The sequence below is a fragment of the Enhydra lutris genome, unplaced genomic scaffold (assembly GCF_002288905.1).
Source record: "Enhydra lutris kenyoni isolate GAN:26980312 unplaced genomic scaffold, ASM228890v2 scaffoldscaffold1, whole genome shotgun sequence".
In the NCBI taxonomy this organism is placed as follows: domain Eukaryota; kingdom Metazoa; phylum Chordata; class Mammalia; order Carnivora; family Mustelidae; genus Enhydra; species Enhydra lutris.
In genome coordinates, this window is record NW_019154085.1 from 7,176,001 (window position 1) to 7,248,089 (window position 72,089).

Below are 72,089 nucleotides of genomic sequence, written 5' to 3' on the forward strand. Positions count from 1 at the left end.
TTTTATTAGAATTTTCTAAGAACTAACTTATGAATTTATTAATCTGTTTACTTTATTATATAGGTTTTCTGTAATATACTTCTTAGTATTTGCTTAAATTTATTTGTTTTTATAAAATTTAAGATACTTATTTAATATTTTAATATTTATCAAATTGAGTTTTGAGAAGCATAATTATTTCACATTTAAAAATTTAAAAATACATTGTTTAGGCAAACATATCAGCAAATTACAAATACTGTTTTTAAAATTTAAGTAAAGAACTATGAAAATTCAAGATTGCATTCATTTTACTTGTTAGATATTTTTATGTTTTATTTTAGTCAAATATATAATCAGTTTTGTATATAAATTGCACATGTTATAAAAATTAAGTATATGAAGTTAATTATATCTATTCACACTTTACAATTCCACTACCAAGCATTATATATTTATTCTCAATTTAACATATAAAAAAATTGTGTTGGAATAGTCTGTGAACATTATTTTTGTATTTATTCCTATGTATCAGTCTTTACCTTATATACTGTTTTAAAGATTTTATTTATTTATTTATTTATTTATTTGAGAGAGAGAGCGAGCAGGGGGAAGGGCAGAGGGAGAGGGAGAAGAGAATCCCAAGTGCACTCCGTGCTGTGTGTGTACCCAATGTGGGGCTACATTCCATGCCCCTGGGATTGTGACCTGAGTTGAAACCAAGAGTCAGATGCTCAAGAGACTGAGCCCCCCAGGCAACCCTACTTTACATATGTAATAGTACAAAAATTTGTATATTCTTTACGTCTTTGTGTTTTGAGTGCTTATCAACACATAATAGTATAAAATGACATGACTTCTTGTAATAATTAACCATTCAACATAATGCAGTATGTTCAATTCTAGGAATATAGGACAATACTAGATACATACATTTGATAGAAACATTTAAACAGACTGTGGCAATTATGGACAATTATCTTTCATTATCAATTCTGATGAACTTCATATTATAACTGGCTCATAATGCATACATAAAAATCACATAAAAACTGTATTTCTTGCAGAGAATCTGAATTAAATATGACCCTAGTGAAGTGCTTAAAGGAGTTACAGTAGCAGCTGGTTATAGTTTCTCATTTATTAGTCAAAAATCTTAAGGCACTGTAGATATTTTATAAAATGTAATAATTGCTTCCCCATCTGCAAAATAGTGTTTGTACCAGAATAATACCTACGATCCCTTATAACTCTAATTATAGCTATCTATTGGCAGTTAAAATTTAAAATATGTCTCTATTTTTTCCCTTTTTTATATTTAACTAGCTAACATGGCCATCATTAGTTTCAGAGGTAGAGTTCAGCAATTCATCAGTTGCATACAATACCCAGTGTTCCTCATATCACATGTCCTCCTTAAAGCCCATCACCCAGTTGCCCCATTCCCCCAACCCTCTCCCCTCCACAACCCTCAGTTTGGTTTCTGTAGTTAAGGGTCTCTCGTGGTTTGTCTCCCTCTCTGATTTCTCACGCTTCTGCTTTCCCTCCCTCCTGCTATGGTCTTCTGCACTGTTACTCCTATTCCACATGTGAGTGAAACCATAGGATAATTGTTTGTATCTGATTGGCTCATTTTGCTCAGCTTAATGCCCTCCAGTTCCATATGTTTCTGAAGAAATTTGAAAGAATTTGGTTGATTTCAAGTGAATTTTCTTGGAGTGTGCTTTTCAGTCACAGGAAGGACATGGCAGGGTAAGAGGAAGCGGCCTGAAGAATAAATGTATGAGTCATTAGAGAGACCTCAGCAGCTCACACCAGCTTATTGTAGAGTATCAGAAGCGAGACTCCATCTTCTGTCTTTAACAAAATGAAATGATTTCATTAAGAGGGCTAATATAAGCAACAGATGACACAGGCTGCAAGGTTTTTGGTTGTTTACTTAGCTGTGAGGATGCAGAAAGAATTCAGAAATACTGTTCATGTCTGTTCCCATTATGCACCCACCTATTAATTTACAGATAGGAGAGGAAGCCTGCAGAGAGTTCACGTTCAAGGTTGATCTCTTCAAAGGTTCTAATACATGGACAAGAGGATGCAGTGCTGATTTCAAGTGATAACAGACTGAGGAGATATGACTGAAACAAATGGTCTCTCTAAAGAAGTTTTCCAAATAAAATCTATCAAGTAAGATTGAACGCTTTCAGAATACAGTGCCTTTTGGGGTACTATCATTTTCAAACAGGGATAAAAATAAATTACATCATTTTTTCAATCCCTTACTACCTGTTCTGTACAAGCAGAAAGGTTTTCCAGTCTCTGAATGTGACAAGTCACCCACTGAAGCCAATTTCATTGGTTGCTGATTCTGGATTCTTCTGTTTTCAAAGCTAATTTTTCTCTGAAAATTAGAGTTGGAAGCCAAGGCAAAGGGGGCAGAAGATAATGTGAAACTGGGGCTTGTAGACGTCAGGATTCTCAGGGGATGTGGCCAACTTAATGCATCTAGGTAAAGTTCCGCCTGTTCTAAAAATCTTTCAACAAAACTGGCAGCATATAGAGATACACATGATTTAATAACTCTTTGATGCTGAGTCTATCATAAGAAATAAAATGGAAATCTTCCACTGTGATATTTTATGCTTTCAGTGACCTAACTTTATGACAAAATTAAAGTCATAAAAAATATATAAAGTTAAATATAATTGGAACACCTGGGTGGAAAAATGTTTATAAATGGCATTACTGCCTTAACTCTAACAACATGAGCAGAACTACTATAATCATGTTCAGTGGTAATATGGAACCATATGTGGTGAAATAAAATACAGGACAAATATACAAATACATCTGCTGCTCCAGATTTTCAGCCTTTTAACACTCAGAGATGTCTGTTTGGGGTCTGACTCTGACTATATCCTACTGTTTTATGTATTTTTCTGTAATTTTGTGAGATTAACAGGGCCAGCTTACAGATCTCTGCTAAATGTTAATTCTTTCCTCAACTTTTAGAGTATTGGGGCTGTAGCACTCTTTTTCTGAATGAGCAACCCTCAAAAGCAAACTGGTTTGGCACCATCTTAGGCACTTAGTTAATTGTTTTAAAGTCCTTTACTTCTCAGCCTACTGTCTAAGCTTCTGTATGGAAAATTCCATGTTTCTTTAAAATGTCTTAAAATTTTTGTTGTTGAATTCAGGTACTCTAATTAATTAACTAATTAATTAATGTAATTTTAGTTGATATATTGTAGCAACTCTGGAGAGAGACTCCTCCACCATAGAGCTTATCATTATTTAGTGACTTCACAGGACTAGTTCAGGGAACTCTATTTCCCCTGCAGCCTCTAATGTTGTTCCTCAAACAGCACCACCTTGGGTGTGCAAACAGACTTATTGACCAAGAGGGATGGCTACCATTTTGCCAGGCTCTTTCTGACTGTAGCTTTCTTTGATTTTCCCACTAAGCTTCTGGCTCGTCTTCTATTTTATAGAACCTATACGATAACCTCTATTAACTGGCATATTATTCTCTATTGCACTTGACAATGCTCTGGTGTATCAATTGTTTCATAGTTGATTCAATTAGAGTTGAACCCTTTTTGCAAATGCAGAGTGTTGCCAATCTCCAAACATTCCTCTGACTAGAGGGGCCGTCCTCTTACTTGTCTCTTTCCCTGATTCTCTCTCTTAAACTTCTTGGTGATCTATCATTATTTCTATTTCTATTAATATGGAGCTACCAATCTCTCTTCATTACTCAACAAGAGATATTTCTTGTTTTCAACATGACATTTAAGAATAAACTTCCCTATGTTCTGCCCCAAATAAGGTCAGCCCCCATTTTGGGCAAGCTATGGACTTATCTGTTTTTACAGTTTACTTTTTTCTCTAGTCCAAGACTCTAAGCAATTGCACCAAAGCTGAGGGCAGGGATAGTAGCCACTTCTCCCTGTGTAACACCATTTCTCTATAAATAGTTTGAGGGGTAGCAATGGTAGCACTGTTCTCAGTTTGGCCCTCCTAGTATAAAATTTGTGACCCATGAACAACATGGGATGGGTGCAGTTGTGGTCAAATATTCTCAGTAAGCTGCACCTGGTTAGAGGTAGACATTCTGTGAATGGGGCTAGATATTCTGGTCCTCTCCCTCTCATCCATGCCTCTTTCAAATAAAGTCACTACAATATAGAACTGAGTGGTGTGAGAGATGTCAGGCACCTGCCTCTCTTGGGGTAAAACCATAGCAATAGCCTGAAAGCTGGGAGGAGAGGGAATCCTGTTTTCTTGACCACATGCACCCAGAGTAGAGATGCCATCACACTTAGCTGGAGTAGAGAGGGGAGGAATGGAAGAATTATTGTTCAAATGCCACAGATGCTGACTATTCTTAATGAAAGTTAGTAGATTTTCTTAAATAAATGTTTATTCATTTACTTTGTGCCCTTAAGACAGTTTTTAATATTTCAAAATTTACATTTAAATAATTTAAGTTTTAATTTTTAAATTATACTTTAAATTTTTCAAAAATAATTTTTACTGTTTAAATAATTTGTTTCACTAGGGAGAGGATTCATTGAACATCTCACACCATCATTCCGGATATGCCCAACTTTTTTGGTGACTTTCTCTTTTCCATTTTGTGGTCATGTTTCTATTTTTATTTAAGACACAGGACCAGTAGAGCAAACCTAAGGGTGATAATGTGATGAGAAGCACAGTGATAGCAATCTCAAACCAGCTAAAACCTGTATTCTCAGACTCCATGAATTTCTTCAGTCAAGCTTTCTGAAGAATCCAATACTTACAGCCTTGACCCAAGCCCCCCTACTTTGGTCCCTACACTGGAACTCTTCCGACCAAAGAGGGAAGTATTACAGGCCAGCACCCTCTATCCAGAACTCTCCAGACCATGAACTAAATCAAACTCTCCAGGTCTCACTGATCTGCCAGATACAGGAAGATTCTATCCCAGAAAGGTGTGTGGTAGCTGGATGGGAATTGGGAAATAAGAGGGATTATGGACACATTCAAGCTGCCATCACTCAGAATTTCTTTGAAGAACCTGTTCCTTGTGGGTAAATGATTACCGTAATTTATATAATTACAAATAAAATTAATATACAGATAAAAATTCAAAGTGAGGATAAAGGAGAGGAAATGTTCAGAAAATACCTGGATCTAGATTTGTTAAGTGAATTCAGGATGAGAGTTTTTAACAGTAACTTTCCTATTTGCTTAACAGCAATTTACGATCTCTTGTAGGTGATGAATTTCATACTCATTCACCCGGTGGACCTTCATTTTGAAACACAATTAGAGAAATGTGGATATAATTTAATTCCATGCTTAAAATAAGCCACATATGCAATAATGTACCAACCAAAGTTTATGAGCAAGATCCATCAATTTGCTAGACAATATGAAATCATTATATTAATATAATATTCATTTTCTAAAGTTGAAACTATTCACATATTTTACTTCTTGTGACCAGTAATATTATCATATTTCTCAATCTATAAGCACATCAATTTTAGTTATTCAAATAATTCTACTACCACATGCTCTCAGAATGATTTGTTATCTAAACAATAGAATTCATTTTGAAAAAATACATATAGCTAAACTTTTTCCACTTGTTATCAATATGTAAAATAAGATGTTTTTGCTTTTTATTTCATTCAAATTCCCTGATCAAATCATCTTTTTGCATAATGCATTTCTTTTCTATTGCCAGTTTAACATCAATTTTAATGCCTAATAACAAAACAAATAATTCTCTCTAGCTCTACTAGAAACTTCATGGTATTTTGTGATAATTTCTGTGCTGCTGCAGAAACAAAGAAAATATTCAGCAAAAATTGAAGTTTAAGCAATAAACTATATGAAAAATAATGGAAAAACAAAGTAATTTTGGAACAAAACTAAGTTATTTCAGTGTATTAATTTAAACAATTTATTTAAAAATTTGAAAACTAGCAAGAGCAAACTCCATCAAATAAGAGACTCTGGGATTCAGAATTATATTGCTATTACAAATACATAGGAAACATCAAAGTAAATCAATTATTCAAACTTACTTTTTTTCTTTTTTAGATTTTATTTATTTATTTGACAGAGAGAGGGGACACAGCCAGAGAGGGAACACAAGCAGGAAGAGTGGGAGAGGTAGAAGCAGACTCTGCACTGAGCAGGGACCCCAGCAAGGGACTCGATCCCAGGACCCTGGGATCATGACCCGAGCCGAAGGCAGATGCCTAACAACTGAGCCACCCGGGCTCACTTGTCCCCAAACTTACTTAATTTCAATAAAAACAAAAACTACAAACGTTTCTAGCTTTGTTACCTGTGTTTATGTTCTAACTTTGATTAAGGTTGCTAAGTATTTGAAATAATCACTAAAATCTTAAGACTCATAAAAATATTTTTAAAGAAAACTGTTAGGTTGGTAGAAAAAAACTGCTTGAAATATTTTAGTCATATATGGGAGTGTTCTTTAATATTTACATATGAATATAATACAAAACCTAAAAATGGGTTGAGTAGTTAAAGCTCCAAGTTTTAATCACATGATCTTAGACACTAAACAAATTCAATTAAGCTGCTGAATGTTTCCGATTTGCTTCATGGCAATGATAATTATTCAATCTCCTTATTCCATCTTGGATGGTATGTGCTATTTGAGAGATCATTCCTACATAAACCCACAGCTTCCTAAGTACCTGTCCTTCTCTGGCCCTAGAAGCTAGTTCAGGTGGGGCTTAGAGCAGGCCAGAATAGTTGGTGAACTCATATCCTCAGGAATAACTCTCAAATAATGAAAACATACCAGCTTCCTTGCTCCTTGGTGGGACACGTTTGAAGTGTGTTTCACAAATAAATGTTTAGAGTTTTCCTATAAAGATTAAACTCAATTGCACATCCTGATCATGAACCCCAACTTCTCTGATTTGCCCTCCCTTCCTTGACCCACTTCCATACTTTCTCACCACACTACACTCTGTATCTCTTATCCTAACTCTCATCAGGGTGCTTTGTCATGAGGTACAAAGGAAAAGAGAAGCACTGTCATACACAGGGTCTAACACTTGAAAGACAGTAGGGCCAATAAAGTTAAAATAATTGGAGATTCAGTTCTCTGCTTTTATTATTATTATTATTATTATTATCATTATTATTATTATGTTCAGTTAGCCAACATATACTATATCATTAGTTTTTGATGTAGTTTTAAATGATCCATTAGTTGTGTATAACGTCCAGTTCTCATCACAACACATACTGTCCTTAATACCCATCACCCAGTTACTCCATCCCCCCCAACCCCTCCCTTCTGTAACCCTCAGTTTGGTTCCCAGAGTCCAGAGTCTCACATGATTTGTCTTCCTCTCTGATTTCTTCCCCTTCAGTTTTCCCTCCCTTCCCCTATGGTCCTCCATGTTATCCCTTATGTTCCACATATAAGTGAAACCATATGATAATTTTCTTTCTCTGTTTTGCCTATTTCATTCAGCATAATCCCCTCCAGTTCCATCCATATCGATGCAAATGGTAGGTACTCACCCTTTCTGATGGCTGAGTAATATCCTATTGTATATATGAACCACATCTTCTTTATCCATTCGCCTGTTGAAGGACATCTCAGCTCCTTCCACAGTTTGACTATCGTGGCATTGTTGCTATGAACACTAGGGTGCATGTGCCCCTTCTTTTCACTACATCTGTATCTTTGGGGTAAATGTGTAGTAGTGCGATTTCTGGGTTGTAGGGTAGCTTTGTTTTTAATATCTAGATGAACCTCCATACTGTTTTCCAGAATGGCTGTACCAGCTTGTATTCCCACCAACAGTGTAAGAGGGTTCCCCTTTTATCCTCGCCAACATTTGTTGCTTCCTGTTTTGTTAATTTTTGTTATTCTAACTGGTGTAAGTTGGTATGTCACTGTGGTTTTGAATTTTTAACTACTTTTTTTTTTTTTAAAGGCGTATTCAATGGTCAGCTTCAGACAGTAATTAACTCAAGACACACTATGAAAGCCAGAAGACCTCCATGGCAATGTTTAAGGATACCTTATTTCCCTCAGCTGGAGTACAGATTGTACTGGAAATAAAAATGAAAATTTAATTGTAAAACTGGTAAAAATTACGTAGAAAACACTCATCACCTAACAATCACTTATGCTAGAAGCAAGGCCTTAATAGTGAAGTAATGAAGGATTGATATCCTGAGGACTAGGATGGGGACATTTGAATGGATTCACTGGAATAGCTTAAAAACCCCTAAATTCCCTTCATATCTCCAGTCTGGTAGTAGCAGCCCCTTCCCTTGCCGATGAAGACTACTGCCAGCTACTACCATCGCCACCAGCAGTGACCGAATATGAAGGAGAGGCAACACTTGAGATGAATGCCTCAGAGGATAATGCTCCTCTGCATCAAGTGTGCCTTTTCTTTCTCGTATTTTTTCCCCCAAATCAACAGCTATGGCCAGTATTCAGCATGGCCTAAATGAAGATCCCATTACAAAGAGAAATCGATTTTTAACTCAAAAGAGCTGGTGAGCCTGACAAATATCTACCAGCAGAAACCAAGAACATATATAGGCATGGATATTGAGGGTGCTGGACTAAGGAAGGCAAGATATAACATGAACATCTTGGCAGGATAATTGAAGCTGATCCCAGTAAGACGTGGCAATGGCTCTTTTAAGTTTAGAGAAGATGATATACTGTATAGCAAATAAGGTGGAGTTGGAACTGCTTTGGCAGAGTGTTAAGAACAAGGCCAGAGAGCTCAAGAAGTGGGTATACTAGAGTGGGTTAACTGTGTAAGACCAGGGAATCAGCTGGGTCATTGTGTTCCCAGGTAACCCCAAAAACATTCTTTTCACTGAAGTGGTATCATATGCTCTAGGTAAGTAAAATGGCAGCATTCCTAAAGCTCAATAGGGCCATCTCCCATAGTCCAGGTAGAACATGCTTCTGTGGAACCAGCCCCTTTCTTTCCATGCAAATTCTGGCATAGCAGAGGCCAAATAGTGATACTTAGCTATCAGAAGCAAGACAACAACACCCGAAATGGCAAAGAGTTTCAAGACCTGTAGGCCAATTTTGCAATGCCTAATGTATGGTTGTTTCCCAGGGGCCAAATATATGGGCAGCCAATGAAGATATTTTCTGACTTATAAAACTTATAAAACCAGAATGTTCAAGAGTGGGTGAGTTGAACAATGATGTCACCTCTTATAATGGAAAACCATTATTACTGTCCTTAGTTTCATATCTAAACCTATCAACTGAAGTGGAAACAAGATGTCCTTGAACAGGAATCCAATAATGCCAAGGTTAGGCTTAGCAAGAGAAACTCCAACAAGAAAATCTTGGCAATTTTTTAAATTGAACAAATTTTAGATATATTAGCAATTAAGATATAATAAAAAATATTCTGGATCACTTTCTACCAATTAAAAAAAAGGGAAGAAAATAATTAAGAATGTTAAAAGAACAAAAGAAAGTCGGTGTATGATTGTGGAAGGCCTGGAATAAGATGAATAAAGTAGGGATGAAATCATGCAGACTTCTCTACGGCATGACAAAGAGGTCTGTTGATATTTTAAACATGATCACAAGGTCATCAGCAAAGAAACAAATGACCTGAATTTATATCAAAATATTACCGAGGCTGCTGGGAATGATTTATGCTTTTGTAATAACATCTCTTGTAGAAGTTGAATTAAGATATCTGGTGGTAACTGGTTGGTCTAGGCTCTTTCCAAAATACATTAGGTAAGCTAGCAGATCAGCAAAAACATAAGCAAGCTGCTAGGCATCTGAAACATGGCTACTTGTTTCATTTTTAGCTTCCAAGTCTTGCACAAGGAAAGGGGTTCTGCAAACACAGTTCCAGATTAGCTAAGTAGACTCAGGACAAAGCTATTATAATGATCCTTTCCCTTTTTTGGGGGGTGGGGGGGGTAGAAAAGAAGGAAATGGCTGACCATTTTCCAATTTCCCTGACTACACTGTGATACTTTCCACTTGAAATAGAATCTCTATCTAAGCTAAGCCAATCAGATATTCCCTATAGGAAATGAATCTTTAGCATGAGTAAAGAAATGGGGGATGTCTGAGGTTTATTGGTTTTGCCAAAGTTTTCTTTCCAATATACCAATATATTCTTGTTCTAGTTCTGCTCTGGAGCTGAATTAATTGCTGCTTTTCCCCCAAGCAGCTGATTGACTTCATGAGTCTTTAGGATACTTCTAATAAATTCCCTTCTACTTATGGGAGCCACAGAAGGTTCTACAAAGTGAAAATAAAAATCCTTAATATATTCAATCCCATGTGTGCACAACTATGTATGTATTAATTACGGTTTGATTTATAATTAATAGTAGACAACATACATGCCTAACAATAGATGATAAAATAAATATACTATCATAAATTAAGGAATATGTACTACCTGTTTGTTATTACATTAGAGCAAACACAAAGTCTATGTAAAACACAAAAACAAACATTTATTTCTCCTTAACATGTCTGAGTTTGTTTGTATGAGGAAATCTCTGTTTCAGTCTGAGGATCTGGGGGTTAAGGGTATTCACTTCAACTGTGGGTCTATTTCACATGTGTTACACTGGGAGCAAGCAGAAGAGCCAGTGGCTCCCCGAGGCTTGCTCTTGACATCACAGTGGCAATAACATATTGGAGTGAGCCCTGCCCTACCACAAAAACGCTTTGCAAGTCCGCTCTTACCTATGCACTACCATCCCATCAGCCAAAGCAAGTCAGGTGCTCAAGTTCACAGTCAAGAGACTGGAGAGCACATTACAATCCATGAGGCCAAGGCAAGGATGTGGACCTAAAATACTATTAGAGGAGAGTTAAAAATTGAGATCAATAATAATACAGATGACAATAAAGTTTTTAAAATTATGAAGTATATCTACATATGATATTGCAGAAAGATCTCAAAGTAATGTAAAGTTAAAAACACAAGGTTCAGAAATTCATGAATACTATTTTTATGGAGAATATGGGACATATTTCCTTTCAGATCCAAATACAAATAAAAATGTGTATCAGAAATGTACATGGGTATATAAGGATGCCCACTGACTATGTTTATCTGTTACCTCTGCCAAGCACACCGTTGCTTTGGGTGGGGGTTTCATTACATACTTTGGTATTGATTTGTATTATTTTATAAGTACTCTAAAAAATTTACAATAAGCATAGAGTCTCAAACTTTATCCTTCAAATAGACTCTGTCTACTATATTCTTATTAAGGTCACAGTGGCAATCAAGTAAGAATTGAGAGAAAATTATTACTCTGAAATCCTTAAGTTATATGTATCCATAATCACATTTATTACTTTATGGTTCCCATATCCTTCCGAGGCTCAAGGATAAACAAGTTCAGTCATCTTACTCACTGAGCCCTTTCATATATGATTTTTTTTTTCTTCTTCTTTAATATTTCTCATTTTACTCTTCTTACTCTTAATCCAGCTTCTAATTGTCATTCATCTGGATTTAAAAGAAAAGAAGTCTTTAACCGGAAAGTTCATCTGTCTCTGCTCAGGCATCTGCCTTAAGATCAGTCAATTAATCAGTCACAGATGAATGGAAGAAACACAGAATACTACAAACTTCATTGCTTCTACGTTATGCCTTTTTAAGACCAACTCTAATGGTTTGATACTCAAGTTTATTTAAAATTTGGCAACTCCATCTCTTTTCTACAAATGTGAGAATTACATCTCTTTTTGTGGAAATCGTTATGTATAAATATGTATCTCCCTCTGCTCTCCTGCTTCTTAGTACACCCTTCTTTTTAGCCAGGTATTTTGTTTTTGTTTTTCCTTATTGATGCATAAATATATCATGTATCTTCTTTTAGGTTAGGGTCCTTTCTACAAATTCCCTCTTTTTCCCTTTCATTTGAGCTAAACAATCTTTTATTTTTTAATTTTTTTAAAGATTTTATTTATTTGACAGAGAGAGAGATCACAAGTAGGCAGAGAGAGAGAAGGGAGGAAGCAGGCTCCCCGCGGAGCAGAGAGCCCGACACGGGGCTCGATCCCAGCACCCTGGGATCACGACCTGAGCAGAAGGCAGAGGCTTTAACCCACTGAACCACCCAGGGGCCCCTGATCTAAACAATCTTTTAAAGCCCAAATAAAGTTTTATTTTTTCTAAGAGACTGTCTTGAACTCCAATCGCATAGTGCTCAATGGAGTGCAATATGAAATCTGCCTGCGGTAACATACTAGTCTTCTCTTTTTAAATCCATATAAGCTCACTGTAAGAACCATGACTAAATGTCATCTGTATTCCTCATGACTGAACAATGCTAAGTACTTAGTATATGCTTGATAAAATGTTATGGATCATCATGGTCATGGTAATCGTCTACTCTCTATCAAACAAGAGTTCAGGCTGTGAACTGTGGCTTTGGTGTCTTCTTGGGAAACACTGCCGTATTCATACGAATGCAGTGGAATGGACGTCTGTGAGTCACTTTCTTATCGCAGATCAACATCGTTGTCATTCATACAATACCTACAATATATGTTAAGCTGAACAGAATTCCCAATAGAAAAAAAGGGAAAAAAGTTGTTTTATATTCCTAACAAAAGAACAATTACCTAGATTTCTAATAGCACAATAATAACTAATACAGAAAGAAAATTATTAGTGTGAAGTAATCTAAACACTTTGTAAAACTCATGTTCTAATCAGATGACTCCTCCTTGAGAACTCTTCAGTGAAGGAAATAAACTCAGAAATATCCCCAGATTTATTTTATTTGTGTGAGCTATATGTCAACATATTTGGTTGTATTCTTAATTGGCAGAATTCATTACTGTTTTTAAGATTTTTTTTTCTTTAGAAATGTTAAATGTACGAGGTAATCCTGGATTATTTTCAATGTATGTCTGTTTCTGAATATTTTTCTTCCACTTTTCTCGCCTGCAGAGCATTTTTTTGGAAACAACTCCCTTAAATCCCTAAACCTTTTCTACCTGATTCTCTTCCCTTTCATTTATTCGGCACTGTTATTACTGAAGATGTTCTTTTGTAGGATTCTTTTGTGTGTCTTACTTCATTCTCCTTGAATCAAATTAACATTTTCTTTCCAGATATTTATCTGTCATTTTAGTTAAATTCCTTGACAGCAAACTAATCTATTTTCTGTTTAGTTTATGAGACTTTTCCAGAAAATTGCAGTACTATTTATAGAGAAAAGATATTTGCAAATACCTTCTATTTTTCACAGGAATATAATCTTAGCGTTGCTTCTAGAGGTAACTGCAAATGTGATCCGGGTTTTACTTATGTTTTTCAACATGATGTTTTTCACATGTCATAAAATAATGTACAGTTTTTAAACATGTCTACTTCTCCCACTGATGACATTACTGAGAATGCCCCCAAAATATGTAAAACCATAGAGACTTCACATTTAACAACAATGATGAAAAATACGAAGGGAAGATTAATCATGCACCTAAAATATATACTTAACAAAGAATTCTTATATATCTCTCTGGTGGAATATTCTGCAAAAGAGGCAATACTATTTGATCATAATTCTGGGCTACCTTAGAAATGAAAAGTTTTGTTCATAATGATCGTCATTCCACTACATAAACAAATGTAGTTTAAACAGGTAAGAAGCAGGCAGACAGATTCAAACTAGCTCAGTGTGTACACCCATTGGTGCAGCCTCACTAAACAAACCTGGGCCAAGCCCACAGTTCTGTGTGTCTGGAAAGTCGATTTCATATATTTATCAAGGGGTATCTAGACACTATGAGACAAAACTATGCTAACAAAACAAAAGAAACTGGTTTCTCCTGTCTTCTGTCATTCTATCCCCTATTCCTCCTGTTCCAGTCAAAACTTTCTCATTGCTTTACAAATGCATAAGCATTTGTGATTTTGTGACTTTTACTCATGCTCTGTAGTTTGTCTAAAATACCCTTCCCCATTCTTTCTGCTGAACAAACCCTTTCTCATACTTCCAAACCCAGCCTAAAGTGTGAACCACACCGTGAAATGTTTTTACTTTTTCAAAAGGACATATTCTCCCTGTTCTTGATTCTTCCCCAATATGATGTTTGTTACTTACTTAACATGTTGGACCATAATAGCGATTTGCTTCTGACACATGGCCTGGATGTATTAATTTATAAACAGACTCTAATTAATTTACGTTTAACAGTGAGAACAATAATTTTCCAATGGACTTGAATTCTCTCCTCTACTTAGCACACTGCTTTTCCCAGTATCAAGGTTCTGATATATCAAATTACCACCAACATGGTTGGGCGTCAAGATCTCTTGGGCCTTTTATAGATATAGCTAAGATCCATGAAGTTCCATAGAGTACCTAAAATGATGAATAGTCAACTGATAGAGGTGATCACCATATATTACGTGTAAAGCAAAGGTAACCAATTTGTTACTGCTCCGCATGTCCCCAGTGCACAGCATGAGCTATTGCAGCGCTCTTCAGTTGACGTTTCTGCAATGACAGAAATGTTCTACCATTGTCATGGTAGCCACTAACCACGTGTAACTACTGAATACTTGATATGTGGCTAATGCCACAAAACTGAATTTCAATTTTATTTAATTATAAATAATTGTAATCAAAATTGAAAAAGCCACATGTGGCTAGTGGCTCCCAAAGTAGAAAGCAGAGTCCACAGATTCAACCTACTATAGCTAGTCATATAGTATAATAAGATAATCCCATATATTATATTGTCTCAAAAATATAGGATATTTCATAAAATAAGACATCTTTTTTTCTAAAGTTATTTATTTGCCAGAGAGAGAGAGAGAGAGAGTACAAGCAGGGGGAGCAGCAGGTAGAGGAAGGAGAAGCAGACTCCCTGCCAAGCAGGGAGCCTGATATGGGACTTGATCCTAGAATCCTGGGATCATGACCTGAGCTGAACACAGATGCTTAACTGACTGAGCCACCCAGGTGTCCCAAACAAGACATCTTTAATAGATGCATAAAAATAGGAATCATAGTAAAAACCTAAACCATAATTTTTAGAGAAGGAGTAAGGGTGCAAATCATTTAGCAACTATTGAGTGTCAGTTATATGTTAATCACCATATTCGGTAAAATATGTGAAATATATATATAGACACACATTAATAGCAACAGGGTTTTTGTTGTTTTTTTTTTTAACTTGAGGACTTCACAATCTAAAAGAAAAGGATTTTTTACAAACAAATATTGATTTTGAGCTTTTCTATATATTTATACACACTATCCCCAATTTACTTGTCTATTTTGAGATATCAGAAAAGATCACATAGAATAACTTAATGGTTAATTTTCTGACAGTTAATCTAAACATTTAGATTTTTAAGAAATTTTCTCTAGAATGTAAACATATAAATGTATTTGAGTAATTGGATATTTTCTAAAATATGTAACAGTAACTTAAACAACAAAATGCATTTTATTAATAATTTATGAATAACAGAATCATGCACACCATTTTTAATGAATACGGTTTTTTTAACTTAAAAATCCAGAGTAAACATTTTTCTATATAATTATACATTTATAAGCTTCCTTTGATGAAAGTGTATTCATTTGGTATTTGGATCTTTTTTTTCTAATTCTATTTTATAGTCTGCTAGATAAATCCTCTTATTCGTTTGTTTCAATGGAGCTTGAATAAAGGTCATTTAAACTGGCTCACCTTTCTTATCCCCTGTGCTTTCCTATAATCTCTACATCCATTGTAAAAGGATCATAGCTTCCTTCTCAATATACCTTTTCAGTATGAGGAGAAATATTAACATTTCATTAAATAAACCTGAGCCTATTAGAATTTAAATCCACACTTTTGTGTGTGTGTTTTGTGTGTGAAAATTATTGAGTTCCTTTGTAAACTCTAAGCAATCTTACTGAACTTGCTGGCTATCAATTATTTTGCAATTCTGATATGCAACTAACACAGTACATAAATGTTAAAGTTTAATATTATGATGGAAAATTCTTCCAAAAGCAATGTTTTTAATATCATAAACTGAGATCTTCAAGTTATGGCTCCAACCCCTGTTGAGTTCTCTGACGTCCTCCTTTAGTAGGATAATTCTTGGTTATATTATTTTTCCGAAAATATAAAGCTGAGTTGTTAACAATTAAATATAATGTCACCAGGACACAATAAATAATGAGATCCACTTTTTCTACTTTAGTACAAAAAAGCAATATGATTCCTTTTATTTGTGATACTTACAATGAAATTCTTACTTGCTATTTTAAGAAACAATGTATGTTCTTACTCGTTGTTATCAGAACCAATATGGGTGCAACTCAATTAGTTCAGATAATTTGTCGATCACCCATAGCGTGTACAATATTGCAATAAATTCTAATGAGGAATGTAAGCAGGACCAGAACCAGTCATTCCATCTCCTCGCATTTGATTTCTCAGACTGTCCTACACATTTTATGCTGCTTTTACCGCAGGAAAAATTTGCCTCTTAGCTTAATTATATTAAAAAATCCCATAGAGATAGAACCTTACTCAATCAAAACTATCAGTGTCAGTTTACTTTATTATTATCCCCCAGTATCTGAATGCCATCTCGTTCAGCTTCCTTGCCTACAAAGCCTTGTACAAGTATCTTGTTATTAGCTATGCTAATTGACATCAGATAATCCATTGTCACCTACCCAATAGTTATCTTACTCCTCATCTTTGCTAACAGAAGCTTGGTTTGTTCACTGTTCTCTGACTATACATGTCCCTCAGGGATGAATAATATCCCCAGAGAATGAGATACGAATTGTCTGTGCTAACATAGCTGGCTTCATAAGTCTTACCAACTTCAGGCATATGGAATAGTTCTAGTCAATGATACACACAGAAAAAACTTTCAGACTGCTTCCTCTTTAACTGCCTCCGCTAATTGCTGTATGAATGTCGCATTGGGAGCTACTAACGGCATTTTTTGATTCTGAGGAACTAAAACTAACATGCTGAGAACGGCAGAACAGAAAGATGGAAAAAAATAAACTGTCACTTGTGATTTTGTTAAAATGAATTTGTTATGAATCATGTGAAATAGTATGCTTCCTCTACGTTTAAAGGTAATCAGCTTTAGTTTTATGCAGCCAACAGTACTCTGATTTATCTAAGTACCCATTTATTGTACAACGCATACATACCCTGGATATGCTGTCTAGTAACTCATCTACCTTCTAACCTCGAATGTTGACCATTTGAACCAAATACCTTTGACTTTGCTTTTTATTCCAGGAATAATATCTCCACTAGAAAATGGCTACGACGGGGGGCACCTGGGTGGCTCAGTCAGTTAAGCATCAGACTCTTGATTTTAGCCCAGGTCATGCCTTGGTCTCTACACTCAGCATGGTGTCTGCTTGAGATTCTTCTCTTTCCCCCTCCCTCTGCCCCTCCCCACTCCCTGCTCTCTCTAAAAAAAAAAAAAAAAAAAAAAAGGAAAGATAAGAAAAGAAAAGATTAAAAAAAGAAAAAAAAGGCTACCAGAGTATTAAAATATTGGCCAAGGAGTTGTCCATATTTAAAGACATTCTGAAGTATTTCCAGATAGGGTAAGACTTACAGCTCTAATGCTAGCACTGTATTGAGTATCCCACAACAATGCACGACCACCCTTAAATTCAGGTAAGTTTCTCTTTACCCACATCATAACATAATCTAATATTGTGTTCACTTTATTTCAATCTTAACATGAATGGTTACTCTTTATCCCACATACATTAGTTATTACAAGACCTAATGTATTATAATAAAAAATATAAAAATAAAACCTTTAAACTTCTACTTATACAAAGTCAGTGAGTCTAAAATTGATTTATTAAGTATATTTTAAAGCACAAAGAACTTCTCAGACAGAAAACATACAATAGCTAAAACTTCCCAATGTGTGCAACATCTGGTGTGGTGATTCCCCTTTGTGACTTGTGGTGAAAAGTTTTTCTGTTGTATTTATTATACATGTGTGAGCTCACAAATGTAAATTCCAATTCAGAAGATTTAGCTCTGATATCTGGATTCTAAAAATGCTAGTTAGGTAATTGTGACATAAATTTCACTTGAAAACTACCTGATAAGCCCTTATGAACATTGAGAGATACTCTATAAGCCAGCAGCACTGAATATCAAAAATAACTATTCAGAATAAAGAGAAAAGGGAATAATGATATTCTCTGAATAGGTCACTGAAACTAAATTCAGGGAAGCTAGCTGTGATGTTTTCTTGCTTATTTGTTTTGTTTCTTTTGTCAATAATATGTGCATTTCCATTTTGTTGGATATAATAAATCTGTCTCGTTATTCTTTGTTCTTTCCTTTTTGGGAAAGAAATGATTGAAAACATCCACTAACAAAAGCTATAGTGTCCCAGGACCAAGTATGTATGTGTGTGTGTGTGTGTGTGTATATATATATATATATATATATATATATATATATATGTAGTTTTTACAGCTAGTTCTATTGGCTGCAGGTCTGTTCTGTTTTATTTTGTTTTGTATTGTTTTGCTTTTGTTGAGACATAACAAATAGAGTACAAGATATAATTTATATTTTGGGTTTAAATAAAATGACACAGAGACAAACATGTCTAGGTTAGAGCCACATCTTTAGAAAAGGAAACATTATCTTGGAAATAGACCTTACAGAGGGTCTAGTCCACATCCTACCTCAGAATAATCTACACTGTTGAGTGGACATAGAGCCCCATGCTGTTTCCAGATTGCTGGTAATGCTTGCCAAAAGAATAGAGATGTTTAGTTGTTTTTAAAATATGCCAAAATCTTCTTCAACTAATCAGTTAATTCCAAAAATATTTCCTCAAAATAGTAAAAAAAAAAAAAAAAAAACACAAAAGATAAATTCAATGGCGAAGCTTATCATCACAATGATAAAAGCAATGAACGAAAACCACCAAGTGCTTCGAGCATATATTACACAGTTAACCCAACTGAAGGAAAGCATTGTCTGGGAGTGTTCTGTCAGGAACTGGTATTTCAGCTGAGAGCTGAAGGATAAACAAGTGATAAGAAGACAAAGATGGGGGCGAAGAGTGGGAAGACCTTCTCAAGGCAACACAAAGTACAAAGGCTCTGAGTTAGCAAGAAACATTATAGATTTAAGAACATGAAAAATTGAGAAAAAAAAACATAAGGGATGGAGCAATGGGGATGAATTTCAAAGAGTAGATTTTGAAAACTGTTTATTCCAACAGTTTTTGGAACTAATATTGGCTGAGAGAAGCATTTGGACAGGAAGAGGAGTAGATTTGAGGAGGCCAGATTGTAAGCTACTGAGGTAGCATGAACTATGGTATTAGCAATGGAGAGAAGAGAACATACAACTTAAAATCAACAAGAGCTTATTTAGATTGGATGTGAAGTGCAGGAGAAGGTTTTTCCCTTCTGTGATTAGACAAATGTGTGTGCCTTTCACTGAAATAGGGAACAGAGGAAAAGGGCATATTTGGAAAAAAACTTTTTTGGACACATTTGCTTTCAAGAGTCTTTCGAAACATCCAAGTGGAAATGTCAGGCCAACTTTTAGATATATATGTTTAGAATTCAGAAAAGACAAAGATCTGGCTAGGCCTGGCATATCAATAGGAAGAGAGGAAATGGCATGAGTAAAATTGACAGAGTGCCTAGAAGAGGTCAAGGATTAAGGCTGGATACAAGATTTAAACTTATTAAAAGAAAGTTTGGCAAAAAGTCATTATTTAAGGAGACTCAAATATTCTACATACTGAATTCAAAATATATTACTATTAGGCTAAGCTAAATTACCAACTGATTGTCAAAATATTTATCCACAAATAAAGGTGGATAGGGTATTAAATACCAATATTTCCTTATTGCTTTAGTGGTAACTATAAGCAAGATTTGGACTGCAAACTATCTTCATTTTTTTGTCAGATTCACTAGTACTTTTCCAGATTCCCTAATCTGCATCTTTGCCCTATATGTGTTCACATCTGCTTATGTCAGATATGTAACTCCACTTTACTGAAGAGGATATGTTGTTGGAAGAAAAATATCAGTCTATAGGTCGTCAAATGCTCTATATTCAATTTCTTTAAAAACTTGAATGATACTTTTATTGTTTTAGCTATTTCTATGCCAATGTGAAAATTCATAAATTTATGAAACACTGTAAATTCTGGAGGTGTGACTCTCCACTAGGTCTTCTACTTGGAAGTGACAATAAATGTCATTCTGAAAACACCTTGCACCCAGTGCCTGCAGAAGCTGCACTGATTTTAGGTGAGTACAAGACTATTGCTGAGATTAAACATCATTGAAAAAGACTTCCTCATTATTTAGAAACTTCTCTCTCCATACAAATATCATAATGTTGTATGCCTGAAACTAATATAATGCTATATGTCAATTACTCTTCAATAAAAAAAGGTAACAACCTATCCCTCCGATTGCTCCCTCTCTCATACACCAAATGACCCTTAAGTTCAGGAACTGGGATACAATCTCCTACTTGCTATTCCACAGACTATGAGATGTTTTTCTTTTTCTTTTTCAGATTTTATTTACTTATTTGACAGAGAGAGACACAGCGAGAGAGGGAACACAAGCAGGGGGAGTGGGAGACAGAGAAGCAGGCTTCCCGATGTGCAGGGAGCCCGATGCGGGGCCCGATCCCAGGACCCTGGGATCATGGCCTGAGCTGAAGGCAGCCACTTAACCGATTGAGCCACCCAGGTGCCATTTTTTTTAAGGTAAGATGTTTTTCTATGCGAGTAGAGCAACATGTGGCACATAGTTAAGTGCGGGATAACTGTTTGAAAAGGAAGTGAATAAACACTCTTCATACACGTAGCTGTTGCATTACTGCCTCCACCGTTAGGTGTAGGTAAAATACAAAAACTGCACTGGACCACGAGAGCAGGATTTTCCTGTATTCATGTCAATTAGCATAAAGACTCTTTAGACAACACACATCCTGTGTATGTGCAAAATGAGGCATAAAATGTTGAGTCTGATTTTGGTCACTGTGATTCCTGAGAAGCTGTTGGAGATTTTATCACAAAGCAAAACTACTCCTACCCACTGCTTCTTCACAAACACATGGATATTTATCCATCACCTCTAGTAGTCTAGATGTTAAATTTTCTTTTCATTCTAGTACAATGGAATCATTCTATAAAATTGCCATTGAACATTGAACACTGAATTAGTTCATTAATATTAATACTGAGCCATTGCACAGGGTTAGGTTTTCTGAGCCTCTGGTCACAATATTTTGCTAATCTATCAGTATATAATTTTTTTAGGTATGTTTCTTATTATATGTGTATTGTTGATTCATTAATATTGAACTCATGACCATCAACACATTTAGATGTAATGCATGTCTCCATGAAGCTGACTTAAAGCATGAACTTTCCCTGATGGCACACCTCCGTCTTCTTATACTTAGGAATACCAGTCAGCCCTGTATGCTTGGAGGACACCTCAAGCAGTGAATCATCAACAGAAAGTACAAAAGTGCTAAAACATCACACCACCACAAGGACACTCATTTATAGCAGAAGAGCTAAAACGAGAAGTCAGTGTCTCCCCATGCCTTGCCTGACCTCAACCAGGAACGTGCACAGCAGGGAACTCAACTTCTTCATGGCCCCGCATATGTCCACACATGTCTGCAAATGACCTCAAAAGCATTATGAGAAGTGACTTTGGGGTTACAAATAAATGTTGGCAGGCAAGCTAATTCGCAAATACAGATTCCACAAGCAATCCACTGTATTTCAGTGGGTCACAAAAGGTATATCTTCTCAAAAATTTTTATTGGTGGCCATATTACTCAAAGACAGGAAAGCAGTGACTAATGATGCATTTCTTACATAATAATGAAAAGAAAATATTTATTAAAAATGGCAGAGTAAAACCCCCAGTAAAACTTAATTATATGTTGACTCTGAGTAGCTTTATATCAAATTGAGTAAAAATCAATTACAACTTTCAGGTTTTCCTGAAATAGCAAATAAGGCAAAGAAAACTGCTGATTCCCTCCCAGTAGGTTTTCTACCAACTAAATGACTTCAGATTTCTGCCTTTGTACCTGGCATTATTTTCCAGTCTCTTAATATCAAATTATAATGTTTCTAATATTTTAGAAGATTTGTCTACTCTGTTCCTAGAAAACAGGGATTATGTATTTCATATTATCCCTTTTGCGTATATTTAAATATCAGGCACAATATTGCATCTAGAAGGGTGTTGACAGTTGAACTAATCCTTCTCTACACATTACATGTGAGAAAACTGAGCTCAAGGAAAGTTAAGTGATGAACATTTCCACACAGAACTTTAAAAATTCAGGACTAGATTAAATATATGGTTAGTTTGACAATGAAACAACTTATCTTACACTGAATTTTTTGAAGTTTTGTCTACAGCATACACTAAATTACCCTTGGTTTAAAAGCAGAACCCAAATAATTAAGAAGCCAGAAACAGCTCTAAACCAATCATCTGGCTTTTGAAGGTACACTATGATCAAATAATTCCCATGATATTCTTTCTTTTTTCCAGGTTCTCCACCTGACATTTCTGGTTTTATTTTATTTTTTTTCCTTTTCAATACACATTTCTCTCAGTTGTGTATTTTTAATGCAGGGCTTTTGCTTTGAGAAACCACAAACTGGAACAAAGCAAGTTCATACCCCCTAAAAGATTGGATGTGAAAAATAATCATGGGTGACTGCTTGGTTTACCTTGAAAATATAGTGAGAATAGAGTTCTACTTTCTGTTCATTATTAGTTGCAAGGTGACTCTGAAATAAATACAGGTCTGTTACTTTCTCATACAGTATGGTGGTGTTGCAAAGAAGTTTTTTGACCTTCTGATGCATAATAGTACTTTGCAGACACATAGGAGTTATTAAAAAATGTTTGCTAAATGATTGTTAAATGGCTGAATGGTGGCATTGATTTAAATAAGACCTTGAAGTACTTTTATAGGCACATCTGGTTTTCCTTCTCCATCAGCTTTTTAATTCAAATTAATCACTTGAGCCACAACCTGCCCAAATTAGCAGAACATCCAGTTTCCCATTCTTGAGACTTAAAATTTAAAAATAATACTGAAATTTTAATCAGCCCAAAGCCAACCTTGTTTCTAAATACCAGGAAGAGATCTGCCTCAAGACCTTTGATAATTCAAATGCATATACAATGTCAAGTTGTTCTCAAAGCTTTCACTACCACATTTAATACTAGTGCTGCTCCTTTTGATGTGTATCTATTCCTCGATAAAGCTTTTACTAAGCCATATCCCCTGGGAAGCACAGTAATTAGTGAGGAATGTGATCCTGCTCTCTTGTTTGTCTGAATCTTTGATGGGTATTAAAATAAGAACACTCCAGTGTCTACTTTCACATCTAGCCATTGCTCCCAGATAAGGCCTCACAGTGGGGATGTCTCAGCTGGGTAAGAGGAAGACTCCAGTGTTAGCCACAGTCGGGGACACACCCAGGTCTCCTCAGCTGCCTGTCAGACCTGGATATTGAGCTGAGGACACCAGCTTTCCTTCAGGATGAGCTCCCCAGTAGACAACGGGGTATATTTACAGCCATTCAACCATAGTTAGGATCATCTCTGTTTGTCAGAAAGATCCTAAAAACACTGAGCCTCAAAAGGTAATAAGGCAGATTCTATCTTCTTTCCTTCTAAGGAAGTTTCTTAGCATCATTACAAAAATAACTAAAAAGACCATTGCAAATCAAGAAAGGTCTATCACAAAAGATTCCTAGGGCAATGGGATGGATGGTCCTTAGATTTACACAACAAACGGGAGCACTCACAGTTGCTCTTCTCTGAACAAAAGATTTATCCTCTGGATGACTCCCTGTGTCCAGCTGACAGAAAAAAATATATATATAGAGAGAGAGAAAACTTTAAAGTGACAATCTCTTCAAGCCCTTCTTACCTCAGAGCCCATGTTCATAAATTATGCCACACATATTCAGTTGTTCCAAATCCGATTTTTCTTCATAATATTCTCTCTTGTTTTCCTCCTCCATCTTCACCCTAGACTAAGTCCTTTTGAGTCTTCATTAAAATTTGTTGCTAGGGCACTTGGGTGGCTGTTGGTTAAGCATAGGACTTGATTTAGGCTCAGGTCATGATTTTGGGGTCAGGGTTTACTTGAGGATTCTCTCCTCGTCTTCCTCTGCACTCCCCCCACATCTCTCTCTTTCTCTCAAATAAATAATCTCTTTAAAAAATTGTTGCTAATATTTACATTACGTAAACATTTTCATATGTCTTACCTCACCATAATCTTTACCACTACATTGAGAAAATAGAAACAATGACACTAAAAATGTTTCTGCTTCTACAGAAAATCTGCACACCTACTACACCCGCTGCCCCATTTTCTAGCTTCCTTACCTATAAAATTTATAAGACCAAGTATTTAATAAAGCTTGTCTAGAAACTGAGAAGAGTAAATTATGTATTAACTGTAACCTAGAATGGAAGGTGACAGATTATTCTGTTGATGAAGAAGAAAGCTGGATTTTAATTAAAAAATTAAAAAAAAAACATTTGAATATTTGTGTGTCAGACACTGCTGTAATATTGTCTCATTTGATACTCACAACTAACCCTAAGAGGTATTTGTCGTTTTATCCACATACAAATCAGAAAACACAGATTTGAGAGTCAAGCCTAAAATAAGGCCTTCCGTAAGGTCAGAGAGTTTCCTGCTTTCCTTGAAGAAGTCAGCACCTGTGAGTTCTTCAGCAGCAAGGAAACGAATTTTGCCAAAAAGCATGGGAGATACTAAGAAGATCCTGAGCCTGGAATGAATCCCCAACACTGCAACCCCCTTGAGACCTGAACAGGGGACCAAGATGGGTTGTGTCTGGACTCCTGACCACAAAAACCGTGATACAATAAATGTTTTATTTTAAACTATTAAATTTGTAGTAATTTATTTTGCAGCAATAGAATTAATACATCGGTCAAAGTTCACACACCTAGCAAGTGTGGAAATCAGAATTTGAAGCCAGGGATGCCAGATCCGCAAAACCAACTAAGTGAATAATCCCTACCATTTCTGTTTGGTAGAAGAACAAAAAGACAGACAGAGAGATAGATAGATACCAGATAAATGATAGGTACATAAACAGTTGTGCAGCTAGAGAAGACAGACATTGTTATCTAAGTTATTCTAACTTAGAAATACAGGACTTCTAAGCCTCTAGTATATTTAAAAACAACAACAACAAAAAACACAAACCAACTTAAGTCACCTAAGTCCAAGATGTAAAAGGCACAAAGGCTGTTTTTATCACTAACATGAGTTCTAAAAGGGGTCATTTAAACTTCAGGATATAAAAAAGGAATGCAAAATTACCAGTAATGGATAATGCCTATGAGAACACTATATAATAAATTTTAAAAATGAAGTAGAAGTAAGTGAGAATCTCTTTCGAGTCATGCTTTGAAATCCTAAGCTAATTTTTTTCTAAACAAACCTGACTTGACATTTTAATTTTGAGAAAAGTTTTATTTTTTCCTAGGCAGTTCTGATATATTGTTCCTCTTTCCCTGAAAAACCATTAATTCTTGGCTAGAGGCCCTGTTACAGTGCTTATTGGATGTGAGCACAGAATTCGGAATCAGACAACACGGGTTCAAGTAGTGCTAACACTTATTGGCTTATGAACTTTGAGTATTCTTTAATTACCAAAATCTCACTTTCTCATTTCTAAATGGAAATGATAATAACAGTTCCTACCTGTCCATGTTGCTATAACTGTAAAATGCCACAGTGTCTTTAAATTGCTTAGGATATGTCTAATGTCATCGAATGCTCATAAAAAAGCTTCCCTTGGGTATTACTTATTCAGGCACAAGGACTGAGAACAACTGGCTTGCGCAAGGAGCCATTATAATGATAACAACTCAAGTCCTAAGGATTTCAGTATCAGAAATCACACTTCTCAGGTAGATTTTAAAGATCTCAAGAGCAGAGTCATGTTTGACAAACATCGGCTACGTGCTAGGAACAGTGGCAGACATTCCTATCTCATAAGTCGTTTTCTTAATCTCCACCCAAACTCTCAAGGGTGTGCATTAATGCCTCATTTTCACATGGGGAAACCCCTATAGATAAAGAGCTCCCGAAGATCTAGGGCAAAGTACAAAACTAGGTTTTTCTTTGTTTCCGCTGTTTACACACAGGGAACAGCAAAGCCCTAAACTAAAATTAACATTTCTTTTCAGTATCACTCCTAAAGCAGTGTTTCTCAAACTTGTAACACAAGCAAAGCAAGTGAAGCTATTGCCAGGTTGCTGTGAAAAACGTATTGGATCACTTCTCTGCTGGCAACGCTGAGCTGGATCTGCTAAGCACTCAGTTTACACGAAGGTAGCTAGAACTTGCTGAATCACGGCTAGGTTCCCAGGCCCTTACGTTGGTCCCACACTACTGTGTTTGGACAATACACAAATCAGCCAAAAAGAGGCATAAATGGTAACAAAGGAAAGACAACTTGAAATACAGAATTACACAAATGAGTGGTATATAATACCCATACCCACAAAGCAAGAATGAAAAACTGAAATTCAAGTTCATGCCACTGGTGGGTAGAATGTCCAAATTTATATTACCTGTATGTTCATAAGTGCAAAAATAGACAACGAATGGTTTCTGACTAAAGAAATAACTGGAACCAGTGTATAATAATTGAATAAGTGAATGGGGAAATATTTTGGGAACATATTTGAAACCATCTGTGTCATCATGGAGAGATTGAGAGTGATAAATGAAAAATGTTTATACCTGAGTATACCATGTACCATACTTTAGTAATACTGTGTTTCACATAATTCTGAGATTGGTATGACTCATGTAATATGGCTTATAACACATATCCAGGCAAAACTACATGCTAGTCTATCCAAGATTTATATAAAAACAGTTGTACTCATTTCAAAATGCCTGATATGACCCTCGCTCTTTAGTCACTTGGAACTGTGTTCCCACTGCTGTGGCTTAAGGGCTAGAAATCTCTTCTGTCTCATAGACAATGTTCATTCTCTCTGTATATCTTGACTATAGTGACCTACTTCTTCATCATTTGGGTGAGTAAACCTTGTTTGATTTATTCAAATACTGCCTATGTCTGCTCTATCTATCCATATGTTCATACTATTGACATGTATCAAGAGAATCTTTGCTCAGATATGTCATTCCTAAAGTGGTTAATATTCTAATAATATTAATATTATATAATTATAATATTATATTATTATATTAATATTCTAATATTCTAATCTACAAGGGAGAATCACTGCATACTTTTATACACAGATATGTTAATACTTAATATGCACAGATATATATATATACATACATTTTACAGAAACAGTGCAGATTTACTGTACAGATAAAGATACAAACATACAAATTTATTTTTCATTGAGTATCTTAAGGAGCTTCGGTCTCGGAGAATAAATGTATGTAATGTTGACTGAAGCTTTGAACTCCATTCAGCTCAGTTCCAATTACAATTAACTTTTTTTTTTCTTTTCAAAATGTTAAGACGTTATTTGCAAAGCTTCTTCTTTGTTGCACAGAAAGTAAAAATGCTATTACAGTCTTGGTGTAACTGATAGCCGCAGATGGTTCATTCACCAACCCCAGCTCTCCACGCTATTGCAAGAGTCTTACATGAAAACCTAACATTGCAGGGGTGCCTGGGTGGCTCAGTGGGTTAAACCTCTGCCTTCGGCTCAGGTCATGATCTCAGGGTCCTGGGATTGAGCCCTGTGTTGGGCTCTCTGCTCAGCAGGGAGCCTGTTCACCATCACCACCACCCCCCGTCTGCCTCTCTGCCTACTTGTGACCTCTGTCTGCCAAATAAATAAAATCTTGAAGAAGAAGAAGGAGGAGGAGGAGGAGGAGGAGGAGGAGCAAAGAAAACCTAACAATGCTTACAATTTTGTTGGGATGAAGTCCCCCAGTTTGGGGACAGTGGATTTCCCAGAGGGACTAAATGGAAGAAGGTAGAATGTCGGAATCGATTCTTTGGCTCTTTAGGTGGGTAGGTGTTCTGGGGTTTGTATCACAGCTACGTTTTGTTTTTTTTTTTTTGTTTGTTTGTTTTTTCAAAACAGCTACCAACCCAGACAAGCAGTCCAACCACAACTGAACAGTTCTTTTTTTGCAGATTATTCAGGGTCTTGATCATCTTCTTCTTCATCTCCTTCACCTTCTCTCTTCCTCTTTTCGTCTCTCCCACTTGCTTCCATCATTTTATCTGCGTATTGGTCCTCCCTCTCTTCACCTCCACCAACGTCATCACGTTCAAGTTCTACATTGTCCACACTGACTTCACCTTCATCCTCTTCCCCTTCCACACCTTCGTCTTTGTCTTTATCCTTTTTATCATCAAATTCTTCCTCCTCACCATCCTCATCTTCATCTTCTCCTTCTTCTTCCTCCTCTTTTTCACACACACCATCCACCTTGACATCAAAGCAAGAGGCTTCCCAATCCTCCTGTCACAGCTCTCCAGGTAGGTCCACTGGGACAGGAGTTTGAAGACACTCTCTCCGCCGTCATTCAGTTTTGTAACCTCACAGTTAAACAGATCCAGGCTTTTCAGATATTCCAAATTTTTCAAAGGCTCCAAGATGATAATCTTTGAGTTTATTTCCATGTAAGTTAAGCAGTGCAAGATTTGGAAGTTTTTCTGCTAGCATGTCCAGACCTCCAAAGATTCTATTGTCACTAAACTCAAGCTTTTTCAATTTAGGTAGTTTGGGGAGATCTGAAACTGAAATCAAGCCTGTATTTATTAAACCAAGGAATTCCAAGTGCACACATTCATCTGTGAAGATCTCAATTTTCCAATCATATGGTTTGCAATTATCCAGGACAAGTTCTCAGACATCCGCCAAGGTCCAGTTCCTCAGCCCCAGCTGGACCTTCCTCTTCATGTCTGTGTTTCCTTCTTCCCTTCTCTTCAAACTTAACTTTGCCAGGTCAGGGGCAGAACAGAGAGAGGCTCCCTGGCCTCACAGTAAGGGCCCTTCGGAAGGGTCTGCCAGTGGCAGAGGCCAGATGCCGTCACAGGTGGTGGATGGGCAGGTGAGTGAACCCCGGGAGCCCCAATTCACTTTTTTTTGTGGGTTTTCTATTATATAATATTGTGGGAATTACACTGTGGTTATCTTAAAAAAAAATGGCACATTTAATTTTTTTCAAATGTTAACTTTTATTTATTATTTTTTAATTTTTTTCAAAGATTTTATTTATTTATCTGACAGACAGAGACCACAAGTAGGCAGAGAGGCAGGCAGAGAGAGAGGGGTAAGCAGGCTCCCCGCCGAGCAGAGAGCCCGATGCGGGGCTCGATCCCAGGACTCCGAGATCGTGACCTGAGCCCAAGGCAGAGGCCCAACCCACTGAGCTACCCAGGCGCCCCTCAAATGTTAACTTTTAATAGAATAGGCTATATGTACCTTTTTTCTGAAATTTACCTCTTAAAAAAGGACACAGTAATCTCAATTTCCACTGGATATTTCTTATGATCTTTATTTAACATTTTCTGTTAAATAAATGGATTTGCAACCATAAGGAATTGAGCACTATCATTTAACAAAATTGGGGACTACTTTAATGATATTATAATGAGTAAATAGATATCATCTGCACCGTAAAGCAGAAAAATTTCAAACAGTTAACATGCAAAAGCTTGTAGAGTTTCAGTCCTTGATATGGCAAATATCTATTTTCTAACATAATAAATGTTTTTAATCTTTAGAAAAGAAGTGGTGACAAATCTTTAAGCATTATGCATAAAAATAAAAAAGCAATTTAAGTATGATAAGTCCATTATCAATAAAAGAAAAAAGTATGTTCAGCTTTACTGTTGGGTTTTATGAAATTCGATTTTGGTTTTGAATTAGACCAGATTCAGTACTATGCCAAATGGATCATTTCAATACAGTTGTAACGAACATTACCATGTACTGTGTAGTAAGGAAACAGAGCTTAGCTTGCCAGACTATCATTCTTGGAAACTTTGCCAGTGCAAAATTAGCCTCCTTCCCTTGATATAATATTTAAGGGAATTTTAAGAGGTTCTAAAATTCTTTAGAGACTTATTAGAAGTTACTTGATAAAACAAGCAATCATTTGTGAGTCTGAGACAGCACCACATAGCCCGTTCCCAGTCTAAAACTCTTTCCGCTTCTGGCTGCTGTTTGTCGCTTTGCTCGGCCATCCAGTATTATAAAGGAACTCTTCTGTGACCATCTGCCACTTATCTCTTTGGCCCCAATCTCCTCTTCTGTGATCACTATTGATTTTCCAAATGGACCCACCATACACTAAATGTAGCAATTATTACATTTAGGTTAGAAACTCCCTTTGCCACTGTAGGTTGTATCTGGATTACTAAAGAATCAGTCAAAAACAACCAACAAAATGAAAGCATTTCCTGGAGGCAAAGATTTTTTAAATTGCTACAATTAAGTCTATATGATCATCATTAGTCTCTATTTTCTATTTTTTAAATTAAATTAGCCACGCAAATTCCCACATTTAAGTCCTAAGCAAATGCTAACACAGCTGGTCCTCCCAAATGCATTCATCATATAATTTTTTTTGAACTATGTGCCATTTCTATTCAAAATTGAAATATCCTTCAGGAAAAAGAACCATTTAACATAAAAAGGTATTTAAATTACAATCTTTTCTTTGGAAAGGCAAACTATTGAGACAATAAAATTATTCGTGGTTTCCAGGGGCTGAGGGTCATAGAGAAGTGACGTATAGATGGAGTACAATGGATTTTTAATGCAGTGAAATGATTCTGTATGATAACATAACGGTAGATACATGATTTTAGACATTTGGCAAAATCCCAAGATATGTATAACACAAAGAGGGAACCCTAATTTAAACAATGAGCTTTGGTTGGTGGTAATATGCCAATAATAATTCACCAACTGTAACAAAAGTACACGGATGCAAGATGTTAACGAAAGAGGAAAGTGGGCGGGGTGGCAGGATGTGGCAGGGTGAGGAGAGGCAGTAAATGAAAATTCCCCCTATATTCCATTTTGTATAAACCTAAAAGTGTTCTAAGAAATAAAGTCTATTTATTTAAAAGCAGAATGAAATAAAATCCTCCCTCTCACTTGCCTCTTTATACTTCACTATGATTTTGTGTATCTGTCCTCAAATTAACGTAGAGATATGTGAAGAAGAAAATTTTCAAAGTCTGCTATAAATGAAATAGCCCAAACTAAAATCTCATGAGAAACTCAAGCAGAATTTCTGTCAACGTATATTGTAACCTACATCATGTTGGCCAGTTTGTTTAATTCCACTGGGGGTGAAGCAGGGATGGTAGAGCAGAAATTCCCATTTATAACTCCCGAAGGAAACCAACAAAATGATGATTGGACAGGTGTTTATAGACTTTATTTTTATTTATTTGACAGACAGAAATCACAAGTAGGCAGAGAGGCGGCAGAGAGAGAGGAGGAAGCAGGCTCCCCATTGAGCAGAGAGCCCGATGCGGGGCTCCATCCCAGGACCCTGAGATCATGACCTGAGCGGAAGGCAGAGGCTTTAAACCACTGAGCCACGCAGGCGCCCCGGACAGGTGTTTAAAAGCACCTTGCACTGATTAAAACAGTCGATGTCTAAAGACTACCGGTCCTCCAACATATGACCACAGACCCATTATGGATTTGGGGCTTTTTTTTTTTTTTTTTTTTTGTAAGAAGAGCATGTTGCTGTTTAGTTCTTTCATATGTTGAATCTATGTGTTTCAAATTCAATATATATCATGGTTTGGGCCCTATCTTTTGGGGTTATTAGAATGAAAGGGATAAGTGTCTATCAATGGATGAATGAATAGAGAAGACATGGTACACAGACACACAGACACACAGACACACACACACACACACACACAGTGGAATACTATTCAGCCACAAAAAAAAAAAAAGAAATGAAATCTTGCCACTGTGATAACATAGACCTTGAGGATATTTCGCTAAGTGAAGTATGTCAGACATAAAAAGACAAATACCATAGGATCTCACTTGAATGTGGAAGCTAAAACAAACAAAACAAGCTCACAGATACAGAAAATAATTTACTGGTTGCCAGAGGCAAGGCGGGGGTGGGCAAAATGACTGAAGGGTGTCAAGAGGTACAAACTTCTAGTTATAAAATAAATAAACATGGAGAGGTAATGTACAGTTTGGGGATTACAGTTAATGGTAATGTATTACATATCTGAAAGTTGCTAAAAGAGTAAATCTTAAAAGTCTTCACCACAGGAAAAAGAAAAAGAAAGAAGGACAGGTGATACAAAAAACAGGACAGGAAGAAGTGAAGAGGAAAGGACAGGTGGGACTTCCTAACTCTGGTTAGGCTACTATATTGTTAGTGATAGTGTCTGCATGAGCCCTCATTTACTGTTCTTAAGTAAATGTGTTGATCCAAATATCACTAGTAGTATTTTTTACTGCACATTGAAATCTAAGTTAGTATAATTCAGTTGATGTCATATAATGGAAACAATACATATTTAATAAGATAATTAAACTGTAGGTTTACAATGTACTTTCTTCTACTCTTAAGTACTCAGGTATTTGAAGGAATCTGCTAACAATTTAATTCACTGTGCTTTTATTGATGGGAACAAGAGTAGGAGGTAAATTAGAAAAAACGTTTAAAAAAAATCAAGCCATATCCACTGACACTTCTAGGTTAACATGTACTAAGCTGACATTTGAAAGAGACTCACTTAAAACACATTCATGAGCGATGCAGATGAACACTGGGAAGGCCAGAAATGTGTCCTGTATGTGTTCTTAACTCAAACCTAAATTCCCCATATTTAGAATAGCTACTTTAACTCAGGGGTCACACTATTATCTCACTTTCCAAATCTTACCCTTTTCTGATAAAGAATGTCTCACTTAATTAAGTGGTAGAGAATAATTTAATGTTTCCTTAACCATTCAATTTTCTGAATGAAAGAAAAATACTTTTAGTTTAACTAGGGACATGATGTACAAGTGGGAATGAACAAATCCATTATCTCTAACCCAAGGACATGAAAAAAATCCTGCTACAGAGTCTCCCACATATTCATCATTCTCAGGGTGAACTGTGAAACTTGTTAAAGAATAGATATGAAAAGCATTGCCAATATGTCAGCCACCTTAATACCATCCAAACTTCCTGCAATTGCTGCATTTTCTCCTGTAAGAAATGTCAAGATTTCATCAAAAAGTCTTTTAATTTGGATAGTCTCCATACAGTTGTCTGGCTATTTTCATTCTCTGGTTTGCAACTTCTCTTATACCAGTTGTCATTTCTGTAACCTTTCCAACAGCAACTGTGCAGTCTTGGGACCATGATGCAGAATATCTCACTCAACAATCCTCCCACAAACCATCTGTTTCTAGAGACATCAACAACTGTTGGCATTGGGAGATTCTATGCAAAATGGGAAAGAAATTGTTCAAAATGATAAAGTGAAACTTTCTCAGAGATCTCAAATCCCTAGCATCATAGGCAAATAATTGACATATTAAAAGAACAGTATTATTCAAGTAAAAGATTTCAAGTCTGGAAAAATAATACATAGAAAACCAGAAACACTGAAAGTCCCTCACTTACTCTTCCATCACATTTACATAAAGCTACACATCAAAAATTTTTAATTATAATAATGAATCTCTATAAAATTATGTAATATCTAAATAAAATATCTACCCCAAAAAGTAAAAACATTCACAAGACATTCACTCACCAAAAGTGGCCACACGCATATATATATGCTGTTGTCACACACACACACACACACACATTCTTTCGTTATAAAATGACTGATGTCAATCCTTGTGCAAAATCATAAATGGAACTTTATTTTTCTGCATTTTGATTTGAAATTCTATTGTCCTTGAGATATGAACGATCACCACTAATCATTTCTAATTCACTTTTATGGGGAAATGGAACCATTTTGGATAGATTCTTTCTTTTTTTAGGATTTATTTATTTTTGAGAGAGAGAGAGAGTCCACAAGTGGGAGGAGAGGCAGAGGAAGAGGAGGAGAAACAGACTCCCTGCTAAGTGTAGAGCCCGATAGGGTGGTTCCTGGGAACCAGAGATCATGATCTGAGCCGAAACCAAGAGTCAGATGCTCTAACAACTGAGCCATCCAAGTGCCCCTAGACAGATTCTGTAAGAAACAAATGTCCTGAAAGACTAATTAGTTTCACAGTTGCCAATGTGATTTCTTATACATTTAATATGATTTCCAAGATAACTTTGTGAAATATGTAGGACAAATATTATCACCAATTTACAGAAAAGTATTTGGTGAGTCATTTAAAATCATATAACTTAGAAGTAACAGAGATGGAACTTAGAAGGCGTTTTCACATTTCAAAAACTGTTCAAATTCTACTCAAACACTATTGTTTGGAATGAGTTTTTTTTTTTTTTTAATTTATTTATTTGACAGACACAGCAAGAGAGGGAACACAAGTAGGGAGAGTGGGAGGGGGAGAAGCAGGCTCTCTGCTGAGCAGGGAGCCCGATGCGGGACTCGATCCCAGGACCCTGGGATCTTGACCTGAGCCGAAGGCAGAGGCTTTAACCCACTGAGCCACCCAGGTGCCCCTGGAATGAGTTTTTAAAGTAAAATATGCTTTTGCTCCTTAATTTTCTTATATTCCTTACCATCATATCACCTGGATACATAGATGATAACTGGTTTGAATACAACATATAATTTTAGAAAATATTTTTAAATGTCTAATACAAATACCAAGATCTTAAAAACTGCAGGGTCTTACAGGTTAGGAACACACCTTGTTAGTCTTACCTAGAATTTAATAGCAAAATTATATGATAAAATGTAAGTCTTATTTTAAAGACTCTTCCTAGAGATCCAAGTTGCCACACAATATAAAATTAATTCTGAAAAATAACTCATAGCCAAAATACTTTTCAAAATGGACTTCCTTCTTTTTTAATGGATTCTTTTGTTACTTTTTGTTAGCTCTCAGCCTGTTAAATTTCATGTCATTAATGCCTAATAGTTAATGTTTTGGTCTATTTAAGGCCTAAAGCTTCAATGATTTGAGTTTGATGATTAGCGAGTCTGTGATAGTGTTGTGCCTCTCTTTGGATCTCAGGTCTGTGAACCGGAGTCAGAGCATGTTTTATCTTATATGTATTATTCATCACTCTCATACTCAGAGGGAATTTTCACAGACATGAAAGCACTTTAATTTTTCTTTTTCTGAGGACACATTCATGTCCAATTGGACCAATTACCACAGCCAGTTAACTCTCAATTATGTGGGCAAAACAAATTGTATCATTTAAAAGGTGTGATTGTCACTACAAGTGATCTTTCTGTAAATGGGTGACTGTGTCAGAATTATAGAGTTTCTGTCAAAGGCCTGAGTAATTATAAATCTCCTGGATGTTAGCAAACTTCACCAAAGTGATGTCAGACACAGGCATTCCATTCCAGTATTTTAGATCATTCGTTCTCAGAGGCAATGTTGCCTCTCCTTGTAATACTTAGCAATGTCTGAAGGCATGTGTGGATGTCACATTGGGGAACAATAGTTATTTGTGTCAAAATGCCAATTGTCGAGGTTGAGAAAACCTAACTAGATGGGATCATATGTGCGATGGCTATTAAAAATAAAATCTGACTAATCATAAGCCTGCTCAGTTTGTTTTAAATTGTAAGAACTGAATGAATTAGCTCAAGTTAATATCTCTCTTCCTGTAATATCTGATTCTCATTTTAAAATTCTATTTTCCTATTTATCTCCATATTACCTAAGGTTCTAAACTTTAGCTTGAGTTTCTCTTCTGTAGTTGTCTGTGCATAATGAATTTTAGAAATGACAATTATTTCTTTTTTCACACTGGGAGAGATCCATAAAGGCCTAGTTTTAGATTTGGGTCATGAGAATTTCAGCAAACTGCTCTACCACTGTTCTCCACTTAAGTTGGTTTACATAATAGAGAGAAAGAGCGAGGGAGAGACAAAGATACATGACAGGTATAAGGATGGATGGATGGGTGGGTAGGTAGATAGACAGACAGACTAGGTAAGAGCTTGAACCTAGAGCCAGTCTCTCTAGGTATGTATCTTGGCTTCACTACTTACTAGTTGTGTGTCCTTTGACAAATAATATATTAGGAGTCTAAGATTTTGAATCAATAAAATTTCCAGAATATAGTATTACCTTTTTTATTAGGCTTATCCTTAGCATGAAACACACAAAGCCCTTAAATATTTCCTTATATACAATAATATCAGCCCTCCATATACTTACTTATATAGATATTTTACCACCAATAATAGTGCCTTAAAAGTAATAAAGAATTTTATGACTTAACATATTTTACTTTTCCTGAAACACTAGAACTTCTGAAAATTACATGGTTGCTTTCAATAGCTTCAAAAGATAAACAGATGTATATAACCCTGCTCCTCTGTAAAACTAATTTAATTCTCAATGTATTTTTGATCATCATTGGAAATGGGGAGTAAAAATGAAATTAGTGTATCACTAGAAAATGAACAGATTTACCAATCCTGCTTTTTCATTTTTATTGATTAAAGTACTTTTTGATCACCACTTCAAATGTCCAGTGCAGATAAGATGTTTGCATCATCAGAAAATAACTGGACAGACTGATGCTGCTTTTTCATTTATGTCTATTAGCGCTTCCATGCTTCTGACCCGAATTGCCCAGGCTTTGGTAATTTATTTTTCCAGGCTTATAAAGTGCTTTGGGTGTTTTTGATTGAAGTTACTCATTTTTTCATCACTATCATTGATCAAAGTCTTCCTACGCTTTTCTTTTTTTCCACAGTGACTTAAACATGTATCTTTGTCTTCAAGTTTCTGCTTTAATCTTTCTTTTCTTAAAATGTCTTATCTCACCATGTTTGTGCTGGTTTGTTCCAAATGACTCTTACCTGAGGACTGCCCTCAGTTATGTACTCCTAAGTGATTAAATTCATCAGGTACAGGGCAATGATAGATAGGTATATAGATAGATAGATGATAGATAATGAGTGGATGAAGATACATTTTATATGTTTATATTTATAAATATATAGCTATAAATATATGACATATTTATACATGTATATAGCTGAATTTTTGATATACAGCCATAAATGATGACAGAAATGGCTGGGTCAATCTTTAGGTTTGCCTTATACCAATTCTGATGTTTAACATCACTTCTGATGTTTCACAGTAGGTTATGAGGATCCACACTGTAGGTTTATACAAAGGAAGATTTGGAGTTTTCCTCCATTTAAACAAGATATCCTCCAACTCATCTTGGTAAATTAGTTCAAGTGTGAAATCCTCAATATCTGGAAATTGCCTTCTAATATCCACAGTCCTTAAAATGGGATTAACTTTAAATGGGAAGTTGGGGACAAAGGAGTCCTTGGTGACCCAGAGAAGGCATCTGGAGTAGTGAGAAATAGTAGCTCTATCCTATGTGAACTGACAATCATACAATTCGTTTTTCTGGGATGCATTATGTCAGTTTTTCAACATAATATCTATAAGAAAATAGAACAGTATTTCTTGAATGCTCAGATTTGCAGGGAAATAACCAGACATAAGGGAGATAATATAGCCAATAAGCAAGGGGCTATGAGGCATATTACTAATTTTTATATATCAGTACCAAAACAATGTGTTTTTTGGAAAGCTTTCTAAGGCAGAACTCTCTATACCACATGCTGAGTAAATGAGGAAGTTTCACAAATCTTCCTTGAAATACAAGATGCAGTATTTTATGAAATAAGAAGGTTGAGCTTGACAGTGTTTAGTAACACACCTAACTCTAAAGTAACATGATCTTATGATAATATGGGATATAAATTGAGAGCTGAAAAATGTACAAGACATTTTGCTTCATTAGTGTGAACATTTTGTTTTCCTGACCACTATCACTTCTGACACATGCCCATGCTCTCAAGCAATGGCTACTCCTAGGATGCTGGGTTAATCTAAACGGTTTAACTACGGGTTTAAAAAAGATCAGTCTGGGGCTCCTGGGTGGCTCAGTGGGTTGGGCCGCTGCCTTCGGCACCGGTCGTGGTCCCGGGGTCCTGGGATCGAGTCCCGCATCGGGCTCTCTGCTCGGCGGGGAGCCTGCTTCCCTGCCTCTCTGCCTGCTTGTGATCTCTGTCTGTCAAATAAATAAATAAAATTTAAAAACAAAAAACAAAAACAAACAAACAAACAAAAAAAAAGATCAGTCTGGTGCCTCTAGAAAAAGTGTCTTTGGAGCCTGAAATTAAAACTTGCTTTTTTTCTTCATTTTCCTGTCCTTCTATTTCCATATGATCAACTCAAGTGTACACATCAGAGGAAACAGATCAAGGTACTGTTTCTTCCTCCAACATTAACACATTAGTTGGTCTTATGTAAGTAAATCACTTACCTGGCTGTTCGTTCTTTTCCTCTCCAAACTGTATACTATTTGGAAAGTAACATTCTTTCTCAGATCTAAGTTTTTGAGGATCCATAAATTAGTAATTTTTTTTAAATACTTAGAGAGTTTTTTTTTTATTATTATTTTTTAGGAGAGTAAATAAACCACACAATTACAAAGCAAATTCAATGTGACTTAGTCCATGTTTGATTCATGAAGTTTTGCAAGGGAGCATTTATTGCATTTTGTGATGCTTTAATTTGCATCCCTTTTTCCATAGGACAGCCACTCAGATTCATGACAGCTTCCTTAAGGTTCATCTTGGTCAAAAATTCCTAGATGATGCAGCAGAGGCTCATAAAATATCTCTGGGAATTCCAGAAAGATCCATCAAAACTTTGGAAATCTTTTAGGGTATTACTACTCTCTCTATTTTTTAGTCACTTATAGAGTCAAAACTTGTAGATGAGAAGAATCTTGTACTTGAAGGCATATACAAAATTTTGACTCTGCAATAAGCAAACCAAGGACTGCTTCTGTTTTCTTTCCTGCGTTTTCAGCAGCAACAACTATAACAAATGTCCAGTGACTCATACAGTTATTTCTGTAAATTACTGCATTAATAACATAAATGCTATGAGCAGTATTGTTTGAAAATCCAATTAAATTAACAGCAAGTATTCCAAAATTTAAGAACATGGATTAATGTTCATTTAACATATCCTAGGCAAGGGTTGTAGGACATCATGATTTTTGTGAGGCCAACATAGACCAAACTGACAACTATATCAAGCAGCTCAACGCTAACCTTGCTGGGAGATGAATGTCGTTGCCCTCAACAAGGGTCGCCTGGGTAGCTCAGTCAGTTAAGCATTGAACTCTTGATTTCAGCTCTGGTCATGATCTCGGGGTGGTAGGATCAAGTCCCACCTTGGGCTCTGTACTCAGCACAAAATCTGCTTGTCCCTCTTCCTCTGCTCCCCACTCTCCTCTTGCTCTCTTTTCTCTCTCAAATAAATAATAACAATAAATAAAATCTTTAAAAAAAAAAAGTTTCTGTTTTTTTCTCCCCCTTTGGTCACTGAGCTCTAACATGATTTTGGTACCTCATGAAATACTCTCAAATACTGAAATATTTAATGTATATAACAAATTCAAAATTGTTTAAGATTTTATTTATTTAGGGGCACCTGGGTGGCTCAGAGGGTTAAGCCTCTGCCTTCAGCTCAGGTCATGATCTCAGGGTCCTGGGATGGAGCCCCGAATATGGCTCTCTGCTCAGCAGGGAGCCTGGTTCCCCACCCCCCCCCTCTCTGCCTGTTTCTCTGACTACTTGTGATCTCTGTCAAATAAATAAATAAAATTTTTTAAGAAAAGATTTTTTTTTTAGATTTTTTAAGATTTTTAAGAAAAGATTTTATTTATTTATTTGACAGGGAGAGCACAAAGGGGGAGGAGGAGCAGACGGAGATGGAGAAGCAGACTCCCCGCTGAGCAGAGAGCCCTATGCGGGCCTCAATCTCAGGACCCTGAGACCATGACCTGAGCTGAAGGCAGATGCTTAACCAACTGAGCTACCCAGGTGCCCCCAAAATTCAAATTTTACATACAGAATGAATTTTATTTATAAAGAAAGATATTTTCAACTTAACATGGAAAGCTATTATAAGTATTTTAGACCATTAAATTTACCTTAATGTGAGTACAATTGATTCTACCATGTACAGCTCTTATATATTACCAAGGTGCCAGAAACCTTGTTTTTCACATCTGACTAAATGCTCTATCTTTCCCATCCCTGTCTAATTTTTTCCATCTACTTTTTTCCTCAGCTCATTCCATATACTTTCCATCACTACTTTTCCAAGTTACATTTAGGGGATACTAAAAATGACATATCTCTTCTCTGCCCATTTCATAAACTATTGAGAAATAAATGTCAAAGTGTGGTAGAAGGATTTCCAGTTAAAAACCTAGATAATGGTAGAGAAACTTTTCTTAAATTTTATATATATATGTGTATATATATATATATATATATTTTTTTTTTTTTTTCCCACAAAATCAAGCAACAATAAAATCTGGGCAAAATACAGACCAACAAATATGCAAATTTCTGTTTGAAGCCATCAGAAAGATACTGAGGAAGCCAGGACTTGAGGAGCCAGAATCCTGAAAAGAAAGAAGCTTGTTGAGATGAGCCTTAAACCACGTTTCCATCACAGGATAATTCTTCAGTGGCAAGAGGTAAGAGGCTAAGAAGAGAGAGCAGAGAATGGCAGCTGAGGTAGGGTACTTTAAGTTTAACTTTAGGCAGCCTCAAGGGGTTCAATCTCAACAGAGACTCAATCGAGACTCTGAATATATCATGTCTCACAGAATATATCATGTTATCCCCTTGTATATCAATATTAATGGCTTACGGAACTTTAGTTGAGTTTTAGATCTTGTCCTTTATGCTTTCTGCTTCTAGGGCCATCCATGAACCAATTCTTTTGACTCCCTCCTTCTGACCCACATACACCTGGACACTCTCAAATGAAACCTCAAAGTAGTTATAAAATTGAGTAAATGTCAAAACCTTAAGCTTATTTTCTCTTAGTTTTCTAATTTATGAGATATAAGAGGTATTTTACCACACTCTTCTCCACTTGGTTCAGATTCCAATAAACTGAAAGTAGAAAGAAAATACTGTTCATATATTCTTGTTTTTATTAATATATTTAATGCAAGGGAATTTACTTTTATGTAAATATAAACCTTTTTCTCATATGTAGATTCTATGTGTTTAAGTCTCCTTCTTAAATACAAAAAGTTTTCCCTATATCTTCCAAAAGAACTCTTTCAAATCTCATCACTGCTAACTGTGGAATTCAGGTCATCTTAGTATTTATTTATAGTGACTAATTTGTCAACTCATACAGATAATGTCATTCAAAATTACTGAGAAATAGCAAAACTAAGTTCCAGCAGCCAGAAACTGTTTATTAAAAAGTCTAGGCTTCTTACAGGCACATTCTTATATATTATGGCTTTAGCACATTTTCTTGTATTGAACAATTCAATAATAAATGTAACTTTTGTAATGGAAGTGTTCACTTAGTTATTATTTTTCAAGTTTTATTTATGTAAATAGTATAATTATCTTCCATATTGTGAGAAATTTCCCTTAGCTCCTAGCTTGTATACTACCAGAGGAGCAAATGAAACAGATAAATAGAGTATTAAAAATTGTATTTACATTTATTTTCACCAAAAATGTTAAGTTTATAATTGCTAATATTTAATATATAAATTAATATCAGAGTTCTTATTCAAATATCACATGCCAAATGGAGTAAAACCAAAATATCTGAGAAAGTCATAACTGCTAAAGGACTGCCAGAGACAATAATTACAGTTGGAGTTAATTAAAGTTTGAAAAAGACCAAGAATTTAAAATAAATCCAGGTGTAATTTTCAAAAATTTGAGGATTTTTTCCTCACTTGATTGGCCTTTGCAAAGACTCGGTTCATAGTCTGTGCGTACGTACATAAATATCTGCATTACAATCTGTTTTTAGAAATGGGATAAAACCAGAGAAATCTGTGGAGCATCTGATTAGTGGTTCACACAATTAATTGGATGGCTAGTAGATTGGAATTTAGTCATTTCAGGAATTAAATCCTGTGGGGCACAGCTGCCAAAAGTGTCCTATATTTCACAGATTAGACAATGTTTAATTAATAGATTAAAGGTAAGCCAAGCAAATCATAAGCAGTACTCAGATTTATATTTTGACTAGTCAGATAGAATGTATAGCAGAAACCTATTATGCTTATTTAACAGGGAATCACTCAATTTCAAGCTAAAAAGCATTTGTTGGTTTTGGTCATAAATCTATTTGAGTCACCATCAATTTGGTTTTATATCCACTATTTATTTAGCTCATTATGTAATACCACTCACGATACATAATAGAGGCCATTATTTTGTGCAAAAGTATTCTGCCATGGGTTTTTTGGAATATTTATTCAAGAATATTTTCTAAATGAAAATTATAGATGTTTATTTATGGATATTTGGCAACTAACATGTACAATATTATGCCCCTTTTCTGTCTTAGCGAACAGATGATTCCTTTCTAACAGGCAAGTTCTATGGTTCCATATGCTTGCATCCTATTTATGGGAGAATACTGAGAAGTTCTGAAGATGAAAATTACATTGTGGAAGGAACCATACATTGTATCCCCAGTCTAATGACTGGGAAATGTGTCACTGTCAAATCTTTACACTAGTCAAAACTTACTGTACCCCACAATGAGTCAGCTACGTTACTCACACTTAAGGATAGTGACCAAACAAAGTCTGTAAAAAGCCTTAAAATGGGAGGTTTAATGGGGTGCCTAGGTGGCTCAATTGTTGAAGCATCTGCCTTTGGCTCAGGGTCCTGGGATCGAGCCCTGCAGTGGGCTCCCTGCTCAGCAAAGGGTCTGCTTTTTTCCCTTCCCTCCACTGCTCCCTCTGCTTGTTCTCGTTCTCAATCTCTCTCTCTCTCTCTCTCTGTGTGTCAAGTAAATAAAATCTTCTAAATAAGTAAATATTTTATTTAAAAAACGGGAGGTTGGGGCGCCTGGGTGGCTCAGTGGGTTAAGCCTCTGCCTTCGGCTCAGGTCATGATCTCAGGGTCCTGGGATGGAGCCCCGTATCAGGCTCTCTGCTCGGCAGGGAACCTGCTTTCCTCTCTTTCTGCCTGCCTCTCTGCCTACTTGCAATCTCTATCTCTCTGTCAAATAAATAAATAAATAAATCTTAAAAAAAAAAAAAAAGAAAACCATTTTAAAAAAATAAAAAAAAATAAAAAACGGGAGGTTTAGTGTTAAAAGCCACAATCTCAATCAAAACCATACTAATACTCATCATCTTTCTTCTCCACTATCCTTTTTTAGATTTCCCTTACCTTTAGCCAACACTCCCACAGGTCTACATCTCTTTCTGGAAGGTGTCATCAAAACTTTATCAGTGATAATGTGAATCCTCATTTACCTCGCCCTTATCAGGATATAGCTGCTGTAATAACCTATGTATCTTTATTATCACATTTAGAAGCACCAAGAGTTCCCTGCATGAATCTTTTGAGTTTCAGACACATTCTTCTTGGATCCCACTACATCACAAGGACACTTGCTTCTCATGATGATAATGGTCAATTTTCCCCACCCCACTATAGTAACTCCTTTTTTTCTTGCTTGTCTATTAGTATGAGGAGTCCAAAAATGCAAGATGAAAATTGTAGCTCTAAGTTCATCAGAATTTTACTGAGGCCCTGATGAAACTGCATTCCCTTGAAGACGAGAATTTTAATTATTTAAAGACCAAAATTCTGGAGATAAGAATTACAAAAATAGCAGAGTTCCCAAGTGGGTCACTTAGCTAAACAATAACAAGTTCCATTCCCCTTTCCACCCTTGTTTCCTAGACTCATTTAATACATCAGGAACAGAGCACATTCAATATTAGTTCAAAGTATATAAGAATATCTTAAATAATAGGACATCAACCTTGCAAAATATTATTCTCAAAATAGTGCCTAAGTGTGTTTTTAAAAAGATACTTCCATTCTTTCAGGACAGCAGCTATCAATGATATAAAATATGATAGAACCCAAGGATCCTATAATCATGTGCTCATTTTCAAGTTCTCTTTACTTGAAAAGCATCCCTTGGTCCTATACAATTCTAGCAGGAACCCATGTAAGTAAATAAAAAACTCTGAAAGTCTTAGGATAGAGATGCCAAATAGCACTGAAGGCAGAGGTAACAAACCCACAGCCAGAATACAATCCAAATCTCAGGGCTGATAAATCACTGTTCCCTCCATGTAAGAAGAATTTAGGCAATCAATTTATCACTGAGCGGTACCATATCAAAAGCCCAACATCAAGGTGCCTGAGTAGCTCAGATGATTAAGCATCTGACTTTGGCTCAGGTCATGATTCCAGCGTCTTGAGATCGAGCCACATTTCAGGCTCCCTGCTCAGTGGGGAGTCTGCTTCTCCCTTCCTCTCTCCTCTACTTGTGTTCTCTCTCTCTCTCTCTCTCTCTGCCTCTCAAATGAATAAACAAAATCTTAAAAAAAAAACAAAAAACTCAACATCAGTCAGGCAATCAGCAAGGGCAGTACACAAACAAATCTCAGTAAGAGGGGCCCCAAGTTATTGGGCTCATGCCTAGACTATATTTAACTTATGTCACTATGTCCACTCCTTTCATCGGTCCATTGCAAAAATACTGGGGCGGCTGAGGACAGAGCCTGTCTTATTCACTGAGTCATGAAGTGTCTCCATTGACTGAAGTTTTAATATGAGACCAAAACAAAATGAAATAAAACAAAAACAAAACCCGCACATGGGCTCACTCCTATCCTTCAATATGCATCTCCAGAGCTCTTAGTCTCTGACCTTTGTTGCTCCTTCCAGACTTCTGACCAAGAAGCCAATTTGCCACTCAAGATTTTGAGTAATAGCTTTACCTCTAGTAACTTCCCTCATGATATTACGGTGATAGAAACACGTATCCTACTCACAGTTTAGACTGTTGAGAAGACTCCCCCACTCTCCTTACAGCTACACATGAATGTAGCTGAGGCTCACTGGCCGTCCATCTTCAGCTTGCATCAACAGATTGATCCGTGAGCCAGATACTAGTTTTCTTCCAAACTTAGCTTCAGGGAATATTCTCCCTTACCCCCAAAGATTTAGGTATGGACAGAGAATAAGGCTTTGTTGAAACAGAAGATGGTTACCTGCTCATTAAACTTAATTGTATCTATGGACTAAACTGTAATCAGGGTCTGGGTAACTCATCCCATACAGCACCAGTGCTGCTCCTGCCCAACTTTGTGACTCAGTAGATCTAATAATACCCATCCCTTGATGAGTAGGACCGCTCATAGAGCCTGTCCCATGATTCATCACTCAGTCTCTACTAGAGTCTAATGCAAGTTTAGAAGCTACTTTTGACAGTAATTCTCTGCTGCAAAAAAACCCTGCCTTACTCTAGAATCTGAAAGGTCTATTATGTCTATGGGAGTCTAAATAGTCTATATGACTATTTTGTTTAAAGATCCCAAGAGATTCCAAAGCATTGTATCTACTGGGTCATATGACTTGAACAGAAAAGAAACAGGAAGGATACAAAAACCTGATATGCAGAACTGTCTACAGCAGCTGCATGTGAGCCCAGAAGACTGAGCGGATATGGAATGAGTCATCAACAACCAGCATTTATCTATGAATGCCTTGTTCTAGCATTTGTCTATGTGTGTATTGATTTATTGTGCAAATGTTTCTTCTCCCTACATAAAATACAGCCAAATAAAATATAATTTGAATGAAATGTAGACAATAGGGAAAAAGAAAAAAAATAGCAGCAGGAGGAGGCCAGCAATGAAATTTTGTGCATAAAAATCACACTGTGAAGTTTGCTGCATTGAAAATCTATAGAACTACTGAGAAAATACTGAGACAACAGAGCACATTTTATGGCTCTCCTCTGTAAAACATAGCTTATCTTCAGTAATACTGGCCTAGTGAAACATTTCTTACCATTCATTATATAATCAAAAAATAAAAGAAGAAAAGAGGGAAAGGTAGAAATTTAAAGATAATAAAGAGCTATTAGAAGGCTGTGAAAAACAAGAAGAACAAGCACAAAAGCTGATCCTTTGCAAAGACATACAAAATTCATAAACCAGTAGCCAGGTGACCCAAGAGAAAGAAAAGAAGACAAAATTGCCAATATCAGAAATGAAAGAGGAGTCATGACTACTTAGTCCATACACAATTAAGGAATACCATAAATAACTAGGATCACAAATTTTATCATTTACATGAAATGGGCCAATTCCTTGAAAGACAAAACTAGCAAAACTCATAGGAAAAAGTACATAACCTGTTTGCACTATACCTATTAAGGAAATTCAATCAATAATTAATAACCTTCAAAAAAAATAAAGTGCCAGGCCTGGATGCTTTCATTGTTGAATTCTATCAAATATCTGAGGGGAAAATAATACCAATCTCCACAATATTTTCCAGAAAATAGAAGCAGAGACCACTTTATAATTCATTCTTTGAGACCAGCATTACCCTAATACAAACCAGAATATGTCTTAAAAATAGATTAAAAAATTCCTCAACAAAATATTAGCAAACTGAATCCAACAACATATAAAAGGAGTTCTATATCAAGACCAACAAAGATTTATTCCACATATGCAAGTCAAGTTCAACATTCAGAAGTCAATCCATGTAATCCATCACAGCAACAGAGTAAAGAAGAAAAAAGTCATATAACCATATCAATTTGTGCATAAAAATCATTGATAAACCCAATACCCATTCATGATAAGAACTCTCAGGAAACTAGAAAAAGAGGAATTTCCTCAATTTGATAAAAAAAAAATCTAGAAAAAACAAATAGCTAACATCATACTTAATGGGCAGAGATTAGATGCTTTCCCACTAAGATCCTTAGAAAGTGGTAGAGTCAAGGATGTCTTATTTTGCCACTCCTATGCAACACTGTACTAGAAGACAAAGCTAAGTGCAATGAGATAGTTTGAAAGCTTCTTACAACGCTAAACTTAGTCTTACCATATGATCTAGCAATCATGTTCCAAATTGCACACACACATGCATGTGCGTGCACACACGCACACACACACACACACGCACAAATATTTACGTATTTACTTTCTCAACACAGAAGAGCTAGAAGTAATGGCAGACCAGTGACAACAACTGTACCTAATATTCTCAATAAAAGGAACCAAAATTCCCTGGGAAAATGCCTCTTTGTAGGACTTTGGCAGAAAACATACAAGATATTCTTAAAGCATCTTACAGTGCCAGAAAGGAGACAAGTACTAAAACAAACAAACCAACAAACAGAAATACCAAAAGAACAAAAAACAATATTGGAGGCGTATCAAAGAAATGCAGGAGTCGACCGAAAGAGCTACTAATGCCCCCCCTGGAACAAGTTAAGCAACAGAATAAACAAAGTGGCATTGGATTATAACACTAAGTATAAACTAATAAATATCCAATATGAATATTGATATCTGTTATATATCCATATTAATAAAAATTAATGAAAAATATGCATAAGGAGATCAGTATCCTATATAGATAAATGTCAAATAATTTATGCAGACATTCAAGAATGGAAAGAAAAACTCCCCACATCTTAGGTGTAGAGTGGCACAGCGACCTCCTTCCAAAGTGTCCAGTAGAAAGGGGCAGAGGAGAGAGTAACTGCACAGTAGAAAAACTTAAGAACCACGACCTCAGCCAGGTGATCAAGGTCAACACCAACAGTGATAAGCAGTGTTGATAGTATATACCCTTGATATGATGTGAGGAGAATAGCAATTTACCTGTCTTCCTCCACATAACTTTAATTATAGCCTAATAATAAGAAACATTAGATAAATGCCAGCTGAAGGATGTTCTAAACTATCTCACCACTACTCAAAACTGTTAAGGTCATCAAAAACAAGCATCTAAGAAAGTGTCGCAGCCATGAGGAGCCTAAGGAGACATGACAATTAAATGTAATGTATTATCCTGAATGGACTCTTTGAATAGAAAAAAGATATTAGATAAAAACTAAGGAAATCTGAATAGAGAATGGATTGTGGTTAATAACAATGTATCAATACCAGTTCATTAATTGTGACAAATGTACCATACTAATATAAGCTGTTCATAATAGGGAAAGCAAAGCATGAAATCTATGTAAATCTTTTGTACTAGTTTCACAATCCTCTAAATCCATAACTAGTCTAAAATAGAAAGTGTAAAAAATTAAATATATTAGTTCAAAGATGAAAAGGCACAATACCAGAATATAAGCAAAATAATTAAAAATCCATTAAAGATTAGCTAATATTTCAGAATAATGAGGGATAAAACAAGATATTAAGAATGAATAAAGGAATAATAGACCTATGTGAAATATGAGGTAAAAACTTGAAAATCAAAAGCCACAAGATAAAAATGAAAACATAATAGAAGCTCTGGAAAGACAAGATCTGTGTGGGAAGCCAAGAAATGGGTTTCTTGCTAAAGCTTAAATGAGGTAAAGGCTACACTTAAGGAGAAATAGAAAATGACACAGAGGGTTGGAGGAGTAGAGAGGGAAACAAAATCCTTGTAGAAACAAACCACATTTTCCAGTGACATCAGTTGTTTATAAAAAGACTGCTGTACATCATGGTCCTGGATATGACATCCATCCTAAGAACCTTAGAACAAAGGATGTTTTTTATATTTTTCTCTCTACCTTTTCTTTATGCCTGTTCTCAAATCTCTAGAAATGAGCTACGCTTTCAAAGTCCTTTGCTTCTATGATAACAAGGGGTTGTAAGTATCAAAAGGAGTTATGCATTTGTTTGTACTGTTAAAATCGAAAGTAAACTTTAAAAGGGAAAGGAAATTTTTTAAAAAATTTGAAGTGTGAATATGCACTTAAAGGTTTAGATTAGGGGGTTGCCTGGGTGGCTCAGTTGGTTAAGCTTAGGATTCTTGGTTTGAGCTCAGGTCATGATCTCGGGGTCATGAAATCAAGCCCCATGTCAGGGTCTGCAGAGCATAAAACCTGCTTAAGATTCTCTCTCTCTCCACACACCTGGGTGGTACAGTTGGTTAAGCATTTGACTCCTGGTTCCAGCTCAGGTCGAAATCTGAGTCATGAGATAAACCAAGAATTCTGCTCTGTGCTCAGCTCCCAGTCTACTTACAACTCACTCTCCTTCTCCCTCTGCCCCTCCCCCCCACCATTCTCTCTCTCTCTCTCTCTCTCTCAAATAAATAAATAACATCTTTAAAAAAATAAATCAAAATCAAAAAAAATTTTTTAAAAGTTTAGATTTGGCATTTCTTGAAAACAAGATTGTCTGAAAAATTAGGTGACTATATAATTTTCAATCATAGATGTTATATACCATCTTGGAGAAAATTAATTAGAAACATTAAAGATATACATATTTTTAGTTGAGAAAATTATTATAAATGAATATGTATCAGCAGCTCATATATATTTCTGAATGGTCTTCTTATAATTAAAATATTCAGGCCTGCCTGAATATTAAGCGTTTGCCTTCGGCTCAGGTCATGATCCCAGCGTCCTGGGATTGAGCCCCGCATCGGGCTCCCCGCTCAGCAGGAAGCCTGCTTCTCCCTCTCCCACTCCCCGTGCTTCTGTGTTCCCTCTCTCGCTGTGTCTCTCTCTGTCAAATAAATAAATAAAATCTCCAAAAAAAAAAAAATGGTAACAACTCAAAACATTGACAACTGCAAATGCTAATGAAGATGTGGATCAACAGCTATGGTCTTGTATAAAAAATGTGGTCAGTGAAATTCTTTGTTTAGAGAGAGGAAACTAAATATTTTATATAAATATGAAAATATTTTAAAATAAATGTTTGAAATGTTTGTTATAAAGGAGTTCATTTTTACAGAGAATAATTGAGATTTCTGAAAGCAAATTATTCATTTGTGCATATTTCAGAAAGCTTATTAATATTGTCATTTGACCAAATTGAATAGCAAATGTTTTTCACATATTCCACTTTTGCATTAATACTGACTTACTTTTCACATTTGAAGTAGAACTTATGACTGAGAATAATTTATTTGGGAAATAAAGTAAATTCAGATTTGGAAAGAAGTACGTTAGACATTTTTACATATAGCTACGTTAAAGTTTATAATAATTGACTATCACAAATAATAGGTAAAATTTTATCTTGAAGTGAATGTTTTTTGTTATTGAACACATTTAAAAGAACTGTAGTTTTTTGTTTGTTTGTTTTTTCAAGATTTTCTTTATTTATTTGACAGAGCCAGGGAGCCCGATGTGGGGCTCCATCTCAGGACCCTGGGATCATTACCTGAGCTGAAGGCAGACGCTTAATAACTGAGCCACCCAGGTGCCAAGAACTGTAGTTTTCTACAGACATCTTACAATTTCTTTTACTACCACATACATGGTGAATTTTCTCACTTTTAACCAGATTCTATTTTAATCTGATGGCAGATTAAAGAATGTGTTAAGTCACAAAGTTCTATTATTTTGGACCTGTAAGAAAGACTCCAGTGTTCATATAAATAAATGTATCCTTGTACAGAAAAAAATAAGTTCAATTCAACAAAGATAGCTATTAGCAGAATCAGAATCAGACATCTACATGAGTTATCTTTTAATTACATCAAAGGAGATGTATATTTATGTGTCATATGATAGATGAATAATCCAGTTTACAAAGATGTACACTTCACTAGAATTTTTAAATAACCACAAAAATCTATTTATGACTTACATTAGAAATACATTATTATGTTTCTTGATGGTTTTCTAATACATCACACAAAAAGGAAAGACAATTATTGTCTGTTCATCTCACTAGTTGGCACATATCCTAGGTCCTTCAAGCACAAAGAGTAAGAATTTCACTGACCACAATTTTTATACAAAAATTTAAAACATTAAGTGAACACACATACAGACATGCACAAGTACATATAATGTATACAAACTACATTAATATTTTGAAGTGCTATTTTTATATAAGTAGATATGAAAGATGCATAGAAAATAACAAAGAAGTATATGGATAAAAATGATTAAATGTTAATTAAAAGACAAGGGGTGGTTTTAAGCTCCTTTCCCTTTTTTCCCTTAAACTCATCTATATTTTCTAACTCTTCTACAATAAACATGTTTGCCTAGTGAAACTTTTTAAAAATGAAAATTAATAAAAAATGAAGCCATATTTCTAAGCATAAAAATTTTTCTTTATGAAAGCAAATTCAAATCATCTGTTTTTTCAAAAGTTAAGTGTAATAGGTATTGGTATATCTTAAATATGTTCAGAATAATAGGGAAAAAAGCAAAGAATTATTTATAACTAGGTTTCAATTTTTAATGTTTAATTTGTCAAACTCTAAAATTATCAAAGCATAGTTCATTCCAAAATGCTTATTTAAAATTTCTGTGACATATATTTATATACATATATATATAAACATTTAAACATATATATTTAATTCCAGAGTAGTTAACATGCAGTGTAATATTAGTTTCAGGTGTGCAATATGGTGATCCAACACTTCATACCACACCCTGTGCTCATCATGACAGGTGCTCTCCTTAATTCCCATCACCTGTCTCCCCCATCCCTCCACCCACCTCCGCTCTGTTTTTTAATATTTTTCTATAATTCTTTTACTAGCAGCTTGATACTTGAAAATTGGAGGAGTTTAAAAGAAAAGAAAAACTATTTCCCAAATGAACACTTATCACGATTATATTTTCTGCTTATTTAGAACCTTTCCAACTCCAAATGCTTTTAAGATCAGTTTACAAAATTCCTTGAACAAGAAAATATTTTGTCATGTGGAGATAAAGGGTAAGTTACATTTTTCTCGCTGGGATTCTATACTTCTTTTAGTTTTATTCCAAAACAATCACTGCCCACTAATAAAATGACCCGAATTGGGATTTAGAGGAAAAATTAACAAAATTAAACAAAACCAGAAATAATATCAACAACAACAATAACAAAAAGAAAGTGGAGAAATGAAGGTGTGGGAAAAAATAAAGAGGACCTCATAGGAGGGTTAAAATGTATAGCAAAATGGCACCTACACAGAGGACATGGAGGGCAAAAATTCAATGATAATCATATAGAAATGGCTATTTAGCATTTTTGTGCTCAAATGCCTGTTCAAATAAGCTTCTCATTTGTCATGGCATTAAAGGAAAAAAGTTTGATCATACTTTTTTGATTTTATTTTGATTTTATTCCATTTGACTTTCATGCCGTTATTGAGCCTGTCTGAGCCACATTTTCCTTCAGTGTAGAATGAGGTACAAAAAATAAGTCCATTCTGAAGGCTTGTCACAAGGATCACTTTAATTTAGCATTTGAGACCACTGAGGGCAAGAACTCTGTCCTATTTATGCTGGTCTGTTCCCAGTACCTAGCCTGGAACTCGTGCATAGTACATAATTGAGAAATACCCACTTCTTTCTACATAAATAGAGTTTTCCTAAGTAGATCCTTGATTTGCAGGCGTTTTAGAGTGAAAAAATTTTAGTATCCTACAGACAGGAGTTTGAGTTCCAGCTATATACTTTCAAGTTAGATAACATTAAGCACATAATTTGATTCTCATTTTCATCATTTATCAGATGAAAAATTTGAAAGAAGAAAGAACAGAGACAAAAGAACTTTCTACCTCACAGTACTATTGGAAATATGAATGTTAATTGCATGCCTGGATTTTCTTTTTTACTTGATCAAGTCGGATTTTGCTATGTACCCTTTTCAGTCTGATTACCATGCTGACCAGTTTCCAGAGGAAAAGCAGCCCGTTCCCTCCCCTGGCAGAGCACAGAAGATACTTAAAACAAGGGACCAAGGCTAACACACAACTTACACCTCTCAACATCCTCTCCTGGCTTATGCAACAGGCTGTAGACTCAAAGTCAGAAAAAGCAAAGCCTGTTGTTTAAGGAAAAGTAAAATAGCAACAACCAAACTGTCCATTTCCTCCTACAGGAGCTATATTATGGGCTGTAGCTGTGCTCTCCAACTAAAATTAGTCTCCGTAGAGCTTTTTGCACCTTTAAAAAAATGCACCTCAAAAAAATGGCTTTCTTCCGCCTCCACCCTAAATTCCTTGATGCGGAACAGGAGTTTATAAGTTTAATTTCTTGTCTCTGGTTTCTCCATTGCTTAGGACAAATCCGCATCCGTGTTCCAAACAGCTGTCCTAAAATACTGGAAAACAGGGACTCATTGAGAGTTACTTAGCAATATTAGTTTAATCAAATCGAAGTCTCCTAACACTTTCCTTCTCATTTGACCACGTCTGTCTCGCTGGGAACAAAGTGAACACTGCGTTCAGGCTTGGGAGTGGCACATCTTTAGAAACCTTGGAATGCGTGGCTGGCTACCTGTAAGGGATTGAAAGGTGTATTTACAAGTGGGGTTTCCTTTTCCTTTTAATTTTATAGCTTTTCTGCTTTTGCGCATTTGATCTAAAGGGAAGATGCCTGTGTCCTCCTAATGTCCCTGCCTGGGGAATAAAGCAGAGTGGGGAGGACGGCTGAGTGGTTCCACAATCCAGGGCAGAAAGGAAACAGAGACAATGTGATAAAGAAGAGGGGTCAGGCACCAAACACCCTAACCCAAGGGCTTTGTAATCGTTTAGTCCATTATCTGCACCGCAAGGATGTGAGATATTTAGAGCTATCTATCTAAGAAAGGAGGAAATAAAGCCACAAAACAAGATGAATTAGTGTAAGAAAAATATGTTAAATGCATTCTCAGAATAGGAAAGCAAATTAAAATAAATAAGTAAAATAAATGTATAGGTAAGAAAATGAGATTTTATAAAATTTCAGAATAAGCGTATTACCAGATGCATATTAGTAGGCATGATGTTTCCACTCTTGTTATCATGACCACATTATGGCCATAAAGTGAAAGAAAATAGGACTTACTATTATTAACATGTCCTTCTCTCAATGAATTTTATAGTATTACCTTTTTTTTAGTGGCAATCTTTTTCTCCAGATGAGATGAATATTTATGCTTGTCTCCTGTGCTCCCGATACAAGGAACTGATAGCACATTCCCTGCTAAGTGGCAAAGTTAGCCCTGCGTTTACGGGCTTTCAGCCTCAAACTATACAGAACATACTGACGTAGAAATCGTAACAGTCTTTCATAAGAAACACAGATTTCTTAGGTAAGAAAGAAATTAAGATTAATGAGGCAATAATGTCTGGTTTAGTGTGTAGAAAATAGTTCCCTGTGGGCATTGTCTGTCTCATTTTTATAGTTTATATATGACGTTATTTTGAGAATAACTATTACTTACCATAGGATCATTTTCAACACAAGCTGTTATTGTCACCTACAGATCGCTGGTAGCCTCTTACCATGTTTTCCCTTTCTTACTCAAATAAATGAACCTAATATGTATATGATTCCACTTTCTTCCTCTGGTTTAGTCTTAAATCAAGAGAAGTAAATACAAATGTACTCAAAGGAAAAAAAAATAGTAGATATATAGGCATTTTAAATTCTACCCAATCTCAGGTTTAAAATGTTATTTGGAACAATCACAATTCTGGATAAGATTATGGGAAAATAATATAAGAAACAATGGTTTTCCTAGAATACAGCTATGTAATCATGGCTTGGTCATTCTTAGATGCATTGTTGAAGGTGTTTTGTTTTTAAAAAATTGAAACAAGTGGGGTAAAATGCATTAAATGTTTGTGTGCTGGAGGTAAGAAAGAGAATGGAGGAGACAATCATTCTCTACAAAAATGTCAAAACTGAGAATATTTGCAAGGTGGGGATTTTGCTCAAATATGAATCAAATTCACTTCTGTATATCGTTTGGCCTTACTAAATGAATGAATTCTCAAAATTCAGGGGAATGATATCATGCTTTCATAAGCTGGCTAAAATTACAGATGTATAAATAAATTTGATACCAGTTTCAGGAATTTATTTTTTTTCCCTTAGATATCTGTAGTACATTTGAATGAATCATTTCAAAACTAACTAGCATTATATTAAAAAAGTATCATGAGTACATGATTCAAAGTGATGACTCTTCTTATCCTAAAATATTAAAGAAGAGAGTCCTTAAACTTATAGGGTGGTAGGATGATACTACTTTTCTTGGAAAAGTGAACTAAAAGAGTGAAAATGCATTTTTATTGTTCTTTTTTTTTATTATTTGTGCAGTGGTAGTCGTAAAAGAGACCACAAGTGGCCACCAATTCCTTTTTCAGCCCCTCAAATGTTTATTTATATGTAATTATATAATGTGTGTGTGTGTGTGTGTGTGTGTGTGTGTGTGTGTGTGTGTAAAACTGTCTTGTTGATTTACACCATACCATCCCTTCCAGTCTCTTTCATAGGTATAAAGGGTAATGAATGTACATGTGCGAGTAGTATTCCTTTCTACTTTGGGAAAATCATCTAGCCCTTGTGTGTGTGTGCGTGGGCATGTTTGTGTTTGTGTGTGTGTATTTGTATTTTATTAAATTATGTTTAGAAATTAGAGAAGTGATCAAGTGCATGTCTTCTACAGAAATATTACCATTCATGTTATTTTCTCTCAGTTCACAACTCAAATGGATTACTAAAGCTTGAGTACAATGTAATCACTATTGTACATCTAAACTGCTTTGTCACCTTTTCTCCCTTTACTACCTAAAGTAACTTCTTCCCTTCCCAGGCTAATGTCTCTCCTCAAAGCTTCATAAAAACCCATGCATATTTCCTCTTTTGTACATTTTCTACTCTATTTACTATTTAATTCACTTTTTGTTTCTTTCCTTTAAGATCTCAAACAAGTCTAACTCTCTTAAACATTCTATTGATAAATCCAGGATTAATCCTGAACTCCCACAGGCCACTTATTGGACACGTTACTCACAGTGCTTTGCGTTTTTCTCTTTTTGTGAACATGTGTTATCTCCACCAAATCTGTTTGAACATGCCTTAGGAGTAGACAACATGTCTTCAACAAGTTACCTACTGAGTCAGAAGATGCTTGAATTTAAACCTGGCTCTGCTACTTATTAGTGAGAGAGACAACAATTAAATTCTCTCAGCTTCAGTTTTCCCACAGGCAAAATGCAAACAATGAAACCCACCTCAGGACATTATGGTGAGAATAGAATAACTCCTGTAAATAGCATAGCCCATTTGTGGCTTGTAGAAAGTTACCAACACACAGAAGTTCCCTTCCCCTCCATACATACCCAAGGAGCGTCTAGCAGAGTGATTTCTACATAAACACGTTTACTAAATCTTGGTAACAACTGTAATACTGATGTTCTCATGTTATGCTCACTGTTTTGCTCACCTATCTTAAGAAACAGTATAATTGGGGCGCCTGGGTGACTCACTGGCGAAAGATCTGCCTTCTGTTCAGGTCATGATCCTGGGGTCCTGGCATCTAGTTCTGCATTGAGCCCCCACCCAGCCCCTCATTAGCTCCCTGCTCCGTGGGGAGCTGCTTCTCCCTCTCCTGCTCCTGCTTGTGATCATGTAATTAATGCTAGATTTTTAAGTTAATGACAAGTAACAGTATCAGCAACCACTCAAAATCAAAGCAAGATTTTGTTGGTTTTCTCTTGCTAAGGATTGGGAACTGTGTTTTTATATTTGTATGGTTTCGTATTTGGATAATGGGTGGACTGGAATTTCTTTTTTTTTTTAAGCTTTATTTTTTAGAGAGAGAGCAAGCATGAGTCGGAGGAAGGGCAGAGCTGGAGGGAGAAGAAGACGCCCCACTGAGCTGGGAGCCCATGACTGGGGGCTCCATCCGAGGACCCTGAGATCACTACTAGAGCTGAAATCAAGAGTTGCATCTTTAACCACTAAGCCGCCACGCACCCTTGGAATTTCTTTTTGTTAATTTATTCTTCAAACAAAATAGTAAAATCATATTAAAGATCTAGTTAGGTAGTTTCAGAAAGGTAGATATCCTAATAAGCTTCAGGCTACTTCTTAACTCTTTTCTAAACCCAGTTTTCACATCAGAAATAGATAATTTTGCATTTCATTTTGGTAGACGGTATCTTCTTATTTTTTCTGTCTGGTGTGTAGCTGGATGATCCTTCCAAAGGAATCTTTAATTATATTCTCCTAGAATACAAAAATACTGAATACCTTCACAAAGAAATTTCTTAAACAGAGTGAAGTGAAAATGAAAGAGAAAGATATAAACCTTTACTCTTGAAGAAAAACATTTGGGCTTGTTACTAAGAAATGTAGTCATTCTAAGCAATGCTATAATAATGTGATTTAATTTGTGACAGTTCCCATGTATGGCTCCAATATGAGTATATTCATGCTATCAATTTATAACCCTTCCTGTGAACCAGTTTTTTTTTAAATGTATTCTGAATACCTACCTCAAGAGAAACCATTTCTAATAACTGAATACTGATTTCTTGGGAATAAGGTTGGTAGGTGGAGAATTCTTTGATCACAACAACTGAGAACATCAAGAAGCAGGACCTAGTGTGGGACTAAATGCAGATAATGTAAAACTGCTAAACTCCACAATGCTCAGAGAAGATGGCGAAGTGTTTCAGGAAGCCGGGGCCTGGAAGGATATGGGACCAAGAGTCTTACATTATGCATAAAAATAGAACTGTTTGGTTGAGACCTTGCATTAGTTTGAGTTTTAAAGAATCAGACACCTGGGTGGCTCATGTTGTTAAGCATCTGCCTTCGGCTCAGGTCATGATCCCAGGGTCCTGGGATTGAGCCCCGCATCGGGCTCCCTGCTCAGCAGGAAGTCTGCTTCTCCCTCTGTCTGCTGCTCCCCCTGCTTGTACAATTTCTGTTGCTCTCTGGCTCACTCTCTCTCTCTCTGACAAATAAATAAATAAAATCTTAAAAAAAAAAAATCAGTTGTAAGACACCCAGAGAAACATTTTACTTTACTAAACAATATTTTTAAGTTCTTTTCCTTCTTTCAACAATATTCAGGTGTTATCCTTTAGTTGTAGGATTAAAATGTTTATCTTGACTAAAGGAATTCTTAGTTTTAATTAATTTTAATTAATAGGGATGTTAAGCAACTGACTGAGAATTACTAAACTCAAATTAGGGAATGTGAACTAGAATTTTAACAGTGATATTATGAATTCTTGAATGACATCTCTATTGTCTGTTTAATTTTTTAACTTCTTAAAAAAGATTTTACTTACTTGAGAGAGTGTGGGAGAGAGCACAAGGGGAGAGAGGGGCAGAGGGAGAGAGAGAAGCAGGCTCTGTGCTGAGAGCCCTCGTCTTCTGCCTCCGCCAATGTGTGTTCTTGACTCTCTCAAAAAAGCAAAAACTCCATTCTTTAGGCTAGGTCTGTTCAGCAGTTATATTTTAACTGATTTAAGGAGAATATCAAAATGTTTGGATCAGTTGCTTGGATGTGAACGTGGAGACATTTTCCCATAAATCTGGATATCGTCTCTCTGGAGCTGTGGGAGTTGGCTCCACTAACCCAGTTCCGTGCAGGTCACCAATGAGCTGGAGCCGCCGCACGGAAATGCGCACAGCTCTTGGCCTGCTACCGCCCTTTTCTGACTCCTTTTCCCTCTTTTCTGCTCCTGCCTGGTCCTTGTAGGTACTTGAATTTATAACCCTTGGACCACACCCTCTTTTCTTTCATCGTTCACGTCACAAAGACAACCCTCTCCCAAACACAAACGCAGCACACACACCGTGTATGTTGCAGTTTCCCCATAAATTTGCAGCTAAATCCAAGCAAAGCTATAACTTTTTACATTTTTTTGTTATTTTATTGAATGAAGGTTTAAAGTGGATGATTTGTGGGGCACCTGGGTGGCTCAGTGGGTTAAAGCCTCTGCCTTCGGCTCAGGTCATGATCCCAGGGTCCTAGGATCGAGCCCCGCATCGGGCTCTCTGCTCAGCTGGGAGCCTGCTTCCTCCTCTCTCTCTGCCTGCCTCTCTGCCTGCTTGTGATCTCTCTGTCAAATGAATAAACAAAATCTTAAAATAAATAAATAAATAAAAAATAAAGTGGATGATTTGTGTTTTGAATTACAACAATTTAAACATCGCCTTAAGTCTTGATAATAAGACTTTATCTTTTGGAAAAGATAAGTAAACTACCGCATTATGAAGGTTGTACTGAATACTATGATGCTTTAACTTAGTAAAGATGACCGCGAGGCAGATTCCCCAGCTGGGCAATTAAAATGAACCACTTTAAAAAAAACAAAGCTATCAAAAAAATTTTCCACAGTTAAATTGGTCAAGAAAGAATTAAAAAACAAATAGAAAACCATCACTGGTTGTTAATAGAAATTTTAGATGGGTAATTTGTCTCAGTGAAATAAAAAATCTAATTCATTTCTTCTGGAACAAGTTACTTTGAACTTAGTAATATGGTATTCTTATGCTAACAAGCTGAGTATAAGTATAACTGTGATCCCAATTTTGCTCTAAGAATGTGAGATTTACTTGGGGTGCCTGGCTGGCTTAGTCTGTTAAGCTTCCAACTCTTGGTTTTGGCTCAGGTCATGATCTTGTGTTTGTGGGATGGAGTCCCGCAGGGAGCTCTGTGCTCAGGGTATCTGCTTCAGAGTCTTTCTCCCTCTCCTTCTGCACCTTCCATGCTCTATCTCTTTAAAATGAATAAGTAAAATCTTTTTTTAAAAAGTTAGATTTACTTATCTGATTTTGATTTTCAAGCATATTTAAAAATAACCATAAAAACATTTCAGGACAACTAAAGTTCTGAGTAGAGCTGAAAATATTTTTCTTCAGGAAAGCAGAATAGTGATATAGTTAAAACTGTCAAGAGAAATTGCCTGGATTCAAAATCTGGATCCTCTATTTACAAACGGTGTAACTTTGGGTTACTTATTTCCCCTCTCTGTGCTTCAATTTTCACATCTTTAAAAGGAGGATAAAAATAGTAACAAATTCCCTGGACACAGGATTTGATGAGTAATGCATGCAAAACACTGAGAAGTACTAAACAATTGTTAGCTGGCATTATTTGTTTTCAAATAATTTTATTGAATTTAGACGGAGTACAAATACTACCGTAGTTATAGATGAGGCCCATGAAATCTCTGTATGGTTTAAATTTTTAATAATTTTACTTCTGTGTAGTATGTAACTGAACAAAATGCAAGAGGAGGAATCCATTCAAAATATAAATAAAATTGTTAATGATTTATTTGTTCCAATTATGTTTATTTTCCAGCTAACACATTCACTTTATGAAAAACAGCTATATTAAAATGTATCCAAAATTATAATGAACAGTTTAAAGTCTAAATATCTGCAAGTAAATGTTGAGTAAAAGTTCCTACTCATCTTATCCAAACACAGAAGGCTAGCAATGGCTTCAGTCCAGGTAATAAGAGCTGGGAGGAGAAAAGTAAATAAAATTGCATTATGCAGATTAGTCCCTTCTCTTACAGAAATAAATTGTATGAGGATGTTATGGACACACTATGTAACAAAGATACTATATAATAAATATCAATGTTTTTGCGATAAAGCAATTTTTTTAGAATTGGAATAAGAGCTTTTGATAAACTTTCAAAAAATTATTTGATTTGCCATTTCATGTAAAGTTGTATTATAGTTTATATATATTAGCATGACTTCAAGATCCTGAAGGTATATGTAAAGGGTAGATAATTTATTTTGTTGGTATCATTCTTCCTTATAATTTTTTATTATATGTTGATGTTATACAAATATTTAAATTTCATGATAGCAACTACATTTATAGATAATTGAAGCCTGGACATTATTAATAAAATAAAGATATTAGCATGGGCACTCTGTTAGCAAACAAAACTACTGTTCATTAGTTATTTCTTCACTGAAGATTGCTACAAATAAATTCCAAGTAGCCATTAATGATCTGGCAGGATAGAGGAGACCAAAAAACTATGTTATATTTTACAGCAAAAAATGGGACAATTATTCATGATCAAGTAGTTTTCTAGAGAATGAGCTCATCTCAGTAGTACATAAAAGCAATCCATTCAACTATAATACAATAAATAGGCTAAACCCCATTAAAATCTTAGAACTTGTTATCCTCTCCAGAAAATGACACACTTCAGAGAAAATTGGAAACTGAAAATAAGTAATCAGGGATTTCTTCCTAAAAAATGGCTTAATTATTTCATTTGGTCAGAAAGGTGTGTATGTGTCTGTGTGTGGTGTGTGTGTGTGTCTCCACAAAGCCAGACACAATTCTAAATGCTAGAAATAGAACAGTGAGTTGGATCCAATTCCCACCCTCAAGGCACATACACTGGATGAACAAGTAAATATGCTGTTATGCTTATGTGATAATCGCTGGGTGCATGATTTAGGAAGGGTCACTGTGAATGCCATGGAAGGTTAAAAAAAAATGGTCTCAGGACTTCAGGAAAAAGAGTCAGGTAAATGTTGAAGAGAGTTAAAAGATTATACATATTATATATTTATATGAAAGATGATATATATCATTGACTTAAGAAAAAGATCTTAGAATTTCTCACCAGGTTTCCGGTGAGGACAAGGAAAATAATGACAGAAATAAGAAACACCAGTGTTAGACATGTTTATGAAGGTTATATCTGGCATAACTGAGGAATAATAAAGCCAGGTAGGCATTAAGTGAATAAAGAGGCTCTTATTGTAATGATACTTCTTTCAGTATGTCATATATTACCTGTCTTGGGCCTCTGTTTATGCTGTCAAATAACACACATCTCTGAGTAAGGCATTTTCCAACTCTAAGAAATGAAGATTCTCTGAGATAGAAAGTAAACTTCTAAAAGCATGGCAGAGTATTACAAAGAACTCTGAAATATTTGTCTAAAAACTTCAAGTCGAATCAAGATTCTAATATGATTAATTGTGAAGTTAAAGCAAGTTAGGTAATTGCTACATGCTTCAATTTGCCCATCTAAAAGTGAAAGGATTAAGTTTGATAGTACTTAGTACCTCAACCAAGTCTAACATTCTTTGATAACATGTACCTTTTTGAGGAGCTCATGAAGTGGTCATCTTTCCTACTGGAAAAGTTCCTAAGTTATCACTCATCTATTAAACTGTTTTTCATTCTTTATATTCAATTTGGACCAACAGATGCCTGATAGAATTCAAAGGAACAGGACTGAACCATATGTGAATTTTAATATCACCTTCTTCTACAGCTCTTTCATTTGTGTTCAATGAGTTTTACTTAGTGTTATTATGGGGAAATTATGAAATATAGATTAATGGTTGCATTTTTATGCTTTTGATGTGTTGTTTAATGAGGTATGTGCTGTTTTATATCTTACATCAAAGAGACATCTGCTAGAAACCTTCTTATCATACACATCAAGTGACTTTTGCACTAATAAGCATAATCATCTGAATAATGGAATATGGTATCTCCTTTTTTATACCAATGAACTTACCTTATAAATTTAGTTCCCATTTTGGAACATAGTTTTTAATTTTGCAATTTAAATTTTGCTTATTATTGAACTTGCCTTTCCTAAAATAATCTTAAATGGTACGTAAGATTAGAGGAACAATCAAAAGATACAAACATTTAATAGTCCTAAAAGTCATAGAATACAGTGCAGGAAATTTCCATAATGATGTGAACCACATCATTAGTAGCTTCTATAGAAGTTATCAATCACCTCGGATTTATGGTGTGCTTTTCCAGTCACAGAAAATCATTAATTTGATGAAACAGTCATCATATGCTGAAGTTAAAATGAGACATCAGTCCAAGTTAAATAATAGTTTAAACAAAATCACCAGTTTGATGATCAGAATCCCTGTTCCACATGTTCTCCCAGCACCTTTCAACCTAGGCCTGCGTGGTTTAAAATCAAATTGCCCTTTCAGTGAAATATGAAGTGTGTCAATATTTTCTGCATTGCTAAGACAAATCAGTAAGATGTAAAATGTCTTTGTAAGACATAAAACCATAAAATAAACTATAAAATCAAAAAAACCATACTATGCAATTTACCATTCTGGGGTTTTGGGTTTTGTTTTTGTTTTTTTTTTTTGCATATAAACATGAAGCTTTTACATAAGCCTGTGAGAAACAGACAAGGACCCTGGTGTGCAGATTCATAATATCCTTTAGTAAGCAAGATGGAATGTATTTACTAACAAATTTATTAGAAAATATTAAGGTTGAAATCCCAAGTATTAAATAATTCCTCAGGGTAGATGAATGAAATATTACTAGCAGGGCAATTACAGACAGCTCCCAGCTTAATGATTTATGCTTTTACTTTACATTGGTGTGAAAGCAATACACATTCAGTAGAGATCCATACTTCAAATTTTGAATTTTGATCTTTCCTGGGCTAGGGATATGTAGTATGACATTCTCTTGTTAAACTGCATGACGGTGGCCGGACAATCACAAAGGCAAACAACCAACACACTTACAACTACTCTGTAACTGTATAACCATACTGTTTTCCCTTTCAATACTGTATTTGTTAAATTACATAAGATATTTAACACTTTCCAGCACCTGGGTGGCTCAGTTCATTGAGATTCCAACTCTTGGTTTCAGCTCAGGTCATGAGCTCAAGGTTATTAGATCAAGCCCTGCCTTGGGCTCCAGACTCAATGGAGAGTCCGCTTGAGATTTTCTTCTTCGGCTCCCCCTCCCCAACACTATGTGCACATGTGCTCTCTCTCTCTCTCTCTAAAATAAAGAGAGAAATTAAAAAAAAAAAAGATATTTAACACTTTCTAAATAGGCTTGTGTAGATGATCTTGTCCCACTGTAGGCTAATGCAAGTGTTCTAAGCACATTTAAGGTGCATGGCTAGGCTATGACAACCCATAGGTGAGGCATATTAAATGCATTTCTGACCTAGGATATTTTCAGTTTATGATGGGTTTATCATGATGTAACTCCACAGTAAGTCCAGGAAGATCTGATTGCATTATCCCTGTCACTGCCAAGTGTAAAAATCCAAGTAAAAGTATTTGGGGAGCTTTTCACCTTAAAGTGAGAATAAAATATACATTTCTTTTAGCATGTGAAATAAATGCCTCTATTTAAAGAATGAAAAACACAACGGCACCTGGGTGACTCAGTGGGTTAAAACCTCTGCCTTCAGCTCAGGTCATGATCCCAGGGTCCTGGGATTAAGCCCTGCCTTGGGCTCTCTGCTCAGCCAGGAGCCTGCTTCCCCCTCTGTCTCTGCCTGCCTCTCTGCCTACTTGTGACTCTGTCTGTCAAATAAATAAATAAAAATCTTAAAAAAAAAAAAAAAAGAATGAAAAGCACAAAAACTGTCCCTTCAAATTTCAGTTTTATAAATATTACAAACTTGATGTGTTAATTGGTATTTATAAAACTAGACTATATACTAAATTAATGGAAATGTTATATTAGATTAAAAAAAAAGCTTTTCTGGAAAATGAAAATCAAACCAGTGACTGAGGAGCTATTAAAAACAAACCACCACCACCACACATACACATACAATGAAGCAGTGCTTCATCAAACTTGGGTTTGAGTTTCAAGTTTCCGTTCTTCCTTTAACTTGTTTTCTGAACAGGCTGAAATCAAGCTCCCTGGGCTTCATTTTCCTTGTCTTTCAAATGAAAGACATTTAGTGAAAGGAACCTCAGGTCACAGGAAAATAATAAATATTTCATTCTTTAACAACATATTTCACTATTTATTCACAGCAATTTTAAAAATTATTTATTTTATTTTTAGAGAGAGAGAATGAGTGCAGAGGTGAGGAAGGACCGAGGGAGAGGGAGGGAGAGTCTTAAGCAGACTCCCTAGTGAGTGTGGAGCCTGATACAGGGCTGGATCCCAGGACCCTAAGACCATGACCTGAGCCAAAACTAAGAGTCAGACGCTCAACCAACTGTGCCACCCTGACATCCCTACTCACAGTAATTTTAAAGATGTAGTTTCAAAATTATTATTGTAATGTACAATAGCTCCTAGTTTTCTGTATTTTTAAAACCCTGCAAAGCTGGCTATGTGTCAGTCACCCTTCTAGATAAAAACTATATGCTGCAAATAACATACTGGTTTTAATTCTAACGAAGCAAATACATTCCTCACCATTAATCCGTAAGTGCCGTTTAAGTTCTGAGACAGCTCCACCAATTGTCTGCAGTGATGCTGCTTTACTTTGACTGTGTTGATCTTTTCCTGTATCTCAGCATTTCAGATAAATTACTACGTCTCAGTTGACATTTGAATTAAAATTTCTCTGTGTCTCATTCCTACACATTTTTGGAAAAGGCTTTGAGAATCCAGGGCATAACCGTTTAATCTTACTTCTGTTTGACCTTGGTTACCTCAGCTCAGAACAATATACAACATGTCATCCATCTCAATTCCTAAATTTTATGCCCTTTATCTCATTTTATATGTAATAAATTGCCTTTTATATGTATAGCTCTGAAAAATGACTTGAGAAGAAGAGAAAGATTAGGTTTTAAGACTAAGGATGGGAACAAAAAATCTACTTTTAAGCAAAAAGTAAATGTCCTCCTAAATGTAAGGGAGTATTCTGGAGATGTTTTTAGCTAAAGCAGAATGCAGAAAGACAATGAAGTAAAAATTTTCAGAACATTTTTAAATGGAAAATTATAATTGAAAAATGTCACTGGGGTATCAAGTAATATCCGTGTGTGGCTTCATTAAGGAAGATGATTCCCCAAATATGTGTGTATATATATATGATTGTGTGTATATATTCTCACATTTTAAAGCAATTCCCTTTTAAATGTTGAGTAAAACACTCATTTGTAAAACCATCTGTAACACTGAAATCCTCATAAAATATTCTTAAAAACAATCAAACTTGAATCAGAAGCTTCCAGTTTTAATTATAAAAAATGCATGGGCAGAGTGACAACTTTTAAAATGTATTACAAGTATACAATCAAAACAACTGATAACATAGGAAAGTTTATAGGAAAAGGAACTCAGTTCATCAGTAAAAAATTAGGAGGATGAGGCAACCAATAGATTAAAATAGAATTAAAGGAGAAGTCATCTAAATTCAATGTGTGAATTTTATATAGAATATGATTCAAATAAACCAACTACAATCTCTCTCTCTCTCTTTCTCTCTCTCTCTCTCTCTCTATATATATATATATACATATATGTATATATAAAGGAAACTTGAAAATCCACTAAATATTTAATAATACTGTGGAATTACTGTTGTTCCCTTAGGGGAAAAAATCTGTAAGCCTCATATGTTTCACTGGTCACTAATTCAAGACGGGTCACCTAAGTACTGGTATATCGCCTAACACAATAGTCACACAAGAAACTTTTGTTGAATGTCGTTATTGTTGCTTTACTTATTAATATTTTAATATGTGAAATAGGATTAAATAGTTCAAAGTCATAATTTGCAAGTACATAAAATTTTAAAAAATCATATGCAATCTAAGAGTCATGACAAAGAGTTCAGGACACATTAATTTATTCAAATTTGGATGTTATATCTAAATAGTTTAATTTCTCTCTCAGACCTTGTTCTTTATAGTGAAGGTCAAAGGTTTAAATTTACATGCTCATATCTCTTTTTGGATTCCAACATAGTCCTAATTGAAATTTGACATATATGCCTATTAGTTGAAATTATTCCTTTTCCATGCTTCATTAACAATGCACTTTACTATACTATGATAATGTTCATAATAAAAGTCTCCTATGCAATGTGGATTACATTGAAACATGATTGATTATCTCAAATGTAACATAGAATTCGTATTATAAAATTTCATATGGTGAAATTGAGTCTGTGACTAGAATTTAAATATATGCTGAAACAAGCAAAACAGTTTCCATTGCATAAAAATGAACAAAATTTTGAGAAAAAAATCCCCCCCCCCCCAGTTAGAGATAGATAACACATTCAGGACTTTAGTCAAGACATTTTATTTTTCAGTATTATTTAGGAAGTGACATCACCAAGATGGCAACCCAAGTCATTCACGACTTTGTTCTCTCACACAAGAAGAGCAACTAACATCTATTTAAAACTAGGACACCATTAAAAGAATCCTAGAATATTGGGCTGAGCCTGCAGTAACCCCTCCATCTGAGAGACATGACAGACTGCATTAGAAGGGTAAGAGAACAGCTATACACTGACCACATTCCCCACACCCCAGTCCAGCACCCCATCACCCAGCCAGATCTCCTGAGACTTCAGATCCTCCAATGGGAAAAGAGAACCCAGAGGACAACCAGCCTCCCCTGGTATTTTGGGTCATTTGGGGGGGGCCTTACTCTGACCATGCACCATGGGGACTCCTGGGGAATCTCCAGTTCCCACCCATTGGGAATCTGACTGGCAGGTAAGGGGGACAAGGGTGGAGGACTTCCAAAAAACCAGCAGTGGGATCTTGGCAGACCAGGTTTATACCAACAGGGCTCAAGTAGTAATTCCACCAGTGGCTTCCGCCATCAGCAGGACAAAATTGGGGGCATACTCTGACCAGGGAACTTGGAAGGATGCAGATTTGCCTCATTTGGATTCTCAAATGGAGAGTTTTGTTAGCCCAAGAGTCTGATTTGTCCATATCCAGGCAAGATGCTGAGTCACAGCACCACTTACTGTGGAAAGTGTCTGCCAGCCCATTTGACCAGAAGAGCTGGTGACAACAGCTCCTGAAAGATATGCAGACCAGTGGCCCTTGAGCCAAGAGGTGGGCAAGCAGAGCTGTTCTGCCCCAAAGCAAAGTCAGTACTTGACATGGAGACTCCTGTGCTATGCAGAGTGGGGAGGATTAAATCACACCCAAGGCTGGGTAACTCTTAGTCTTTCCCAATAGGAGAGACTCTTTGGAAAACCAAGAGTAGCCTGAAATGTCTTCTTCCCCTGATTCCTAGGCAAGGGGAGCTGAGACACGCCCCACCTTCTGTGGTGAAAGTCTTCTGGCCTCATTTGATGAGAAAGCCTGTGACAGCTCTTGGAAGCCTCATTTGATGAGAAAGCCTGTGACAGCTCCTGGAAGCTGAACAACTCAGCAGCACTTGAGCCCAGTCAGGAAGGCAGAGCTGACCACTCCTAGGGCAAAGCCAGTGGCCCTATTCAGCCAAAACACCTGAGGCGCAGGTTGGCTTGAGTTAAGACAACAACCTAAGAGCTTTACCAGTTTTAGAGCTGCTTCTCCCACTATGCCCAAGCAAGAAATCTAATGTAAACCTCTGCCCATCACAGAATAAAGCCTTCAGCTTGTCTGCCGGGGAAGCTAACAAGAGCACACAGGACACTACATAGTCAATTCAATAGCCCAGTGTACAGTGGCACTTGAACAGAGATCACAGACCATAGCTCCCATTGTCTGCAGAGCAAAACCAGGGGCCTCCTGACCAGGGGACTCAGTGCACACTCAGGCCTGATTCAAGGTCCCAAATATTGACCTTGTACAGGCCCTGAGCCCTGACCTGCTATCCTGCAAGGACAAGGAAGCTAATTCATAGCCCCATCTATTTCTGAACACAGTTTTTAGTCCCAACCATCTATAAGTCTGACCAAGGAATTCAAGGAACTGCAGACCCCATTCTATAGCCTCACTTGGGTAGGAAACCAAGCCAGCAGTCCTAGCAACTGTTCTCAACCAGTGGTCCACTCCCACTATCCTGAAAGCTCAAACAGATGCCACATGCAAAAATAAACCTAGTAGCCACCCCCGCTTCTGCAAAGACATTACCAGAAGACACACCTGGAAACCAAAACTGAGTTGACTGGTGAAAAATTGTCTCTGCCATAGCAAACCTGTAACATCTGGAAGAGGAGCCAAATTAGTCAAGTGCATGGATACCAGTGTAAGGAATCAAGGATCACTAAAAATCAGGTAAATATGATACAACCAAAAGTAACTACTAGAGAGCTAATAGAAACTAAAGAAATGAAAATCTATGAACTTTCAGATGAAGAATTTTGCATAATCCTCTTACAGAAGTTTAACAAACTATAAGAAAACAAGATGAACTAACAAAATTAGGAAAATAATGCATGAACAAAACAGATAGTTCGACAAAGAAATAGCATGAATAAAAAAAAAAAAATCCTAGAATTGGAAAATGGAAATTAATACTTTTCTAAACAGCCAATGGATTAAGAGGAAATTAAAGGTGGGGGAAAAAAAAGTTTTCTGTGACTATTGGAACAGGAAACACAACATACCAGAATTTATGGGATGCAAGTAAAGCAGGTCTAGGAGGGAAGTTCATACAATAAACATCTACATCAATAAGCAAAAAAGATCCCAGAAAACAACCTAACTCTATGCCTTAACTGGAAAAAGAATCAGCAACTGAGTCCAAAGTTAGCAGAAGAAAGGATATAATAAAGGTTAGAACAGAAATAAATAACTTAGAAAACAAAAACAATAGAAAGGAGTAACTAAATTAAGAGTTAGTTTTTTAAAAAATAAACAAAACTGAGAAACCCTTAGCTACTCTAACCAAGGAAAAAAGAGAAAGAATTCAAACCAACAAAGTTAGAAATTAAAAAGGAGACAATGTAACTGACACCAAGGAAATTCAAAGGATCATGAGGTTACTGTAAACAACTACATGCAAACAAACTGGACAATCAAGAAGAAATGAAAAAAAAAAAAAGCCTTAGAAATACACAACTTGCCAAGACTAAATCAGGAAGAAATAGAAAATCTGTGTAGATCAATAATTAATAATTAAAACCTCTAAAAAAAAAAAAAAAAAAAACCAAACCCTAAAACAACATGGCTTCACTGGTGATTTTTACCAAGCATTTAAGGAAGTATTAACATAATCCCTCCCAAAGTCTTTTTAGAAATTGAAGAGGAGGGAACACTCCCAAACTCATTTTATGACACCAGCATCATCCTGATACCAAAGCCAAATAAGGACACTAGAAAAGGAAGATATAGGCCAATATCCCTGATGAATATAAATGCAAAAATTCTCAACAAAATACTAGCAAACCAAATTCAGCAGCAAATTATAGGGATCATTCACCATAATCAAGTGCAATTAATCCCTGGTATACAAGAATCATTTCACATATGGAAGTCAACCAATGAGATATATATAGAATTAATAAATTAATAAAATTATAATTAATGCAATAATTTAAAAATTTTAATATAACTTATCAAAATTAATAGAATATGATTAATATACAATTAATATATATTAATAGAATAAAAGAAAATAATCATATGATCACCTCAATACATGCAGAAAAAGCATTCAGCAAAATTTAACACCCATTCATGATAAGAACTGAACAAATTAGGTATGGAAGAAACATATCTCAAGATAATAAAGGCCATATATATGATAAGCCAACAGCTAACATCATATTCAGTTATGAAAGTATGACAGTTTTTTTCCTTTACGATCAGGAACAAGACAAGAGCACCTACCCTCACCACTGCCATTCACCATAGTAGAGGAAGTCCTAGCTAGAGCAATCAAGCAAGAAAAAGAAATATATAAAAAGTATCAGAATTGGAAAGGTAAAAGTAAAAATTTATCTTTTGCATACAACATAATTTTATATATAGAACACCTTAAAGACTCAAACAAAAATCTGTTAGATCTAATCAATGAGTTCAGTAAAGTTGTGGGTTACAACATTAATAGACAAACATTAGTAGTATTTCTATACACTAACAACAAATCTTCTGAAAAAGAAATCAATCTAATTTACAATAGCATTAAAAACAATACTTAAATTTAACTGAGGGTTGTTGAAGGGGAGATGGGTGGGGGGATGGGGTAATTGGGTGATGGGTGTTAAGAAGGGCAAGTGATATGATGAGCACTGGGTATTATACAAAACTGATGAATTACTGAACATTACATCTGAAATTAATGATGTACTATATATTGGCTAATTGAATTTAAAAAACAAACATAAGAAAACAAAACAAAGAAATAAATTTAACTGAGGGCATGAAAGATATCTATTCTAAATACTGTAAGATATTGATAAAAGAAATTGAAGTCACACCAATAAATGGAAAGACATACCATCTTTGGAATTAGAATAATTAATATTGTTAAAATAGCAATATTATAAAAGTTATATAAAGATTGAATGCAGTCCTATCAAGATTCCAATGACATATTTTATAGGAATTAAAAAAAAACACCTCTAAAATTTATATAAAACCATTAGAGGTCCCAAATAGCCAAAAAAAAAACCCTGAGAAGGAACACAGCACCAAGAAGTACCACACTCTGATTTCAGCTATTTATATAAAATTATGGTATTGTCATAAAAATAGACCAGTGGAACAGAATCAAGAGCCCAGAAAGAAATCCAAACATATGCAGTCAACTAATATTTAACAAGGGAGTCAAAATAACTCAAGGGAGAAAGGATGGTCTTTTCAAAAATAGCACTGGGATAATTCAATATTCACATATAAAAGAATGAAATTGGACCTATATCTTTTACCACTTAACAAAAATGACTAGAAATGGACTAAAGAGTTAAATGTAAGACCTAAAACCATGGATCTCCAAAACAAAATTATAAAAACAAAGCTCCTTCACGTGGGTCTTGGTAATGATTTTTTGAATATGGCACTTGAAGCACAAGCAACAAAATCAAAAGTAAATAAGTGAAACTGCATCAAACTAAAAAGCTTCTGCACAGCAAAAAAAAACATCAACAAAGGGAAAAGACAATCAATCCATGGACTGGGAAAAAGTATATTTGTAAACCATATATCTGATAAGGGGTTAAAATCTAAAATATACAATGAATTCATATAACTAATAGTTTAAAAAATATAATAACCCAATTAAAAATTAAGAAAAAAACACTGAAAGACATTTCACCAAAGAAGAAATACAAAAGGCCAACAGGTACATGAAAAGATGCTGAACGTCATTTGCCATTAGGGAAATGCAAAATCATAATTGAGCT

General features: G+C 35.6%; 1 pseudogene; it reads right to left on the reverse strand.

Moving 5' to 3' along the window:
- Positions 1 to 28,248: 28,248 nt before the first annotated feature.
- LOC111162020 lies at positions 28,249 to 29,019 on the reverse strand (annotated as a pseudogene).
- Positions 29,020 to 72,089: the final 43,070 nt, after the last annotated feature.